Source organism: Pleurodeles waltl, chromosome 10, assembly GCF_031143425.1.
Source record: "Pleurodeles waltl isolate 20211129_DDA chromosome 10, aPleWal1.hap1.20221129, whole genome shotgun sequence".
NCBI classification, from domain to species: domain Eukaryota; kingdom Metazoa; phylum Chordata; class Amphibia; order Caudata; family Salamandridae; genus Pleurodeles; species Pleurodeles waltl.
Window position 1 is genome coordinate 997,182,522 of NC_090449.1, and position 72,089 is coordinate 997,254,610.

Sequence of the window (72,089 nt, forward strand, 5' to 3'; positions counted from 1 at the left end):
CAGGACAAGGGCAGAGGAACGCCACATGGGCGAAATAGGAGAGTGATCGAAAGGACCTTCGGCCTCCTGAGGGCCAGGTTCCGGTGCCGTCATATGAGAGGTGGTTCTCTCTACTACTCACCAAAGAAAGTGTGCCAGATCATTGTGGCCTGCTGTATGCTGCACAACCTGGCTTTGCGACAACAGGTGCCTTTTCTGCAGGAGGATGGTCCAGATGGAGGTCCTGTGGCAGCTGTGGAGCCTGTGGACAGTGAAGAAGAGGAGGCAGAAGAAGAGGATATCGACAACAGAAACAACGTTATCCAGCAAAACCTCCAGTGAGGCACAGGTAAGAAGATGTCACTGCCTCACACCTCTCATACAATTGTTAGACCCATCATATATCTGTCACCCAGTGTATGGACATTGACTTGTCACTTTGCCTTTCCATTTCACAGATGTGGGTCCCACTGTGTGACCTCTGCTATATTACCTCATGGATTAGAGTTGTTTACATCGCTATGTTGACAATACAATCAACATTGGTATATTCCATAGTTATTGCAAATAAACATTTGTAAAAGCACAGACTGACTCCAGCTTGTTTTGTGATTGAAGGGTTTTTATTTCAGTGCAAAATAGTGGAGGGGGTTATAAAATGAGCAGGGGTGATGGTGGAGGATTGTCCATATCAGAGTCAAGTCTATTTATTTCAGAGGTGCATTGTCCAAAGGGGCATAGGAAGTGGAGCTAGGGCAGTTGATGGATGGACAGGGTGACGAAGTGGGACAGAAGGATGACATTCAGGGGGGTCTCATTTCCTGGTGGGGGTCTTGGCATTGTTCTCTGTCTTTGTCCTGGATCTCAGGGTCCATTTGTGGGGTAGTTCTTCATCTGCAGGGGGTGGGGTGCTGGTGTCTGGTCCTGTGGTGGTGCCTCCTGTCCACTAGCACCGGCGGAGGTGGTGGGCTGTTCATCATCCAGGCTAGTGTCAGGGGCCCCTTGTTGTGCCACAGTGTCCCTCCTGGTGTTCACAAGGTCTGCCAGCACCCCTACAATGGTGACCAGGGTGGTGTTGATGGACTTAAGCTCCTCCCTGATCCCCAGATACTGTTCCTCCTGCAGTCCCTGGGTCTCCTGAAACGTGGCCAGTACCGTTGCCATCATCTCCTGGGAATGATGGTACGCTCCCATGATGTTGGAGAGGGCCTCGTGGAGTGTGGGTTCCCTGGGCCTGTCGTCCCCCTGTCGCACAGCAGTCCTCCCAGTTCCCCCGTTATCATGTTCCTCTCTCCCCTGAATCGTGTGCCCACTGCCCCCAGGTCCCTGATTTTCTTGGGTTGTTGGGTTTGCCTGGGTTCCCTGTAGTGATGGACACACTGCTGCTTGACGTGTCCTGGGGACAGAGGGATGGGCCCGCTGGGTGGATGCTGTGCTGGTGTTTCCTGAGGGGGGATGCTCTGTGGTGGCATGTGCCAGTGTCAGGGGAACCGACTGTCCCGAGGTCCCAGATGGGCCAGGCTGGTCATCTTGATCCAGTTGGACAGAGCTGCTGTCATCACTGTGGGACTCTTATGTGAGGGGAGTGGACATGTCTGGAACCTCCTGTCCGGTGACGTTGGGTAGGGGTCCTGCAGGGGTGTAAAGGCATGATTATTGCATCTGTGTGTGCCATCGTGTGCAATGGGTGGGTGACCCTGTACTCCAGTGCTTGCATTCTTTTGTAGGACCTTGTGTGATAATTGGTTTGGGGATCTGTGTGGGTATCTGTAGTGGACTTGCTTTGGTGATGGGTGTCCATGCTTTGGTGTTGCATGCAGGGCTTGGTGTTGGGATGTGTGGGTTGTGATAGTGGGACATTTGTGAGGTGTTGGAGTGATGGGGTGAGGGTGAAGGTGGGTTATGTGATACCATGCAGGTAGGGTGGGGGATGTAATAGTTAAGATTTGACTTACCAGAGTCCATTCCTCCTGCTACTCCTGCGAGGCCTTCAGGATGCAGTATGGCCAAGACCTGCTCCTCCCATGTTGTAAGTTGTGGGGGAGGAGGTGGGGGTCCCCCGCCAGTCCTCTGTACTGCAATCTGGTGTCTTGAGACCACGGAACGCACCTTACCCCGTAGGTCGTTCCAACTCTTCCTGATGTCATTCCCTGTTCTTGGCTGCTGTCCCACTGCGCTGACCCTGTCTACGATTCTGCGCCATAGCTCCATCTTCCTGGCTATGGAGGTGAGCTGCACCTGTGGTCCGAATAGCTGTGGCTCTACCCGGACGATTTCCTCCACCATGACCCTGAGCTCCTCCTCAGAGAACCTGTGGTGTCTTTGTGGTGCCATGGTGTGGTGTGGGTGATGTGTGAGGTGGTGTCGGATGTGTGAAGGGATGTGTGTGTGTGTGTTGTCTGAGGTGCGGGGATGTTGTGTGAGTGATAGTGTTGTGTGCCTGTGGATGCTAGTGTTGTTGATGGTGGTGTCTCTCTCTGGGCTTTTTTCCCAATTTTTGTCGTAGGGGTTTGTGGGTGATGAGGGTGTGTGTTTTATATTGTATTGAGTGTGTGGGAGTGGTGTGTGTATGTGTATCAGGTGTGTGTATTTCGATTTGTTCAATGTGGTTGTGTTTTGTAAATGTGTGTGTATTTTGAGCGTGGCAGTGTGTACCGCCAATCGAATACCGCAGTTGAAAGACCGCCGCGTGGATTCGTGGGTTGTGATAGTGTGGGCGTATTCCTGTTGGCGTGACGGTGTTGGTGTCGGTTTGGTTATCACCAGTTTATCACTGACCTTTGGTGTGGCGGACTTGTGTGGGTGTCTGGATTTTGGCGGATTCCGGGCTGTGGGTCGTAATAGCTGTCGCGGAATTCCGCCGCCGCAGCGGTGTGTTGGCTGTCTTCTGCATGGCGGTAATCGGGATTTACCGCCAATGTTGTAATGAAGGCCATAGTCATTGATCTGTCTGTACTACTCAAACAAATGGTGCAACATATAGGGCATATTTAAGAGCCCCCAGCACCATTCCAACACCATATTATTATCATTTACTGATGCTAATGTGGTGTTAAAAGTCCAAAATCGCCATGCCATATTTACAAAGTGGTGCAATGCATGCATTGCGCCACTTTGTAACCCTTTGTTCTACATTATGCCTGCGTCATCATTTCCTTGCTCCATTTTTTTCTGCACTTTTAATGCCTGCTCAGAGCAGGCATTAAAGGAAGGCTTCCATTGCTTACAATGGGCTTCTAAGTGCTTTGCAGGATTAGCGTCAAAAATTCTGCAAAGCACCAAACTAGTGTCAAAAATTCTAACGCTAGTCCCCTATCTACCAGCATAATTAGGCATATTTTAAATACAGCACACATGTGGTGGCTTTAGGGGGTCACTATGGGGCACAAGAAAAGTGGTGCTGCACTGTGTGCAGCGCTATTTTTCTTAAATAGGCCCCATAACAGGTAAAGTTCCAATGTGATGGCACCTCCTGTATCAGAGGTGTACCTGCTACTCTATTTGCACGCTGAGTAATCCGCAACTGCTTCTGTGCTTTAAAAGAATGGCTGAAATGATTACAGATTTGTCTGCAGGTGGTCAGTATGTTGCTGACTATGTTTTCTTTTTTGAGAAATTCTTGTACAACCAGGTTGATGCAGTGCACCAAACACATGACTCTGAAATAGTCACCATCTGCCATGGCCTTGACTATGTTACTGTCATTGTCCATGGCTGGCAAAAACATCCAATTTGAAGAGATCTGGGTCACAGTCATTCAGACACCTTGCTGCTAAATTCATCCAAGAAGTTTGCATCCGTATGTGATTTCTCCATGGTGAACATGGCTACTGTTGCATGCCACCTAATGCTCCTAAAACTTTCTTCTGGGCCAAGACCTGTAGAAAGCTATTGCTTTACCCCATCAAGAGAGATCCCAATGTGCAGTGATAAACATGTAATTAGTCACCTGACTATTCGTCCACATGTCTGTTTGTCAGGTGGATTGTGTGGACAACACATTGCTGCAAAGCTGGTCCAACCAATTGCCATACATCATGAAGCACTGCTGGAACAGCAACTCTGGCAAAACAGGTCCAACTTGGAACCTTCCATTTCAGGCAGATGGCTGCCACAAATTTTAAGAATCCCACTCCTTCCACATAAGAAAAAGAGAGGAGGTCCAGAGCTAACACATTTGCCAGTTTCCCATTGTTCAAATGTGCCATAGGGTGGTTGCAGTCATAGCGCCCTCCCTTCTAAACCATGCCTATAACACTAACCTGAAATTCATCTTTTCTGGAGACACTGATGCAGGCAACTTTTGAGAAGTAGGGGGTGGTACACTCAATATGCATTGTGGGGCAGTCATTGTAGGCGTGGTGTCTCCATCTGACTCTGAGCCTTCTTGCCTTTGTGAGACCACTGAGATGGGTGACTCTGATGCACTGCTGGCGACAGGACTGCTTTGCTTGGGGATGTCACCCTCTTCTTCCTCACCTTCCACCGTTATGTGACTAGTTGTAGCTGACGTTTCCCGGCTCTCCTCACCTCCACAACCACAACTACGTTCAGCATTTTTTAAGGTGCTTCTCCCATTCGATTGTGTGATGGGTTTTCATACTGGCCGATTGGCCTCCAGTTCCATAATGTGGACCAGGCTTACCTCGATGAACACTTGTGTGGCAAATGGAGCATACTGCAATCTTCTCCTCCTGTTTCCTAATCGTAGCAAAGTACCAAAACAGTGCAGAAGTACTTTCTTACTGGGCCATTGCCAATCCCTGAAGAAGAACTAGAGGTAGGTGGGTGTGTTGATTGCCTCTCTGCAGTGCATACTTCCACTGATGTTGGTACAGGTCTCAGCTTTGGCCTTACAAATATGGGAGATGGCAGTACTACCTGTGCCACGCCCCTCGGAGCAGGTTGGATAGTACTGTTGGACTCCTCTGTGCCAGCTCCCTCAATGACTGGTTCATCCTCGTCATCCTCCTCATCATCCCCCTCCATTATTCTAAGGCTTTCTTGAACTTTTGTTTTTCCTTTGCCACTCCTGTCATCTCCCGGACTCTGGCGGGTCCATTACGTGTCCCTATCATCATCATCAGAAGTGGTGCTTAGAGAAGATGGTGGAGTGGGAGGCATGGAGAACAAAGAGCACATGTAAGCCTACAGTAAAGGCATATGGGCTGAATGCAAAAAATTGCCACCAGCCACATGGTCAAACAACAACAGCGAGTATGGAGGCATGGAGAACAAAGAACAAATGCAAGCCTGTGGCAAAACACACTGGCTGGATGTACAAAATGGCTGCCAGTCATTAAGGTCAAACAACAGCAGAGACCAAGGTGGTATGGATAAGAAAGAACACATGCAAGCCTATGGCAAAGACACACTGGCTGGGAGCATGAAATTGCCGCCAACCATGTGATCAAACGACAATAGCGAGCAAGGAGGCATGGAAAACAAAGAACACATGGAAGCTTATAGCAAAGGCACATAAGCTGGATGCACAAAATGGCCGCCAGCCACATAGTCAAACAAAAACAGTGAGCAAGAAGGCATGGAGAACAAAGAACACAAGCAAGCCTATGCCAAAAACACACTGGCTGGATGCACAGAATGGATGCCAGCCACATGGTCAAACGACAGCAACAGCAGAGAGCAAGGAGAAATGGAGAACTAAAAACGCTCCTTCGCGCCTTCCATGATGAGTGTACAAGCAAAGACCAACATTTCTGCATTCTCAACTCCACATATTCTGTTTCTATAGACTGGTGCACTAACCATTAGTGGATTTAAGCAATGTTGAAAGCAAATTGTTTGTAGGGAGAAAGGATGCCATAGTCCAAGTCGCTGGGTCTGAAGTCTTATAAATTGCAATTACACAATGGAATTAAAAAGCGTCTTCAATTACACCTGTACCAAGCAGTGATTAATTTGTAAAAATTAAGTGCCAGGGTCTTCCTCAGGAGGGCACTGTAAGGATCTTCAGATGCAGTAAGACCTTTAAAGCATATTTATTTGGAGGGAGAGAGCAAAGCCTGCGGCCGACCTCTTCCTCACTGCTTCAACCGTTCATTCTCCCACATTCCACTCTCGAGCGCAGTGTCTAGTTGTTATAGAGATAGTAACCCAGACAACACAGGCACCACCCCAACACCACTACTAACCATCACACTCCTACAAGTGTGGCACTTCAGGCTAGTCCAGCCCCCCAAAGCTATAAGAATGGCTTGGGTGGCAGGTATTAGTCATTTTTAATGTATATTGAATGAATAAACTGTCATGCTTATCTCTAAATAAAATATCTGTCATAAGTGCCGGTGTTGGCAATTAAGTGCTTGCTCCGGACAGGCGCAAACTATCCAAGGATGGGTACGTTTTATTGTCTAAAATGAAGGGCCGTCCATAAATCGTAAATATACTAAAAGGCAAAGTGTCTCCGTTCACTGTTGAGTTCAAACAAAAGAGGCATTAATAAACCTGATATTTACATCTAATAACATTTTCATTAGAGCCCGCTCAAAGCGCTCTATGTTGCCTTACTAGGGTTATTTTATTTAGTAAGAAAACCCCAGTCCACATCCAAATTTCGACCAAAGTAAATATTTTACAGACTGTGGCAAAGTGCGTCTAAAACAATTTCGTTCAAAAGCGTTCAAACACGGCTACAATTCCGGCATTATCTTTATGAAGCAGATCGGTGAATGAAACTGCGCTTTGTTTTTTATGGTTGCAGAGCATGGTGGGTGCAGGTGCAGCCGTCTTGTTGGTTATCAGCTGCCAGCGCGTGCACCGCCGCAGATTAGCTTCTGAGGCAGTTTTCCTGTTTCAAGGGAAAAACGGACGGCTCCGTTGGTTGCGTGCCTTTTGTAATGACCATAAAGCGGTGCCGGGAAGAAAATCAGCGCTTCTGCTCGCGATATGAAAGCCTGTCTCTTGATAAAATAAAACAGCTTTTGTAATTATTTCATAACACCCTCTGAAAGCCGCCGTGTACTTTTCTGTGTTTTTTTTTTTCCAGCGGCAACTAATCGAACGAGAGGAAACTGAAGACAGCGCGCAGCAAAATCATTGCATTTTAAACCGCATTAAAATACACCCACTTGCTATTCCCAATGGCGGAGCTGATTTGATCTTCCTATTATTTGAAGAAATTGGACCCTGAGATACTATCAGCAGTAAAACTCCAATCTGATTACTTTCATAATCCTGACAGTGATTGATTCTGAGCAATTATCCGGGATGAAGAATTAGATTAGAAAAACAATATTTCAGATTATCAAGTACTCCATTGCATTTTGCATTTCATATTTTTTACTAAAATAAATGTCAATATATTTAAAAATATAAGCACGATATTGCTAGAACTTTTTAGAATATTATCGATCAATAGTATTTTTTATGAATAGACTGGAAGTTTCAAATAATCTTTTCTCCACCTGCCATGCTTACAGATTTCTGTGAATGTGTAATAATAATATTTAAAATGTTTGCTAGGCTAAAAGTCTGATGTAAATAAACGCCAAATGAACTGTAAATTGCAGCCCATAGGAAATACTCAGCTGCGCCCAATGTTTTCTGGGCATCTGTTCAGGTCACATAAGGTTTTGAGAAACTGTTGTCAGTGGGATCTGGAAAATGCATTCCACCGACCGACAGGTTGCATTTGGCATGACATAAAATGTGAGCAGCAACTTTGTCAAAAATGTAACTGATCAACTCGTATGATGTGATCCTTGAAGTGTTCTATGATGTCACATGGCAGGTATGTGTTATGTCTTCATTCTATTTATTTATTAGCAGTATTTTATTGTGCAATCAAGGCTCAAATTCATATCGTTGTACAAATGTTATAACTGCACAGTGACATGAAAAATATGCCAATACGCAAGGTTCATCTTTTAAAAAAAACAGATGATCACGCAATTATAGTTTTCAATATAGATTTAAGTGTACATCTATTTAACAATACCTACATAGGAAGGTGCATCAGAAATCCGACAGCATAATTACAAATGTAAGCAGGTTTACAGACGTATTAAATTACTTAATTGACTGTAATGAATGAAGCAGTGATGTGAGTGAAAATCACTAGAGAGTGAGTGAAATCAAAGAGTGAACAAAATTGAGTGGGCATGAAAAGAAGACAGAGCACAGAGCAGGAGAAAGAAGAGGAAAGATGTGAGAAAGAAAGGTAGTACAGCCTGAATGTTATATAAGGGGGAGTTAAAAGAGAGAGAAGAGGACTATAAAGAAGAAAGTGCAGTATCTATATGGTTTATTATTCATATAGCGTGAGTCTGGCTAGGAAGTAACAGCGCTGTACATTACTTGGGTGAATGGGAGACAATCTACAAGATTGTGTACATCAAGTAGGATCACACAAATACAGTTTTTATATTACATTTTTAAGGAGAGGGGGGATTAGGTGATTTGCCCTGAATCTCACGTTGTGGAGTAAATTGCCTAGGCTGGGTTTCAAGTGTGCGTCCAGGGCTACTCACATCTGCATCACTAGTCGCTGTGGTTGCATGCCCCCTGCCCCCGGCCCTGAGATACAAGCAACAGTTAAACTCCAATCTGATTATTTTCATAATCCTGACAATGAGCATTTTCGGGGATGAAGAATGGATTAGGAAAACAATATTTCAGATTAGCCACCACTCAATTGCATTTTACATTTCATCGTTTTACCCAAGAAACAAGGGTATATTTAAAAAATAAGGGGCATATTTACAAGACCATAGCACAACTTTAGCGCTGCCTTAGCATTATTTTTTTACGCTAAGGGGGCGTTAAGGAGGCCTTTCTCCCACGCCTGTTTACAAAGTGATTCAGTGCTTGCACTGCACCACTTTGTAAACCCTTGCGCCACATTATTCCTGCGTCAGGCATAATATGTGCAAGGGGGCGTTCCGACGCAGGAAAGCCCAAAAAATGATGCAGTGAAATTTATAGCATTTCACTGCACCACTTTTTCCATCATTTTTAATGGCGCACCCCTTTTAATCAATGGGCCTCCATGTGCTCTGCTGCTCTAGTGTCAAAATCTTTGACCCTAGTGCAGCAAAGTGCCGCAATAGCATAAAAAATGTTGACACAATTGTCCTAACGACCGCCATGGTGCGCCGTTTGTAAATACGACACAGCCATGCTGTCGTTAGGTGGGGCAAGGGTGACGCAGTGGGACCAATGTGCCACTTTCTTGTAAATATGCCCCTAAGTACATTTTTGACAGACATTTTATATTTTAGAATATTAAAAAAGCAGGGGTGAGAAATTAGATGAATACAAAATGCTGAAAAGCTAAACATAATACATAAAATTTACTTTGATGAATGCTTTTAGGTGCTGTCTTTTCAAAAATAAATATTTTAAGATGTATATGTGTGCATTCATGTGGCATTTGTGTAGCACAAACTTAGCCAAAAATGCAGCAGAGTGCTGTACAGGGTCACGGGTAAGCATGTAGTCAACATATGATAGGACAAGTAGCTGGTTAAAATCACATGAGAAGTAGCAATATCGGTAGTAGGGTAAGTTCCCACTTCTAGTGGCTGGAGAAGTAAGTTCCAAATTCTATTGACCCAGCTGGAGTATAACTGGGATTAATTGTGTGTTGCTTTTGAAGGTCGGGTCTCCAGTAGGAGGCATTCAGCTCTGTATAGTGAGGGTTAGCCGCACAATAATATCATCTTTTTCACTTCTTGATATATGATGTCACTTGTGACCCCTTGTAGAAGATTGAGCCAATTCAAAGATACATTGCTTTGTATTTTTTTTTTATTTCAACACATTATGAATTTGCGATGCAACTTCAGTTTAAAGTCAATCCTTTTTTAAAACTTTTTATTGCATTTTATAACCATAGTACATCTTACATTTGAATTGCATCAGTTGACCATTCTTGTACAGCATCTACATCCAACCCCCCCTCCTTCTCAGGCATAAAAGATTTAATTAACATTCCATAATTCCTAGTATATTACATAAATAGCTTGGCTAGACAAGGCAGATCCAACAGTAAAGTATTCCACGTTGTATTGTTTCACAAATTCCATGAAACATTAGTCACTCTTTGGACCCCTCACCATATGTGAAGGAGATTCCTCTTGACTCAATAGCTTATGCAGTATCAGTCTATATCAGTAGCTGATTCTTTGTTCCGTTTTTGTATGAAGTACCACCAATAAAGATGTTTTAGATTTACTTCTTTGTCTTGAACAGATGTGTTCAGTATAAATAGCCTATTAGATGTCTTCCACTATCTAGCTGTACACAACTTCCAAATTTTCCCTGATGTATATATTTTGGCCCAGCTCCATCCATAGTTGCTTGCAGATCAGTTATATCATTGCTCTCAACCCAACAAAATGTAGGATACTTTTCTCTAAACTCTGGATTGACTGCCTTATTAAACCTCGGTGCAGACATGTGCAGTCTTTCATTCACAGTAAATTTAAAATATTTTCATAACTCTTAAATTATTTAAAATTTGCTACTCTCAAAATGTTCATTACTGTCCAGCACTCCCACTTCTCCACTTCGTAAAGATAATACCAACAAATGGAAGTGTAAAACCTGGAAACATGTGCTTGAGGAAAAATGGGAATGTGTGTTTGACCATTTAATTAATGTTAATCATTAAAAAAACAATAATAAATCCGTCTGAAAATGAGTGCACCTCAGTACCAAAGCTGGTAGGCCAGTCCTTTGATTTTCTATTTTTGTTTATAGGTCATTTTCACTTGTTTCCCTTTCTTAATATTTTCATGTTTAAAGTAGGCAACACACCTAACACCGTGCTAACTGGCTGCTTGCTTGCCACTCACTTCATTTGCAGTGTACTGCAGCAAGCACGGCCACTGCATCTAAAGCAGCTGACCATCATGGAATGATATTGTCCATGGGATATGATTTTTTGTACCATTGCAAGATGGCCAACCCATTGTTCCTAAGTGCGGCAGTCAGATAGAACTATAAAAGAAAACACTACGTACATTACCATTGCAAGACTGCCACTTGCTGCTTTGTTTATTTTGTTATTGCAAAAATATGTCAACATTTATAGGCAATAGTATGTTTCGTTTTCTCTATTTTTGGTGATTATAGTATTGACTATTTGGAAAATATACAAAAGGTAGCAATGTTTGTGAGTCTTTCAAAATTTGTTGCAGCAAAACTATTACCTAGAAATTAACACACCAGAAATTATGTAAATATGATGGATTTTCTGCCGTACTGCATTCAAGGAGAGGGCATCGATGCTGCCTTGAAATGTGAAAATGTGGCCATTGAAAGGATAAGAAAAGTCACCAAGTTTCAACATCATGGGTCTTAACATAACTTCTCAAATTCTTCTTCATACACTTGAACATATAGATTGATAACGAAAGGTTGTTGAGTAACTGTGTAAATAGGGTGTAGAAGTTCACCCAAAAACCTTTAGTGTTCATAGTACCAAGGCTAATTATATCCTCTACTAGGGAAAATGCTTTCTAGTGGACCCCTCCCCCCAAAAAAGTCCAATTCACCTTTTGTATAAGCTTCCTAAAGATTGTCCATCCTACTGACAATTAGTGGTGGGCGTAACTCACTGAGTTTCACTTTGGAATTCTGCGGAGTTACATGAAACCTCCATGAGATTCCGCAGAGTTCCATGAACAGGTAGAAATTGGCATAATGGGAGTTTGTTATCCAATGAAAAATCTGCGCAAACAACCCCACGCTGCACACCGAAGGGCACAGCTGCTCGAGTTGATTTTTCTGCCACTCAAATAGATTTGCTACTCGAGTGGCAGCTTTCTCACTGCGAATGGCTGCAACTGCCCACAAACATTCACGGTGAGCAAATCTCGACAGGTACCCTCCTAGTGTCCATAAATCTCCCTAGAGGATGCCAGTGTTCACTCACACTTGCCAAATTATTGTTAGTGAGCAATACACAAGACAAAAACTCCACCACGCGGTGGTTGGTGGAATTTGGCCTGAACTCTGAGTTACAAGCATAATGCAGAGTGTCCAAAATTCCACCTACTCCGCTGGTGTAGCAGAATTTATCTCCTACTCCTACCCTACTGTACTGACAATACAATGGTGTAAAGGCAGCGGATGAGCTCTACTGATCTGTGGCATCTATGGCTTGCTTCTTTTCCATGACTACATGAGCAAATTTTACTGAAAACGCTAATGCATCAGGAATCTATAAAAACTGTTGGTGTTAGCCTACAAGGCAAAGACTTCTTGGGGCTTCAAATGATCTTGTCATTCAGGCACTTTATCATAAGGCCAGGTCACTCTACCAGCCTGTTAATTAGAATCACAAATTCCATGGTGCCATTGGAAGCAGAGTGGACACAAAATATGAGTATGCCAGAGGTTACTGCATGTGGTACTTTCAGGAGATCTTTATTTATGCATAACATGGCTTTTTTATGTGCTCTGTACTCCTGTTAGGGTAGAAGGCAGACTGAGGGCTGTGATGGAAATTATGTTCCCGAAAGTACTCCTGCATAAGCCTCGTAAATTTGTTTCATATTTATTTGCAAGGAAATTATATATCATATTTCATACTGCAGTTCTCATTTCTAAATAATTGTTTGACTCTTGCAGTTGTGATAGCATTCAGCAACTTGTTGAAGTGTAAATGTTCATAACTTAATCCGAAAGATCTCCAGGGGTGGATTGTATCTGGGTCTTAGACCAAGAATTAGTACCTGTACTAGAATTCTAGGGCCTGGTGCATGGAAACTGTGACACAAATAAGCACTACAGCATGTTGTATCAAAAGAGCAATCTATTGATTTAGAGGTTGCTGAAATCATTGGAAAATCCACTGTACCAATGTGAAACATGTATATAAAAATTTCACCAGTAATGTGTATAAAACGTTTTGTGAAACCAATTAATTTAGAGTAGATCAAACGTGGCAAATTATTTTATTCCTTAATTTAAATGTGTTTTTGGATGCAATTTGTATGCAGCATTAGAGTGCCATTAAGTACGGAGGCAGAGAAAGAGTGGCAAATAAAGAGCAAAGTGAAAGTTAGTAAGAGGAGGGCAAGGGAGATAGTCATATTCCAGTTGCTGTTGTGCCAAATTATGTGCAATTTCTTTCTTCAAATAGTCCATGACAGAGAGAATAATTATACTCTTTCAAAGGAAATCCATTAAGAGATCAAGAAGCATACACTATTTGACAGCTAGCGTAGATACATTTCTTGATTCAAAGACTTGTCTCATTGGAAGTCATTAAGCTACCTTAGTGCGTGATTTAGTTAGTTCCAGGTCTCGGAAAGTCAATTTTACAGGTATTTCCTGTCAGTACCTTTCCTTAAGGAATTGGGGTGATCACCCCTATTCTTTGAAGAAAGGTACTGACAGGAACAAAGACAAAGACCTCAGTTTATTGATGGGCATTCTCTTCTATGCCCGAGAGACGTTTCCAGAGCCAAGATAAATATGATAAGAAGCAGAACATTTTCTAGATAAATTTTTGTCCATAATCGGGCTGTGTCAAGTTAAGGTGTTTGTGTGATATGAACCTTTTTCTTCAGGCCAGTGAACAGTGTTAATACTCTGTGTTGTTATCAATAGAAGCTAGTTTTTGGCTTCTTAGGAAAGCAAAGTTAATACTATTAAAACTCCCCAAAATCATAGTATTAGAGCTTGTACTAGTTGTAACTTGTAATAAAGGCTAAGCATTGCCAATCCTGGCTTGTGACTTGACTCGGCATGGTGGCGGGGGCAGCAGGGGGAGGCCAAACAAATATATATATATATATATATATATATATATATATATATATATACATATATATATATATATAAACTGTACTTACCTTGTCTCAGAGCAGCGTTATGATTTGCTGGAGCTCCCAGCTGGGCACTCCAGCGCAGACTGGGAGCCTGTGCTGGCTCTCTGCAACTCGCCACCACAGTGCCGGGTTGGAGAGAGCCATTGGTGCATGTATGTTTAGCCGTCGCAAGACAGATGGCCAAACATGCATGCGCCCTGAGGGGAGTGCTCTGTGCACTCCCCTCCATGCTCGTCACACCCATATCCCCACCCTTTTAGAGACAAAATGACAATAAACAGCATTTATTGTCGCCATAACGGAGGAGCCGCCCCTGAACATTGTTCCTAGTTTGCTGATATTATGAAGGTGGAGGCTACACTATGTCATGGCATTCACCTGAGTAATGCACAAGAGTGTTCATACTATTCAGATACCTCCGTTGGAGGGTTGCGTAGTGAGAGAGGTAACTAGAAAGGTATTTTATTTGGATTAAATTTACTAGAGCATGCTTACTTTCTTCGATCAACTGCAGGATACATTGTTTCTCATCAACCACCCCTGCGCAATTATGAGGTTTTTTGTCCACTTCGCACTTAAGTGGATCATTTCTATGTGTCATTTGCATAAGTCTGAAGTTGCATATTACACTGGTCATTAATGTTTGCTAAAGGATTTAGGTATCTATTGAAGACCTAAAGGGTTAAGGAAGCTCCTTGGGTAAACTGACTGATGAGCCCTAAAGTTGGTGAAACAGTGTCTTGGGTTGCTTGCGATTCAGATCAGGAAGGACCTGACCTGGTAGTTTGGGCTTGACTGTTCCTATTGGAGAAGGGTTAAGGCTGATTTGCATATGGATGGGTCCAAACTAAGGTGGCATTGTGGGTAAACGAGCAACAGGCTGGAATACTACCCTGAGTGATTGCCACTAATTAGACAAATTACAAGTATCCTCCCATCACATTTTGTGTGTTTGCTACTTGTTGGGGAGCCCTGCATGTCCTAACTGCAGCAAAATAGGATGACATGAGTGACCACATCTTAAGCCACTGAAACGTACAATTAATGATTACTAATGATGTTGCTTGATTCTTGTCAAAGCCTCCCATAATATCTTTGCATATGTCAAGAAACATAATTTATTTGCTGCTGGCCGATCTCACACCTGATTGCCAGTGTTGGGATGGGATGTCGCTTGCATGGTAGTATAGCTGAGCACCCCAGCCCTGAGTGATGTCACCTGTAAGTCATATGGTATCCTGCCATATTTTTACCCACCACACATGATAATCCTTTGTGCATGTTGAGACCTAGGCCTTGTAACTGACCATGAGACCCTGGACCTTGGGCCTGGCTCTGAGGTCTGGAGGAGTTTACCAAGTGCACTCTATAGTAAACATGGGAGTACCACCAATGTCTCGGGCACATACATTAAATGCTGAAAGCAGCATACCATTGTTTTCTGTTTGCTAGTAGTAAATATATGTATATTCCTCTTTAGGTGTATGTGATGTTACAGGCCACACTTCAGTAAAGTTCCATTTGAATGGAAGCCCAAGACCCTGCATTGACATTTCTGTGTGTGTGTGTGTGTGTTTGTGTGTGTGTTCAAATGTGTGTGTGAATGTGTGTTTGTGATGTGAATGCTTTATGAATTATAGCTGGTAGCAGTAGTCCTCAGTTACTATATGTAAGATTGCAGAGACCATATCACAAGATAAAGGTTGTGGTACAGCCTTCTCAGACAGTGATAGTGTATTGCTTGAAATCCAACATACAAGGGTGAAGGCTCACAGTCTGAAATGTGAGTCGTTTCTAAAATGCAGCAGTAATGATTGTTAGGAAGAGCTGCTGATCATCCCAACCTTCTGGATGAAGGTAGGTCTGGGTATGTGAGAAGAGGCTCTCTGTTGTTGTGCCGAGGGAATCATGCAGATGAGGCTGCCCATGCATCTCTCTCCAGAGTGCTATTCCAAAAGGCTGATTGCCAGAAGGATGAAGAGACCTCACACTATATTGTGCTTCTATTGCTGATGTTTTAGCTTGGAGACAGCTTTGTCATTACCTGCAGTGAGGGCCATCACCTACAACAAAGACTGTGTGTGTTCTGAAAAGGAACTGTATCTAGAATACTGGCAGTGGAATCAAGATTTGGACTCAATGTACACCACTGGGGTCCAGTTCAGTTTTTCATGCTTGAGGGATCTCATCTAGTGTCCGTGGCAGCCAGGTTCCCAGAGGCAACCCCTGAAGACAGTGAGAGAGCGTAGTTTAAATATTACATATGCTAAACGTGAAATGCTTATATCAATGATCAATAATGCTGCATATAAAACGTCAATAATTAGAGTAATGCTTAAATATATATCGTGTGTGGTCGCAATTATATACGTGAACCTAACAATGATAAATAAAACTGTTCATGCTATGGTTTATGTTAACATTTATGTAATTGCATTTTGTATAGAAGAAAAATCTCCTAGGCCTTAAGTTAGTAAGTTGAAGATTTAGCTGTGTAGCTCTCATATTAAAGCATATTTTCTGTTTTTCAGTGTGCTGACTCGCAAAGGGCCATGACCCTGCAATTGTTCTTTTCCTTTGTTTCATGTATCTTTTGTGATTCCGTTCTCATCCGCATGCTAGCTGCCTTAGTATAAGTTTTATACAGATTTTGAAACAAAAGTATATAAAAGAATGTACAAGGACATTTGACCATGGACAAGAGAAACTCATGACCCGAGGAACGTGCCAAGACGGTGAGGTAAATCCGGATGTGCCACCTACGAAGCCGTCAATTATGAAGACCAATCAAAGTATTATAAATTATCGTGGGGTGACAATTGGGATTACCTAATGTATAATCTGATAGGTCAAAGATAGTGGGGTATAGTGAATATCCAATAGAATTTTGGGGGAAGGAATTACGAAAAAGGGATAAAAACTCATGTCACAAAGGGACGAGGGGAACTAGGTAGGGAATGCTGTCGATTTTATGCAGAAACTCTGTCACTCTGGTTGGTGACTTTGAGCTTTAATAAACCATCCTCACCCATAGACTGCCCCTTTACGCTTCTTCTCCACATGAGGGAAGTATCCCCTTCTCCTCTAGACGAAGTTAGACTGATGCCGATTTGACTGATGTCCTGGAGACGAAGACTGATCCTGGGTGCTGACTTAATCCTTGGAGGGTAATTATGACAATGCTATTGTAATTTGTCTGTTTGCTTTTCCTTTCTAGGTACCAATTGCTGTATTTTTGAATAGAGGCCCTAGTTAGATGTTTTCTAAATTGGTGTTCTAAATTATTTTTGCATGAATTCCAACATGCTGATGCTAATTAGTGGTTAGACTAGGTGATCACCCTGACCGACACAAATAGACAAGACTGACATTACGCTATGCTGAACTGAGACTTACATAATATTCTCTGTATTCTGATCTATATTTACACTGTGTTATGTTCTTAGGTTAGTGATTCTTGCATTAGTAAAATCTTATCACGATTGCCATATTGTGACTATGCTCTTATGCTTCTTGGTTTTGAGATTGACACTTCTGCCAGTAGATTGTAATCAATAGGGAATAAAATTCATAAAATTCTATTAAAGGTGTGATTATTCATGGCTGGAAAGTCATGGTTGCGTCGACAGTTTAATCAATGTCTTTATCCAAAGTAAAGTGTATTGTGGTGATAAATATCGATGACATCATTGACATATTGCTTGACATATTGATTAGTTATCTCGTCCTACGGTGTCTCACCACTGGGTCAAAAGATTCATTGGCCTAAAACGAGTCCTAATGTGTATAAATTGACATAAAGGGACGCGTTAACAGTTCTGGTAGCGGAGCGACGGTTTGGCCCTTGGGGGCCCTAGGACGGAGAGTCATTGTTTAATTAGTTTTTTCTGTGATAATGCAAATTGGAGGTATGATGGGTTTCTAAGTTCACCATGACTTTCCCGGGATCTCGGAGCCTTCCTAAGTGAGTTGGGAATGTTCTTGGCGCCATAATGTATGTGGTTTAGAGTTTTTGCGCTTGCTTAGCTTATGCCTTGCAGGTGATTGTGAAATTTGTGTGCATTTAGACCAAGTAAATGTTGTTTTAGGAGGAGTGGGTGTACTCCGCAGTATGAGAGTAGGGAAGTCGGCGTACTTCATGTGAGTGTGGCGCTTAATGCTCAAAATTATCCACGTGGTTGGTTGTTATGTACGGACCTGTTGAGGTCTAAGACTCCGGAGTATGTAGACAAGTGTGGTCTATGTTGTAATCTGTGCTGTTTAATAGGTCAATCAGGCGTGGTTGACAAGTCAAGTTCGAATCATAATGTATGTGTGAAACCTTCGATGGAGATTTGGCAAATTCTAAAGTGCACTAGGAGGAGCCATTGACAAGTCGAGAGTAGAATTTGCGGGTCGAATTCTGCTTGCGTATGCGGGAACTGAAAAGGAGAGAGTAGCGGCCGAGGCTTTAAGTGAAATCTCTGTAAAGTTCTGAAGCGAATGTGTTACCCTTCCTGTAGTAAACTGGCAGATTTGTGTTGTCATTTAAGGTGCTCGCAATTATTTGCATTAGTCTGTGTGGGTTTGTATGGGTTCACTGAGGAGCGGACAAGCCGCAAGACTTTGTCAGCTGCAGCGTGTGTGAGTGTGACATCAGTGGTGCCGCGCTGAGATAGGTCAGTCGTTGAGAGGGGGCGCGCACGGATTGGCTGGCGTCCGTGGGAGGCAATAGGTTGGGGAAGGTGGGTGAAGAGTGTCCTGGGAACTAAGTCACTTCTGATTAAATACAAAACTAATAGAGAATCGCAAAAAATGAATTTTGTGAAAGCATTTAAGAGCGCTCTGAAAGGAGACGTATATATTGTGGCAACCGATGGGGAGCCTACACCACCTGAGGGTACTCCAGCTTATATAGTCATGGAAGAGAAAGGTGTCGCGCCTTGTTTATGGATGAAACAGTGGCGCAAATTAACAGAGAAGGAGGGATGTTTAGCGTTTCCGGAACATGGAACATTCAATACGAGGATTCTTGAAAACTTGAGGTGGATGTTAAGTGTACAGAAACCACCTCCGAGACCAGCGCAGTATGAAGCTTTAGCGGTGTGGGGTCTAATGGCTCTTAAACAAAGGCAAGAAAAGTTTCAGAGAAGACTGAGAAGGGCAGAAAAATCTTATGCAGAGGCTAGATGGGATGACGAGAGCAAAATGTGGAGAAGGGGGATTGTTGATGGGATAAAATTATTCCCAGCAATATCGGAGGGAGAAGAGACACAGGGAAAGAAAGCCTCCTGTAAAACAGATAAAGAATCAAGCAAATCTAAAGAGAATAAAATACCTTGGGAAGAGGAAGATGATTCAGACGATGAGGAATTCATGGACAGGTTACTACATGATCGCCCACCACCTTATGCGGTGAGCGATAGTGTTCCAAGCACTAGCCTGGATCCTGGGAACCAGACGCAGGAAAAGGGAGTTACTGATACGGTAAAGACTAGTGATATGGCTTCGATACAGAATGGTGTCAGTGTACCCACTGCACCAGACATACCGATACAGTTGCAACCTCCACCGCAGATACAAAGAATCTACCCAGACGTTCCAGTACTTGAGACTACTACAAATCTGATAGTGCCGCCAGACCCGATATACACGAAGCCAAAGTTAATACAGATTGAATCAACTCCAAAATGACTGTCCCAACCACAACCCCAACTAATACCAGGGTACAACCCTGGTGCTGGTCCGCCATTAGTACGAATTCCGGGTACCTTGGAACCGACCTATGGAGTCACTGCTCCACGGAGTCTGGGACCGGGTCAGACACCTGCTGCCATATCGTTACCAATTACTGTTGGTCCACCAGTGCCATTGTATGCACAGGGTAAAACAGGCGTATGTGATCAGGGAGTGATGACTCAAGATGCGATAAGAGGAGGGTCTATGAGAACTCCACAGATAATGCCCCCAGGAGAGCAAGCGGTTGAACAACAGAGGTCTTTAATAGACCTTAGTCCAGTGGGAGCACCCCTCGAAGCAATGCGCCAAGCAGGGTTAGGAGTTTTAACTCCACAGGCAATGAGTACGAACACCTCATATTCCCCAATGATGCATGCAGGGAACATTTTGTTACAGGGTTTTACAGTCCAACAGCTAAATGAATGGTTAGAAAAGACTTATACTTCACAAAAGACTGCAGTGGTTACAGTCGAACCAGAAAAAGAAAAACAAGACGAATACCTGAACTTTGTAAGACTAGGGGCAGAAGCTGCTGAGTTAGTGGAAGGTACAATGGGAGTAAACAGGTTGGAGTCATACAAGGAAGCAGAATTAAGATTCCTATGTCCCAAAATTACCAAGGAAGTAGACAAGGTGCATCAGAGATTAGCAAACTTGGCAGATAAATACAATATTGATATCGGAAACACTAGACATTTGAAAAGGAGTTATAGACTAGACTTTGACTCAAAAGATTTTGAACACATGAGATCTGCAGGAATTAAAGCATATTTAAGAGAATTGTTGCAAAGCGCACAAATTTGGGGTGCACTGGAGAAATGGGAAGGCAGATGGGCAAAGAAAAGAGACAAAGGAAAAGGTGATAGCACAGGGTCTAATCAAGCCAAGGCCTCACCCGATCTGGAATCAGTAAAAATATTACCTATGAGAGAAACAGCTGGTGGTGTCCTAGTTCATGTGCCATGGACCAGAGGAGACATTCTATCCTTCACTAACGATTATCCCAGATTGAGAGAGAAACCGATCGAGTGGTATCAGCAAACAGATAGGTTTGTGAAACTTGCGAAGTGTCTCTGGGAAGACTTGAATACCTTGTTTGAGATCATTGTTCCGCCTGATTTGTGGCTCGAGTGCAACAGAGGGGTAGATTGGCCGACGAAGGAGCCGGCAAGAGATAAGGTGACCGGGGCACCCTCTGAAGAGGTGATGAAGTATTATCATAAGGTGATTGAGTTTTTGAGACAAAAGGTGTCGCCGAAAGTGACTGATTGGCAGAAAATCGACCGGACCTCTCAAGAGGTTAAAGAGTCAACACATGCTTATTACGAAAGACTGCTAAAGGCATTCAAACACTATAGTGGTACTGAGACAATTGAACCGAAGGACATGAATCATCTTGTGTTTAGATTCGTCGAAGGGTTGAGACCAGAGGTTAGCCAGATGATTAAGAATCATTTGATTTGTTGGCAAGCAAAGCCGATTGATGAGGTGTTACAGTATGCGAAATACTGTAGTGATGAGATTGAACTGAAGCAAAAGAAGCTGAAAGAAAAGGTGATGGTGATGCAGATAAGGGCTGCACAGGCTGGAATACAGGGAAATGGAGTTCAACAGATGATACAGCAGCAACCACAAATGAATGGTGTGTTTCAGGCACAACAGAGAGGTCGAGGCAGAGGGTTTGTGAACCGCGGTTCAGACTTAAATACTGTCGTAATTCAAAATGATGTGCAAGGGCCAGAAAGATGTAACCATGTCACGCGTGCGGGGGCGTGGGGCACTGGAAAGGGGAGTGCCTGAATATGGTGCATGATGGTGCTGTTCAGCAAAGTACTAATGTCGGTACATTACAAAATTCACGAGGTCCGAAAATGAGACATCAAAACCCGAATTTTCAGAAAAATCTAGTACAAATGCAAGGGGTACAGCCCATGCAGCAGATGCAAATGCAGCGTTTTCAGTCAATACAAATGCAACCAGTACAGCAGCAGATTCCCATGGTGCCTAGACAGCAAATGCAATTACCAATGGCTCCGATGGGACAGCAACAGGTGATGCTTCCTAAACAGGTCACAGGCCAGGTAACAAATCAAAATAATACTGTACAACAGTTCCCATTACGAGGTGAAAATGGCATGAATGAGGATTGGTCAGATGATAGCTCAGATAGTGAGGAGTGCAGGCTTGCAGCGTCCTTAGAGGTGGATCAAAGAGGCCCATATGTAGAAGAAAGGTGATGGGTTACAAGGTTTCATTCCTGGTCGACACAGGAGCCACACGTTCCACAGCTAGAAGTGCAGAAGTTCCAAGATTGCCTCTTTCAGGGCGTACTATAAGAGTGGTTGGAGTAGCAAATCAGTATTTGACTAACCCGATTACAGATCCAGTACAGGTTGAGATTGGCAACTTCCAGGGGCTATATAGGTTCGTAGTCTGTGACTCGAGTCCAGTATCCCTGCTGGGAAGAGACTTACTGTGTAAGACAAAATGTTCAATTACCTGTTCCAATGACGGAATTGAAGTACAGACAAATAGTGACGATGAAGGAGATGAAAGTCAGTTTTTAGAGGAAGAAACAGGAACAAATGAAGACTACCCTCTGATTACTCTATTCCCGATGCATACCTTGATTGATTTGCCTGTCGAATTACAGGGAACAGTAACAGAGAAATATGGGATCTGACTGGGAAAGAGGTAGGACTAATAAAAGGGGTGGAACCAGTTAAAGTCCAGATAAAGCCAAATGCAGTATTCCCTCAAGTGCCACAGTACCACATGACCCAAGACGTTCTCATCGAAGTGTCGCAAATAATTGCAGACTTTCTCAGACAGGGAGTTCTGAAAGAAGTTTTGAGCAGTCCATGTAACTCTCCCACAATGGGTTTAAAGAAGCCCTGTGGAAAGGTTCGAATTGTGCAGGACTTGAGAAAAATAAACAAAATTGTGATAAAATGTTGCCCTGTGGTGCCCAACCCAGCAGTAATAATGTTCCAGGTTCCCTGTGATGCTGAATTGTTTACTGTGGTAGACCTATCACAATCCTTCTTTTCGATACCTCTTCATGAGGACAGCCAATTTTTGTTCAGTTTCAAATTCCTGGATAAGGTGTACAGTTGGTGCAGAATTCCTCAAGGGTTTTCTGAGTCACCGTCCATCTTCAATCAGATATTGAAGAAGGATTTGGAGCCACTGGTGCTGCCTTTTAATTCAACCCTTGTGCAGTACATTGACGACTTGCTAATTGCGTCCACAACTAGAGACAGTTGTAAATACGATACCATTGCATTACTGAATCATCTAGGAAAGAATGGACATAAGGTGTCACCCAGAAAGTTACAATACTGTCAGAAGGAGGTGAAATATCTAGGTCATTTGATTGAAAGAGGTTCCACGAGAATATCAAAGGAAAGAATAACAGCTATCTTGCAAATGAACCCCCCAACGACAAAAAGGGATGTCAGGATGTTTTTGGGAATGGTGGGCTACTGTCGCCAGTGGATACCCAACTTTTCGATCATTTCAAAACCATTGATAAAACTGACAGGCAAAGAAGTCAAGGACGAGCCATATACCATAGTTTTGTCTAAAGAAGAGCTCGAATCATTCTTGGAGTTAAGAGAATGCATATGCAGGGCACCAGCATTAGGAATGCCAGATTATGAGAAACCTTTTCTGTTGTTTTGTCATGAACGTGATGCTTGTTCTTTGTCTGTCTTAACACAGGTCCATGGAGATGCGAATCGCCCTGTACCATATTTTTCAGCTACCTTGGACCCTGTCGCAGCAGCCTTACCGGGTTGTTTGCGTGCAGTCACAGCAGTTGGTCAGAGCCTCACACAATGTGAAGGCATTGTCATGGGGTATCTCCTAACAGTGATGGTTCCACATTCAGTTAAAATTCTGTTGACTCGAACTAAAACTCAACACATGACAAATGCTCATCTCACTAGGTATGAGACGATCATATTGGGGTCACCAAATGTTTCCTTGAAGCGGTGCAGTGTATTGAACCCGGCAACTTTACTTCCTGTTGAAAACACTGAGATCAAAAATGAGGAAGAATTTGAACATGATTGTTTGGAGGTAACAGAATTGTGTACCAAACCCCACCCAGATATTCAGGACACCCAATTGAAAGAAAATGACTGTATCATGTTTGTTGATGGGTCCTGTCTAAGAGATTCTGCTGGAACGCTGAGAGCTGGCTATGCGGTATGTACCATAACTGGTATTGTTGAAGCCTCCTGGCTCGAAAGAGTGTTTTCTGCACAAGTGGCAGAATTGATTGCCCTTACTAAGGCATGCCACGCAGCTGTAAATTTGAAAGTCACTATCTATACTGACAGCAGATACGGATTTGGAATTGTACATGATTTTGGCCAACTTTGGTCACAGAGAGGTTTTATGACCTCATCTGGTTCTCCTGTGAAAAATGGTGTGCAAATAAAGGATTTGTTACATGAAATTCAGTTGCCTCTTGAAATTGCCGTGGTGAAATGCAGTGCCCATATTAGATCACAAGACTTTGGTGGTCATTCTAACCCTGGCGGTAAAAACCGCCAGGGCGAATGACCGCGGTAGCACCGCCAACAGGCTGGCGGTGCACCGCTGGGCATTCTGACCGCGGCGGTTCAGCCGCGGCCAGAAACGGAAAGTCGGTGGTGTACCGCCGACTTTCCGCTGCCCTTGAGAATCTTCGCGCTCCGCCGCCATGGGGATTCTGACACCCCCTACCGCCATCCTGTTCCTGGCGGGTCTCCCGTAGGGGGTGCCGCGGGGCCCCTGGGGGCCCCTGCAGTGCCAATGGCATGGGCACAGCAGGGGCCCCCGTAAGAGGGCCCCACTATGTATTTCAGTGTCTGCTATGCAGACACTGAAATACGCGACGGGTGCCACTGCACCCGTCGCACCTTCCCACTCCGCCGGCTCCATTCGGAGCCGGCGTCCTCGTGGGAAGGCTGTTTCCCACTGGGCTGGCGGGCGGCCTTTTGGCGGTCACCCGCCAGCCCAGTGGGAAACCCAGAATGACCGCCGCGGTCTTTCGACCGCGGTACGGTCTTCTGGCGGTTCCCGCTTGGCGGGTGGCTCCCGCCGCCCGCCAACATCAGAATCAGGCCCTTTGTGTCCATGGGAAACGGCTATGCAGATCAAGTCGCAAGATTTTGCGCATTGAACTGTATATCGTTCAAGGAGCAATGGGAATTATTACCACAAACTGAAAATGACACATGCATTGCGAGTAGTTGACACATTAGATGAGATAAACACATTACAGAGCTGTGCGAGCAAAGAGGAGAAACGCTCTTGGCAAAGAATGCAATGTGTACAGAGGGCTGATGATTTGTGGGTCTCAGAAGAAGGGAAACTAGTCTTGCCAAACAGTCTTCTATCTCAGTTCGCCAGACTCTATCATGGACAGGCTCACCTTGGGAGAGATGCAATGATCAGGTCATTCAAAATCGATTGGTTTAACCCAAAATTCAGACATGCCGCAGAAATTACCTGTCACAGGTGCATCATCTGTCAACAGATGAATGCCGGGAGAGGAACCGTGGTAACTTTGAGCCACATTGGGAGAGCTGAGGGTCCATTCAACAAGATGCAAATGGGCTTCATTGAAATGCCTGTTTGTGGAGGATTGAAGTACGTGTTGGTGATTGTGTGTGTTTTCAGTCACTGGATTGAGGCATATCCCACACGTAGAAATGACAGTCTTACAGTTGCAAAATTACTACTTAGGTAACGGATACCAAGGTTCGGGTTTCCGGTCTCTATAGAGTCAGATAGGGGTAGACACTTCGATGATGAGGTGATTAAACTCCTGTGTGCCGCACTTAACATCGAACAAAAGCTGCATTGTAGCTACCGCCCACGAAGCATCAGGACTAGTAGAACAAATGAACGGTACTTTGAAATCGAGAATGGCAAAAATGTGCGCAGCAACTAACATGAAATGGCCAGATGCCTTGCCTCTAGTACTGCCTTGCTCCGAAAGATCTTCCGTTGGATCCCCGCCGACACCAGAAAGACCGTGACCCACGCCCTCGTCACGAGCCGCCTGGAGCACTGATAGGGGTCTCCCCCACCCCCAACCCCCACCCCGACTCCCTCACCTACCCCCCCACCACCCCTGCCACCCCCAAAAGGTTGCAGGACCCCCATCCCCCACCCCGATCCCCAACATATACACACACATACACGCACGCATTCATGCACATACACGCACACCCCCGCATTCATGCACGCATTCATGCACATACACACACCCCCGCATTCATGCACGCATTCATGCACATACACACACCCCCTCAACATACACACACGCACACCCCCATGCACGCACACAACTCACAACACCCCCCCCCACCCCCCTTCCCTAGCGGACGATCACCTTACCTGTTCCTGGTGATCCTCCGGGAGGGAACGGGACCAATGGGGGCAGCTCCGCTGACACCGCCACGCCAACAGAACACCGTCACAGCGAATCACAGGTCGTGATTCGCTGGGCGGTGTTCTGTTGGCGTGGCGGTGGAGGTGGAGCTACCTCCACTTCCCCGCCTGCCGCCAGTATGGCTGTTGGCGGCTCTTCGTCCGGAAACGGGCGTAGCGCTGCCAACAGTCAGAATGACCCGTGCGGAAGACCGCCAGCACTGGAGGTCTTCCGTACGGCGGTCCCTCGGCGGTCTATTGAAAAAACCGCCGAGGTCGGAATGACCCCCAGAGTGCCTATCTCAGTAGAGGCGGCAGGAGAATTACATCAAGGAGAAGTTCTCCCAAAAGTAGACAAATACGGGTTAGAACTTGAAGCCGGCACAGACCGAGAAGAGGACGAAGAAGAAGGAGAAACTGTAGAGAGAAATCAGAGCGTACCAGAGTCTCCCGAGCCAGCTGCAGGTCCATCAAGTGAAAACACCATATCACAAGAGGAGGGTGCTGTCCAGCGTCCTGAAAAAACACATCAAGAGAAGACGCATAAAGGTGATAATTGGCCAGATAGACCACTCCTCAAGATAAGAGACGTATCAAATGACACAATAATAGAAGAGAACGATACATCTCGAGTGGAAGATCTAAGTGAAGGAGAACAACAGGGTGAACGAAGGCTGAAAAGAAAAAGAGTCGCAAACAGAAGGTATACAGGTCCTGAATCGGCGTATGCAACAACATCTGAATGGCAACAAGAATTTCTAGCATTCTGTTTTGATCGAGAAGTACCAGGCCAATACTACGGTACCTGAACGAATCTGAGGAAAGCTTGGTTAAAATTCAGAAAATTTGAAAACTAAAAAGAGACTTTGAAAATTACTGAAAAGTGACACTAAAACCAGATTGACCTTTAAGATCTGATTACGACAAGCTGCTAACCTGATTTGACAAAAAGAGGTCCTGGAGTGAGTGAAGACGCTGTAAATATACGCAGAGAGCAAGAGAATATTCTAAATCATCCTCAAGTTGATTGTTGATCTACTATCTGATTCTATACAAACATGGCTTACAACAGAAGTAGTAGCAAGGGAAGTAAAGTGTGTGGTTGGCTAGGACTTATAATAGGTGTCGTGTGTGCATTGATAATCGTGGGATTGATTGTAGGAATGCCATGGATAGAGAAAGAAACTATTAATGCTACTTCAAAACTTGAAACTACCACACTAACACCGTGGGAAAGATTTGAGCAGGACGCAAGACACATGCATGAGGGAACTAATGCAAAAGGGGAACTTTCTACTAATGTCTTCTATCGCTTACTAAATGAGTATGTGGAAACCATGGATGCGAAAGATTGTTATGTATGCACTAAGATTCCTTCATCTGTCCAGGAGGGAGTTACATACCATAGCCTCCCTCTTACTTATGGGATTAATTGCAGCTTGCTACTAACAAGGTTCTATAATCAAGAGCATGTGCAATATTTTTATTCAAACTTGGATGTTGTGTTTTCTTTTCTGCCTGTGATTGCATTTTTAAACAAGTTAGCTAAGGAACATGATATAAAAATAGTTAGAGGATTCTTTGAGCCGACGCTTACATTCGGGACAGCTTATGCACATCGCAATAATTTGACTTGCTTATTATCACCTGTTGAGAAAAGCTTTTTAGATCACACTGATGATAGACGCAAAGCATTGAAAGAAAGATTAGAAAAAGGGTTAGAGAAACGCACATACGCATATGATTATGCTCACATCGCAATCAAGACACATGGGAAATTAGCTATAGATGCATTACATGTAGGTAGACTTTGTATATATAGGCCAAAATCTGAGCAGGACAACCTGTTTGTGGGAACGAGTGAGTGCAGGCATGTGTTTTTGTTTCAGAGTAAATGGACCTTGGTGCTGAATGGACAGGATCCAGCGATCCCTGGGATCTATTACATCTGTGGGCTTAATGCTTATTACCGTCTCCCTAAGGGATGGTATGGGACATGTTATTTGGGAATAGTATTCCCAAAGATTTACCAGATTGATGACTTAAAACAGATACCTAAGATGTCTGAATTACAACATTCTAGACAAAAACGAGAATCAGTGGCGGCTGTCATTGGTGATATATTTGGAGCCATAATCCCTTCAGTAGGGGTTATCTTGAATTCTATGAAGATTCAAAAGTTGTCTACTATAGTGGATAACATGCTGACGAATTTCACAGGTGCTATACTCCTGATGGATACCGAACTTGCTGCAGAAAGAGCTATGACTCTTCAAAATCGACTTGCTTTAGACATTTTTTTAGCTAAGAGTGGAGGGGTCTGCAAGATGCTCAACGAGCGTCATTGTTGCTCATTCATTCCGGATAACAGTAAAAAGATTAGAAGTATGCTTACTAACCTTACTAGAGATAGTACAGATTTGAAAGATTTGAAAGAACTTGGTGTTTGGGAGAAATTTGGAAAGGGGATTGCCAGAGTTGGGAGTTGGTTTACCAGCATTTGGAATGGGGTACTTGCAAAAATATTGATGGGTCTATTAATTGTTTTGGTCTGTCTATTAGGATTATGGGGGGCATGCAAAATTAATGACAAAATAAAGAGAAATTGGACTAAAAGAACCAGGAGAAACGAAGAAAGTGAAAGAGAGAAAATGTTCAATGAAATCTGGGAAAGCTCACATAAAGGGCAAGATGTTGAAATGCGTATTATGCGCAAGGTGAAAAATTAAAAGTGAAAGGACAAAGGGAAAGGTTTGTGTGATGCCGAGCATCATCAGAGGAGGGACTGAGAGGGCGTAGTTTAAATATTACATATGCTAAACGTGAAATGCTTTTATCAATGATCAATAATACTGCATATAAAACGTCAAAAATTAGAGTAATGCTTAAATATATATTGTGTGTGGTCGCAAATGTATACGTGAACCTAGCAATGATAAATAAAACTGTTCATGCTATGGTTTATGGTAACATTTATGTAATTACATTTTGTATAGAAGAAAAATCTCCTAGGCCTTAAGTTAGCAAGTTGAAGATTTAGCTGTGTAGCTCTCATATTAAAGCATATTTTCTGTTTTTCAGTGTGCTGACTCGCAAAGGGTCATGACCCTGCAATTGTTCTTTTCCTTCGTTTCATGTATCTTTTGTGATTCCGTTCTCATCCGCATGCTAGCTGCCTTAGTATATGTTTTATACAGATTTTGAAACAAAAGTATATAAAAGAATGTACAAGGACATTTGACCATGGACAAGAGAAACTCATGACCTGAGGAACGTGCTAAGACGGTGAAGTAAATCCGGATGTGCCACCTACGAAGACGTCAATTATGAAGACCAATCAAAGTATTATAAATTATCGTGGGGTGACAATTGGGATTACCTAATGTATAATCTGATAGGTCAAAGGTAGTGGGGTATAGTGAATATCCAATAGAATTTTGGGGGAAGGAATTACGAAAAAGGGATAAAAACTCATGTCACAAAGGGACGAGGGGACTAGGTAGGGAATGCTGTCGATTTTATGCAGAAACTCTGTCACTCTGGTTGGTGACTTTGAGCTTTAATAAACCATCCTCACCCATAGACTGCCCCTTTACGCTTCTTCTCCATATGAGGGAAGTGTCCCCTTCTCCTCTAGACGAAGTTAGACTGATGGCGATTTGACTGATGTCCTGGAGACGAAGACTGATCCTGGGTGCTGACTTAATCCTTGGAGGGTAATTATGACAATGCTATTGTAATTTGTCAGTTTGCTTTTCATTTCTAGGTACCAACTGCTGTAGTTTTGAATAGAGGCCCTAATTAGATGTTTTCTAACTTGGTGTTCTAAATTATTTTTGCATGAATTCCAACATGCTGATGCTAATTAGTGGTTAGACTAGGTGATCACCCTGACCGACACAAATAGACAAGACTGACATTACGCTATGCTGAACTGAGACTTACATAATATTCTCTGTATTCTGATCTATATTTACACTGTGTTATGTTTTTAGGTTAGTGATTCTTGCATTAGTAAAATCTTATCACGATTGCCATATTGTGACTATGCTCTTATGCTTCTTGGTTTTGAGATTGACACTTCTGCCAGTAGATTGTAATCAATAGGGAATAAAATTCATAAAATTCTATTAAAGGTGTGATTATTCATGGCTGGAAGGTCATGGTTGCGTCGACAGTTTAATCAATGTCTTTATCCAAAGTAAAGTGTATTGTGGTAATAAATATTGGTGACATCATTGACATATTGCTTGACATATTGATCAGTTATCTCGTCCTATGGTGTCTCACCACTGGGTAAAGATTCATTGGCCTAAAACGAGTCCTAATGTGTATAAATTGACATAAAGGGACGCGTTAACAACAGCACAATCTTTTGTCACGTGTACTGTAGGAAGTTGGCTCTGTATGTACTATCTCAAAGTGAGAGATAGTGTGCACAGAGTCCAAGGGTTCCCCTTAGAGGTTGATAGTGGCAAAATTAGATAATACTAATGCACTATTTTGTGGTAGTGTGGTCGAGCAGTAAGCTTATCAGAAGGTAGTGTTAAGCATGTGTTGTACACACACAGGCAATAAATGAGAACACACACTCAAAGACTTAACTCCAGGCCAATAGGTTTTTATATAGAAAAACATCATTTTCTTAATTTATTTTAGAACCACAAGATTCAGAATCTAGGTAAGTACATAAGTTGTAAGGTATTTCAAACAGGTAAGTATGGAACTTTGAATTAAAACAGTAATGTACACAGTTTTGGCAAAAATGGCAATAAGCTATTTTAAAAGTGGACACACTGCAAAAATCAACAGTCCCTGGTGGAGGTAAGTATTGGTTAGTTTCTCAGGTAAGTAAAGCACTTACAAGTTCAGTCTCCTGGGCATAGGTACCCACCGTTGGGGGTTCAAGTCAACCCCAAACACCCAGCACCAGCAACACAGGGTCGGTTAGGTGCAGAGGTCAAGGTAGGGCCCAAATAACATAGGCGCCTAAGGAAAACAGGGGTGCTTCGGTTCAAGTCTGCTAGCTGGTAAGTGCCTGTGTTTTCTGGGAGCAGACCAGGGGTGTTTTGTAGAGCACTGGGGGGGGTGGGGCAAACAGGCACACAAAATACATCTTCAGCGGCACAGGTGTGGCCGGGTACAGTGTGTGAACAAGGGGTCAAGTTTTGTGTTGAAATCAATGGAGGGACCTGGGGGTCACTCTGGTGATGCAGGCAGGGCACATGGGGGCTTCTTGGGCCAGAACACAGGTGCTGGGGCCTGGTTAGCAGGGTCCCAGCACACTTTTAATCATAATTAGCATCAACAAAAGGCAAAAAGGTAGGGGGTAACTATGCCATCAGAGACATTTTCCTACATGTATCCTGGTTCAAAGGCTAGATTACTCTACACAGGAAGGCTGTCTTATGGGATATCAATGGTTCAACCTAGTAGCACAGTACCAAAAAACTATTAAAGGCTGCAAGGGTCTTTTTATAGCAACATCACAAAATAAAATGAGGGACGTAATTCAAACACTGGCCTGGCAGTTCGGGCTGGATTGTTCCCATGAGGAGCAGACTCAAGATTGATTTGCATATGGTTGGGTCCACACTGGGATGGCACGGTGAGCAAAACAACACAGGATTTAACCCAGATCTGTGCCTGATGGTGAGTGATTAAAAGTTTCAGCACTCCGTTTATCATTCTTTTTGTGTTGCTAGGATCTTTCCATAGGCTAGACCCTGCAGCCAACTACCATTGTGCAGGTGGTGGCCCATAGGTCGTAGGATATGGTCACCTGTGTGGAGTTAGTCACCCTTGGAGCACTTAGTTTGCAGCCAATCCCCTACTGTGCATTGCTGAAGCCTGTGTACAACAAGGGAGTTGGCTACTACAGGGGATGGGCATAGACTACCTTCGACTGTTGGCCACCCATCAGAGTGGGTGTTGGGTATAGGACCTGCAACTACCCCCCTGCTGTACGCAGCCAAATGTGTTTAGATTTGCAAATCACATGTTTCCATACCTTGCGGCCCTTCCTAGCACTCTCTTGATGTCATACAGTTCTCATGGCACCCCTTACTGTGGTGGAATTTTGTTTTGTGGCAATAGGGATACCTTGAACAAGTCCTTGATATCTAGGATTATCAATATTCACTTAATATTATTATTTGTACTCATCTTAAAACATATACGGAATATCCTTTAGCACATCAAACTATGTTTTGTTATCAACATGTATTTACTGCAATTATGAGAAACCTCAATGGATACATCATACATTATCAAGAAGTCATTAGATACATCACAAACATTGAGATACAATGTAACCATCCCCAAACCATATCAAACACATAATTCACACTATAATATCACTACAAATTTGACAGAGAAATCTCCGAAACATGTGGTGCATTATCCTCCTTCAAACATCCTTTCAGTTGTACTCAAAGAATTGTGCCTGGGTAGTCTGAATCGCTGCCTGGCAACTAGGAGTGGAATTTAGAATGAGAGGAACAGATTGTAAGGTGGATTCAGTTGCTACTGTGATCTGCCAGGGTTGGATGCACATATCTTATGGAGAATAAAGAAGTATAAAAATGTGAAACGAGAAACAGTTAGTTTAGTGGCAACGAGTATGGGATACAGAGGTTTTGGACCAACCTTGGCAAGATTCGAGTGATGGCCACATGGTCACAAATGGTCAGCATTTGCTGATGTGTGGATGGATTTGTTACAGCAGCAGTGTGCCTGGTAACATGTGGAGGGAACACAGGCTGGACATCGCAGGCACCAGTGGCCTATTGGTATAAGGACATGCTAAATTTCCTGCGTTTTCAGTGGAGGCAAGCAGCGCGATCGAGGATTGATTTCAGCCTTGTGTGGCGAGCCGCTGGTATATGGGATGAGTGGGGAAGGCATCAGCGCAAAAGAGAGTCCTGGGGACGGAAGAAAATAATAGGAACAAGTTGTTATTTTTTGCTTACCGTACGCATACATTGAAAATAGTGATACGCGTCTCCCGCACTTACCTTGCGTTGTTGTTGAACGTTAGAGATCCATGTTGTGTCTTGAATAGGGTGCGCAAGCATTTCAGCTGAAGTCTTCTGCGTGTGCCTAAGAACGTCAGAACAAAACAACATGAGAGATTGCCCATTGAAATTGGACGGGTATTTATTTATGAAGAAAAACGCTGTGTGCGGCGTAGTTACGGTGCGCCGATCTTAACAAGTTTCACCGTCTGGACGCAGGAGCGCACGGTGAACATAACGAGGATTATTTTACGTTATTTTAGTTGTGGTTCCTGTTCATCCGGTTGTTCAATTTGTTATGGCTCTTAAAACCATTGGATGTGACGGTGAGCTGGTTTTCATCCAGGACGACCGTGTTGGATGGACGTGTTGGACAATGGTGACTACTTTCATTGTGTTAATTTTTTTTTTTTTCCTAAACGAAGAAAGAGAGAAAAAAAATTGTAGAACAATATGCAGGCAATAGCACAGCCACCTACTTTTTAAACAGCGCAGGGTGAACCATGTATGCATTGGGAGGATTGGCAAGAGGTATTTGAAACATATTTGGAGGCCCTGGGTGGAGCTATTTTCACAGCTAGAAGAAAATTCGTTTTGTTAAAACACAATCTAGGGGTGGAGGGAAGGAAAGTTTTGAAAACATTGCCCTCTGTGAAAGTCATGATGAATGAGGATGGTGGTTCGGATGAAGAGGGTGATGAGGACAATGTAGAAACCAGAGCAATGGGGGCATTGGGGGATCATTATGGTCGTAAACTAAGTATAGTGGTGGAACGTCATAAGTTCTTTTCAAGAGCGCAAGCACCCATGAATCAATTGATCAGTTTGTAAGTGTGCTGTGAGCGTTGGGGAACACGTTTAAGTTTAAAGATTTACACGAGGAAATAATTAGGGTTCAACTGATAAATCTTACAAAAATTTGGCAAATTCAAGAAACGTTAGTGAGTCTAAAAGATCTGAAGCTATAACAGTGGAAAAGCAGGTAGAGGATACGCCAAGGTATGATAAGGAGTTAGGAAAAAATGGCGCAGAAGATGCTTTGGCGAAAACAGTTAACATTGTTAAACACAACAAAAACAGCAGCAAGGAGGATGGAAGGAAAAAAATGCTACAGATGCGGAAGTGTAAAACATTTGGCATATTCATAGAATTACCCTGCTAGGGATGCCAAGTGTTTCATGTGTGACAGGATGGGAAATTTTTCAAACGTATGTGACCAAAAGAAAGTGTTAAATAGAAAGAAAAATGTAAATTGTTTACAGGATAATATTCAGAAGGAGGAACATAGGGCCAGATGTAGGTAGGTTTCCTTTTGCGAGTGGCAAATTGCGAGTCCCAGTGACTCGCAATTTGCAACTTGTAAAAGGAAATGCAGAAAGGTGTCTCAGACACCTTCTGCGACTCGCTATGGGGTCGCAAAGACCCACCTCATAAATATTTATGAGGTGGGTCGCAGTTTGCGACCCCATAGCGAGTCTAGGCACTCACGGGAATGGTGGCCTGCTGGAGACAGCAGACCACCATGTCCTTGACTGCTTTTAAATAAAGCAGTTTTTTTTTCTCTTTGCAGCCCGTTTTCCTTAAAGGAAAATTAGCTGCAAATACAGCCCGTTTTCCTTAAAGGAAAATGAGCTGCAAATAGAAAAAAGACCGAAACCTTTTTGTTTCGTTTTTTTTCAGAGTAGGCAGTGGTCCACTACCTGCTCTGAAAAAATATTTTTGTGAGCATTCACAAAGCGGAAGGGGTCCCATGGGGACCCCTTCCCTTTTGCGAATGAGTTACCATCCACTTCAAGTGGTAACTGCGAGTTGATTTGCGACCGCTTTCGCGGTCACAAATCAACTCTACATCGTGATGCGGTCGCAAATAGGAAGGGAATACCCCTTCCTATTTGCGAGTCGGAATCACATTTTGTGAGTCGGTACCGAATCGCGAAATGTGCTTCTGCATCGCGGAAGGCCTTTTGCACCCCGCAAACGGCATTTTTCGACGTTTGCGAGTAGCAAAAGGCTTACTACATCGGGCCCTTAGTCCCTCCGATGATGGTGACGGGGATGTTGAGGACTTTATAAAAGTATTGATGCTTAATGATATCTCCACTTGTGAACAAATACAGGAAAAGAGTATTTCTATGTTAGAACAAGATCAGTAAAAACCTCCGAAATGTGTGGTCAGCGTAAATGGTGTGTCGGTGAATGTGTGGGCAGATTCATGTTCTCCTTATACACTCATTGTTAAGATGACATGGCTTAAACTAGGACAGTGTGATTTATCCAGTTCTAAAATAGAATTGGTGGGATTTGGAGGTAAAAAAATTCCAATTGTGGGTTGTTTCTGTGAGAAAGTGGTATTCAAACAAAGGGAAACTGTATGTTGGGTGTATGTGGTGGAGAATGGTCAGTGTTTATTGGGGTGGAATGAGCAAAAGGCGTTAAAAATATTGTTGAATCCCAATGATGAAGAACAAGTTCTGACCGTGTTACAGGAGGAGGCAGAAAAGTGGAAGATTGAATTTCCTAGTCTATTCAGTGCTAAATTGGGTTGTTTGAAAAAATTTCATCACAAACGTGTGTTGAAGGAAGGTGCGGTGCAAAGAGTGCATAAGGTGAGGAGTGTACAGGTGGTGTTGAAAGATGCTTTGAAGGATGAGCTGGTGAGATTATTGCAGTTGGGTGTGATAGAGAAAATTAAATCGTCAGACTGGTTGAGTCCAGTGATTGTGGTGAGTAAATCGAATGGCAAGATCAGGATGTGTGTGAACTCGAAAGACCTTAATGACATCATATGGGTAGATAGGCATCTCATTGCCAATACAAATGAGTTGCTGGATGGAATTCAAAGTGGGAAGATATATTCAACCTTAAATTTATGAAGTGTGTGCCATAACATTTTGTTGCATCCAGAATCGAAACATCTGACATCCTTCATCACGCATAAGGGGTCTTTTAGATTTATACGCATGCCGTTCGGTCTGGCATTTGCCTCAGCAGTCTTCCAGAGAATTATGTATAATTTTTTGGGTGGGATTGAGCGTGTGAGGTGCTTGCAGGATGATGTGTTAGTGTGGGCAGAAAACGTGGACGAGCATGATCGTGTATTGAGAAAGGTGTGCCAAGTTTTGGAAAAGGCCAGACTGACGATTGAGGTTAACAAGTGCAAATTTGCATGTCAAAGTGTTGACTATCTAGGTCACACTATATCTGGGGATGTATACAACCTAAAGCCATTTGATGGAGGCCATTGAAAAAAACACCTAGTCCAGTAAATAAGGATCAGTTAAGGTCATTCCTAGGTTTGGCGGAGTATTATGCCAAATCTGTTAAGAATTTTGCAGACGTAGCACAACCTTTGCACATATGATGAAGAAGAATCAGCAGTTTGTTTGGTCAAACGAATATCAACAAGCGTTTCTCAAACTCAAAAGATGCATTATTGATGTGGTTGAATTGAAACCTTTTGTGGCGCAAAATCATACTATAATTTCGACTGATGCAAGTATGTATGGGTTGGGAGCGGTGTTGATGCAAATTCACAAGGGAAAGGAGCATGTGATAGCTTTTGCTACTTCAGAAATTATATGTGGGGAAGGAGATTTGAGTTACGAACAGACCATAAACCGTTAGTTCATATGTTTACTACAAAGGGTGCCAGCCGTGCATCTTCAAGGTTTGTGAAGTGGTTACATAGACTGCAGAAGTATACCTTTACTGTGAAGTATGTACCAGGTGTGGCAAATGTGAATGCCGATTGTCTGCCTAGATTTCCAGTTGAGGGAAGGTTCGATGAAGAAGATGAAGAATGGGTGGTGGCAGACTTACAGGACAAGAACACAAAAGTTATAAGTGAGGAAGTATGGAATGCAGCTCTGAAGAAGGATGGGGGAATGCAAATTTTAAAGAGGAATTTGCACACGCAATGGTCGGACTTAGGAGAGGAGGCCAGGATGGTGGCAAATTATAAGAATGTGTGGTCAGAACTATCTGAGAAGAACAGTATAATGAGGAGAGGAGACAAAGTGATTGTGCCATACAAACTAAGGCAGGATGTGTTAGAAATTTTGCATGATGGACATGGAAGTATGTCTGGTATGAAAAGAAAAAGTGAGAGAGGATTTTTGGTGGCCAGGCATGGATAAGGATATTGAGAGGTAAGTGAGAAATTGTTTGTGTTGTGCATGTAGTGACGAGACTCATGTTAGTGAGAGAACACCTGTCGTTCCTATCCCATTTCTGAGCATACCGTGGCAGAAGGTTGGTATGGATGTGTGTGGTCCGTTTGAATTGGTTGGATTTGGGAAGAGTTTTGTGATTGTTATGTTAGACTTTCATTCTAAATAGCCGGAAGTTAGTGTGGTAAAGGATATTAAGGCAGGTATGATCATAGCTTTCTGTGAGGACGCATGGAGAAGGGAAGGTTATCCTGAAGAGGTGGTGACAGATAATGGTCCGCAGTTAACATCGTGCAAAGTTGAAGAGTACTTAGTAGGGTGTGGTGTTAAGCACATTAAGACTGCTGTAGCACATCCCAGAGAAAATGGTTTGGTGGAAAGGTTTAATAGGGTTTTGGGTGACAATATACAATTGTCACTCCAAAATGGTTTGGTTTGGAAGAGGGAGATAAATAACTTATTGTGGAATTTTCGGTCTACTCCACATTCTCTAAAGTTAGAGACACCTTTTATGCTGTTAAAAGGCAGGAAACCATTTGCCAAAGCTGTACCGGGACGGATGGGTAGGGCAGGTAAGAAAAGGGTAGATGTCAAGAGTTTGTTACGTCCTGTGGAGAGGATGCAAGGGAAATATGATGAAAGGATGAGAGGTAAGGTGAAGGAGTGCAAAGTGGTGGTCGTGGACTGGGTGAGGACCAGATTAGGGCAAGGTACCAGAAAGGGTATGTCCAAATGGTCGGAACCTAAACGTATGGTCAGGGTAAGGAGATTCAGGCCCTCATTGCAACCCTGGCAGTTAGTGATAAAGCGGCGGTAATACCGCCAACCGGCCTGCGGTAAGCAAAATGGAATTTGAACCACGGCAGAAACCACCAAAACATACAGCCACTTTAACACTCCGACTGCCATGGCAGTAGCAACAAGCACTGCAGCGGCAACCGCCAACAGCCAGGCGGAAGACAATGTACTGCACACTGTATTATGACACACCATTCTGCCACCTTTTCCGGGGTGGTACAAACGCCATCAAAAGCACGGTGGAAAGAGTACACAGAAGGGAAATGACTCACCTCTCGACACTCAAGGAAGAACCAAGACACCATAGAGCCCGAACTGCACATATTTCCAATGCTGGTCTACCTCCTCCTACACCAGGAATACGAACTGCAGCGAAGACGACCAAGGTGAGTTCAGCACCTAGCACACAAGGGAGGGGGGGAGGAAAAAGAGAGTGACACACACACGCAACATGCAACACCCACACCCCCAAAACCATACACACAAACAGATACAACAACATCACATATACACCCCGTAAGCCTCAGGAATAACACAAGGACAAAAGGAATTGATTAAAGTGAGTGTAATATTAAAAATTTAGATAAATACGTCCTTAAAGCACTAAACAGTATGTACAATATATACAAATGGAGGGACAATGCCCACTTCAAAATGTCCGTGGCCCACAGGCCATAACACATATGCCAAGGTCACACTTGACTCATGCCTCAATACGGTGAGAACACTGCAGGGGCATCAGGTTGAAAACACACAGGCACGTCAGGGGGGTACGAAATGGGGGGCACCTCAGCCAGAAGATGGTACAATGCCACTGCTCCTGGAGGGGGCTACATGCCCTCTGCGATGTCATGGGGAGTGCAAAGCCACAGTCTCTCAAGTGGGTGGTTTGCCCACTGCTTGGTCCTGGGGAGTGCAATGCCACAGTCTCTCTAGTGGGTGGTTTGCTCACTGCTTGGTTCTGGGGAGTGCAAAGCCACAGTCTCTCAAGTGGGTGGTTTGCCCACTGCTTGGTCCTGGGGAGTGCAAAGCCACAGTCTCTCTAGTGGGTGGTTTTCCCACTGCTTGGTTCTGGGGAGTGCAAAGCCACAGTTTCTCAAGTGGGTGGTTTGCCCACTGCTTGGTCCTGGGAGTGCAAGACCACAGTCTCTCTAGTGGGCGGTTTGCCCACTGCTTGGTCCTGGGGAGTGCAAAGCCACAGTCTCTCAAGTGGGCGGTTTGCCCACGTTTGGTCCTGGGGAGTGCAAAGCCACAGTCTCTAAAGTGGGCGGTTTGCCCACTGCTTGGTCCTGGGAGTGCAAGGCCACAGTCTCTCAAGTGAGCGGTTTGCCCACTGCTTTGTCCTGGGGAGTGCAAAGCAACAGTCTCTCAAGTGGGTGGTTTGCCCACTGCTTGGTCATGGGGAGTGCAAGGCCACAGTCTCTCAAGGGGGTGGTTTGCCCACTGCTTGGTCCTGGGGAGTGCAAAGCCACAGTCTCTCAAAAGGGTGGTTTGCCCACTGCTTGGTCATGGGGAGTGCAAGGCCACAGTATCTCAAGTGGATGGCTTCTCCACTGGTTCTGGAGGAGGATTTGTGCCCAGTGTGCTTCACCCTGGCAAGGAGGGGTGAGTGGATGCCTTCATCTGCTTCATCCTGGCAAGGAGGGGTGAGTGGATGCCTTCTTCCACTTGTTCTGGAGGGGGCCTTGTGCCCAGTGTGCTTCATCCTGGCACGGAGGGGGTCAGTGGATGCCTTCTTCCGCTGGTTCTGTAGGGGGCCTTCTGCCCAGTGTGCTTCATCCTGGCAAAGAGGGGGTCAGTGGATGCCTTCTTCCACTGGTTCTGGAGGGGGCCTTGTGCCCTGTTATGCTGATCTTGGATGGTGCAAGGTCACAGTCTCTCACCTGGGTGTCACACCAACAGGTGTTGCAGGGGCCAGGAAGCACGACATCCCATGTAGTCACGACTACACACTTCTCGCCGGCGGTGATGGCTGCGCAGTGGATGGCAGTTGCGGGGCTGGCGGTGGTGTTGTCAGTGGTGCGGGGAGGCTCCAGCCCTTCTCCTGCAGCCTCAGATGGCTGCCCACTGGGATTGCTGCTGCTGGCAGTGGTGCTGCTGGCGGTGCAGGTGGCGGTGCTGCCGGCGGTGCAGGTGGCAGTGCTGTCAGTGGTGGGGGAAGGCACCAACCCTTGCCCTGCAGCCTCGGACGGCTGCCCACTGGGGCTGCTGCTGCTGGAAGTGGTGCTGCTGCTGGTGCAGGTGGCAGTGCTGGCGGCGGTGCAGGTGGCGGTGCAGGTGGCGGTGCTGTCAGAGGTGGGCGGAGTCTCCAGCCCTTCCCCTGCAGCCTCAGACGGCTGAAGTGCCATGGCTGGTGTTGTTTGCCCAGATGCTGCTCCAGCCCCAGGCACTAAATCCATCCTGCCTGCGGCATCTGTTCCTTTTACATTGGCCTTGGCAGCTGTTGTCCCCTTCCTGCCCTTGGCAGATGGTGGTGCCTTCTTGCTTCTGCCAGCTGGTGTTCCCTTCCTGCCCTTACTGGTTGGTGTTCCCTTGTTGGAAAATGGGCAATTGGTAAGGGCAGGTAAGTACCTACACTTAGCAATTGGCCACTAACCTCCACTTAGGTCCAGTTAGGTCTCAGTAAATTAAACCTAGCTTAACCATTGGTAGCTTGGCAACGAGTGACAAGGCTTAACTTAGGAGACAAAGCGTGAAGCATTCAAATATCAAAAAACAGTAATTCAATAAAACACAGGAAACAGTTTAAAAATCCGAAATCAATTTATAAAAATAGGAAATATTTTTAGCTTTAAAATGAAACCAAAACGAAACTACGAATCTGTCAGTCCAATCTGACCTCCTGGAACTCTTCCTCAGATACGCGTCGCAGGAGACCTCAGTGGAGATTTTTACCTTCGGACTTAGTCATTTTTTCGAGGTGAAAATCCTTTGACCGGGGCAAACCTGAATCTTGATCTGACGTCCCCGGAGCCCTCTTTGGATACATTGTCATGGAGGTCCCGGTCAACTTCCTACGTTCCGACGTAGCCACTTTTTTTGAGATTTTCTTCACCGGGACGAGCCTGCAAGTCAGGCCAGGTCGCGGTTGAGGCAAGCCGGCTAGAGTTGCGGCGGCAGGTCGGTCCCTCTATGGAGCTTTATTCCAAAAGTTCTCCAAACTTCTGGATCTTCTTCCAGATGTTCTTTTAATTTTAAGGTTCTTTTGCGGTCCACAGTTCACCCCAAGTTCCAGAAGTTCTGAGATGCTCCTTGAGGGTGTGGACCACAACTCCCAGAATGCACCTGGAGCAAACTCCTTTTTGGCCACTGGACAGTGGTCAGCTGGTTGGTTTCTTCAGGAGCTGGTGCAGGGGAGTCTGGTTAGCAAGTTTTCACCTATAGCAAACAGGGAGTCCCTCCTTGAACTAGTTGAAGCCAGGCAAAGTCCTTCTTGTGGTGAAACCCAAGTGTGCAGCTGGTGCAGTCCTCCAGAGTGCAGTGTCCAGGTGCAGGCCAGGGGTCCAGCAGGGCAGTCCTTCTTCTTCTATAGTTCTTTCTTGTTGGAATCTGATAGGGATCTGAGGCATGGGTGCAGGTCTGCCAGTTTTATCCTTGCTCCTAGGTGAAAAACAGGGGGGTCCTGGTTCTGCAATCGGGGCAGGGTCCTTCCCCCTGTGATGACAACTTCATGGGAAGTGTGGCAAAAATCAATCCCAGTGAGCAATATTCCTCAAAAATACATCATGGCTGAAAGGGATTTGTGGAGGTTAGATCTGGCTGAGCCCACCCACTGGTGTGGCTAAAAATCCTAAACACACCCTTCTCCTGCCCTCTGCTAATCTAATCAAGGGGGTAACTAATTGTCTGGGTTTGCAGGATGTGAGGGTGTTTCTGGGTTGCTGCAAACATCCTTCCCTGCCTTTGAAGACCAGTTTGGCAGCCCTTCCTGCTTCCCCATCTGCTGAGGGGAGATCTCCTCCCCCAGGCACATCTCTATGTGTTGAGCCAGGCCACTTCACACCTCATCAAGGCAGCCTGGCCAGGCTGCCAGACGCTGGCCAATCAGAGAAAATCAGCAAAAAACACTGCAGGGCTGAAGTTGGCAACTTTTCAGGTAAAGTTTGAAACTCTTTACCTGAACAAGTTATATTAAATCCAACAACTGGAAGTTGTGGGGCTTATTATAACAATGCATTTTATACCAAACTTGTGGTATCTGTTACTTAAGGGGATTTTCAAATTAAAATAAAGTCTCCCCATTCTAGCCTATGGAGGCCATTCACTACAATGAGGGAAAAACACATTTGGCTGTTTTACCTCACCAGGGCTTATAAAACTATTTTTGATAAGGCCCCTGCTTATAGTTACATGGCACCCAGCCCTAGGGGCACATAGGGCACACCTTAGGGGTGACTTGTATGTACAAATAAGGTAGTTTAAGACTTTGGAACTACTTTTAATTCCAAAGCCAAATTTGCATGTAACTTTAATTTAAAAGCAGCCAGCCTGACAATGGGCACCTCAGCAGTGCACCCATGGGGGCACTACCTATGACGGGGTCCCTAAACCTCCATGCCCTACCATATACTAGGGACTTATAGGTAGGTTAATGTTGCCAATTATAATTAGCCTAATTTGCATATCCACTTTACACAGAGCACTGGCCCTGGACTGGTAAGCAGTACCAAGGCACAGCCAAGAGTCGGTAACCACCAGTAACTGTCCAAAAAGTTTGGGGGTGACCAGGGCAAAAAGGAGGACTTTCTTACATCCCTCTTTCCCCTTGCTGGCTGGTGGTGCCTCCTTCCCCTTGCTGGCTGGTGGTGCCTTCTTTCCCCTGCTGGCTGGTGGTGCCTCCTTCCCCTTGCTGGCTGGTGTCCCCTTGCTGCCCTTGCTGGCTGGTGGTGCCTCCTTCCCCTTGCTGGATGGTGTCCCCTTCCTGCCCTTGCTAGCTGGCGGCACCTTCTTGCCCTTGGCAGGTGGTGCAGTCACACTGGCTGTGCTGACGGTTGCCTCCTTGGAGCCTCTCACACCTGCAGTAGCTGCAGAAACTACAGTGGCCGTGGACTGGGTGGCTTAGGTGCTGGGCTGGGTTCTGCCCACCCTGGCCCGAAGTGAAGGACAGGGGGGTAGGGAAGAGGTCAAGGGAGGAGAGGAAAAGCCTTTTAGGGACACTGGGGCTGGAAGAGGGTAAAGGTTTGGGAGTGGAGGAAGAAGGAGTGGTTGTAGGAGGTGTCTTTCTGCTGTGTTTGTGTGCAGGTGCATGGGCTGGATGCTGTTGTGAGATGGATGGCTGTTGGGTGTCTGAGTGCTTGTGTTTGTGTACTTTGGAAGGAGGGGGCACAACATAGAGGGAGAGGACACAGACAGGGGACGTGTGCATGGATATGGGGTTGGTGACTGCCAGTGAAGGGTATGTTGTGATAGGTGTGCTGGTGATGGAGGTAGTGGATGAGGATGTAGTGCATGCAGGTGTGAGTGGAGATGCAACTGGGAGGGAGGTGGACGACGAAGAGTAGGGGCACACAATGGAGGCAGTGGATGTTGGTGTGTCTGCATCTGGATGGTGCTTGTGTGAGTGCCTGTGGGATGAAGTGTGGTGCTTGTGTTTGCCTGAGCCACTTCTGTGTGTTGATTTGGGTGCATGCAGGTCTGAAGGTGTGCTTGGGAGAGGTTGGGGTTGAGGAGAATGGGACTGGGTAGAGGAAGTTGGAGGGGGAAGGCTAGAGACAGGGACAATGGCTGCCATCAGTGAGTTGGTCAGAGCCTGGAATTATCTCTGCTGGGCCGCCACGCCAGAGTGAATGCCCTCGTGGAATGCATTTGGTTGTTGCAAATGCCCTGCTAGACCCTGGATGGCATTCAGTATGGTTGACTGCTCAACAGAGAGGGATCTCAGGAGGTCATTAGCCTCTTCACTGAGGGCAGGAGGGCTGAGTGGGGCAGGGCCTGAGGTGCCTGGGGTGAAGGAGATGCCCACCCTCCTGGGTGAGCGGGCACGGGAAACTCGCTGAGGGGCTGTTGGGGGGATGGTGCTGGTACAGGGGTGGCGGCTGTACCTGTAGTTGGGGTAGGCACAGGGGTGTCCTCCACCGCCAGGGAGTTTCCATCGGAGGAGGTGTCGTTGTCATAACTGTCCCCTCCTGTCTCTGTCGTGGTGCTCCCCTCCGCCCCACTGGTGCCCTCACCGTCAGTGGATTCGGCCTCCAGGCCCATGTGGGATGCAGCTCCCTCTGTCCCCGGTGCCTCTGCTCCTCCACCAGATAATGCTAATGCACACAAGGATAGGGTGACCAAACAAAAAGGGGGAGAGAGAGACAGAGGATACACTTGGTCAATGCCAGCAACAACCCTACCATTGGCGTACACAACTCACAGGGAACATCCCTATGCACTAGGCCATACACTACCAGTTACAATGCTAGTCGCCAGGCCATGGGGTACAATGCCTAACGCCATTAGCTGCACACCTAAAACCCACAGGACCCTGACCAGTAATAGATGCCCACTAGCATTTTTGGGGTTGGAGTTCATCTGAGCTTGCCCATCATGGAACCTACCCTGCCATGTTCGCCCTGGCCTAGGGGCACCCACAGACCCACATTCCCCACCCAGGTAACGTCTTAACTTCATGATTCTGAATCTGTACTCATCCCCTTGTGGCTGCTGTGATGCCTTCAAGCGCCCATAGGCCAGCGCCCATAGGCCACCGCCAGGATGAGGAACATCAGGGGGGGTCAGGGTAAGCCAGGCACCCCATCCTCGTTGGGAGGCCAACCCCAGCTGAGCCTCCGCCGTCTTCCTTGCCCAGCTGTGCAGGTCCTCCCCCCATTTGCGACAGTGGGTGTTTCGCCTGTCAAAGACCCCCAGGGTCCGCACCTCCTTGGCGATGGCATGCCAAATACCCTTTTTCTGACGGGCGTTGATCTGCAGAAAAAGATATAAGAAAAGATATTATTCATATCGTCCAGACTCTTATACTCATGGCCCACCATATCCCTCCAATCCCCTTACGTACAGATAGTACCCACCAAACATGCAGCACTCTGCTCAAGACCCCTCAGCACCCCCCCACACAAGGCTTACACACACAGCACTCCCCCATGCCCCATGAATCATGCTCACAGTGTACTCACCTGTTTGTTTGGAGGAACATAAAGTAAAGGGTACTGGGGTAGGACCCCATCCACTAGTCTCTCCAACTCCTCGGAAGTGAAGGCATGGGCCCTTTCCCCAGACACTCGAGCCATGGTCTCTTCCAGACACACTTCACATCAGCACTTGCAGTGTAGGTTCTCTCCTACAGACTTGATAGGGCCACAACCCAAGAGCTGTGTGCCCAATTGGAGCCAGACCTGATTTCAGCTTTCTGCCACCCCACAGGTATCCCCCCTCTAGTGCAGGTCCTGTCAGTGCTCCATTTCTTGGCAAGTGGTTCCTTCCAAGCGAAAGTGGCCATGGCATCAGGGATGTCACAGCCTATGTTCTCAAACGTGCTGACCAGAGTGTTGTCTGCCCTGCTGAAATACATGCGCAGCTACATCGCATTCCACCAGGTGGAGGATTTGGCCACAGTGAAGGCTGACTTCTATCCTATGGGACATATCCCCAACATCATTGGTGCTATTGATGGTACACATATTGCCTTTGCCCCTCCCCTGGATAAATAAACAGGTGTTCAGAAATCGAAAGAGCTTTCACTCTCTGAATGTGCAGATAGTGTGGCTGACAGACCAGTACATATCACATGTCAATGCAAAGTATCCTGGCTCTGTGCATGATGCCTTTATCTTGAGGAATAGCAGCATCCCATATGTGATGTCTCAACTCCAGAGACAGGGTGTGGCTAATAGGTGAGCCCATGGACCCCACCCAGTGTCTGTTGGTATATGGGTGTGAGGTTGGCCCTAAGGGTGAGTGTCTGGCTAAAAGGTATCCCTTGATATTTACAGGTGACTCTGGTTACCCCAACCTCTCATGGCTACTGACTCCAGTGAGGAATGCCAGGACAAGGGCAGAGGAACGTTACAATGAGGCACATGGGCGAACAAGGAGGATCATTGAGCGCACGTTTGGCCAGATTCCGGTGCCTCCATCTGACAGGTGGATCCCTGTGCTACTCACCCAAGAAGGTCTGCCAGATCATTGTTGCATGTTGCACAACCTGGCCTTGAGACACCAGGTGCATTTTCTGCAGGAGAATGAGGCTGGAGATTGTCGTGTGGCAGCAGTGGAGCCTGTGGACAGTGATGAAGAGGAGGCAGAGGAAGATGATATGGACAACAGAACTACTATAATTCAACAGTACTTCCTGTGACACATAGGTAAAACACTGTAACTTCACCTTCCATTGCAGTTTTGTGTTGGACATTGTACATGGCAGCCTGATTTTCCAAAATCTATGGCCACTTACTGTACCCTTTGGCATCTCTATTTTCAGGTATCTGTGCCCCACTCTGGCCCCTGGTGTGTTCACTGCTGCCCACTACAGGTCATATCTATGTATATATAACTGTACATTTGAATTGCAATGTTTACAGCTTGTTAAACTAATACATTTTTCAATCAATTGACAGACTCCATACTTGTATTAGTTCCAGGGGTGTTTATTTCTGTGATAATAAGTGTAGGGGGTATTGCAATGGGCTGGGTTGATGATGGAGGAATCTCCAGGATAGAGTCCAGTCTATTGGTATCACTGATGCACTGTCCAAGGGGGCATAGGGATTGGGGCAATGGCAGTTCAAGGTGGAAAGGGTGACATAGCGGGACACAAGGGTGACATTCAGAGAAGTCTTATTTCCTGGCGTGGGTCTAAAACAATGTTCTCTGGCTTCTGCCTGGATCGCAGGGACCTTTTGCATGGTGGTTCTCCTTCTGCAGGGGAGGGGTGCTGGTGGGCTGTTGTTCCTGTGGCAGCGGCAGAGGTGGAGGGCTGTTCATCAGTGTGGCTAGTGTCAGGGGCCCGTTGATGTGCCACTGCCTCCCTCATGGTGTTGGCCATGTCTGCCAGCACCCCTGCAATGGTGACCAGGGTGGTGTGGATGTCCCTCAGGTCCTCCCTGATCCCCAGGTACTGTCCCTCCTGTAGCCGCTGGGTCTCCTGCAACTTGGCAAGTATCTGGCCCATGGTCTCCTGGGAATGGTGGTATGCTCCCAGGATGTTGGTGAGTGCCTCATGGAGAGTTGGTTCCCTTGGCCTGTCCTCTCCATGTCGCACAGCAGTCCTCCCAGCTTCCCTGTTGTCCTGTGCCTCTGTCCCCTGAACCGTGTGCCCACTGCCACTGACCCCAGGTCCCTGATCGTCCTGTGTATGTGGGGTTGCCTGGGGTCCCTGTAGTGGTGGACACACTGCTGATTGATGTGTCCTGGGGATAGAGGGATGGGCCCACTGGTTGGGTGCTGTGGTGGTATTTCCTGAGGGGGAGGCTCTGTGGTGGTTTGGGACTGTGGCTGGGTTACCGACTGTCCAGAGGTCCCTAATGGGCTAGGTTGGTCATCCTGATCCTGGTGCAGAGCTGCTGTCATCACTGTGGACCTCTTCCAGGGGAGGGGACTGGATGTTGCTGGCACTTCCCATCCAGTGTCGTTGTTTGGGGGTCCTGTGGGGATGTAAATGCAGTGTTATTGTTTCTGCGTGTGACATCTTGTGCATGGGTATGTTCCCCTCTATGGTTGTTATTACAAGGCAGCTTTGGCTTGTGTGAGGTGTGATTTGGTTGGCTAAGTGATTGTCACTAGTGTGCATGCTGTGGTGAGGGGGTCCATGCAGGTCTGTGATGGGGGTCCATGCATGGGTGTTGCATGCAGGGATTGGTATTGGGATGGGTGGGTTGTGATGGTGGGGTATATGTGAGGTGCTGGAGTGATATGGGTGAGAGTAGGGGTAGGAGTTTGTGATGACATGCAGGTGGGGGGAGTAGTAAAGATTTGACTTACCAGAGTCCAGTCCTCCTGCTACTCCTACCAGGCCCTCAGGATGCATCATCGCCACGACTCGTTCCGCCCATGTTGTTAGTTGTGGGGGAGGAGGTGGGGTCCACCGCCAGTCCTCTGTACAGCTATCTGGTGTCTTGCAACCACGGAACGCACCTTCCCCCATAGGTTGTTCCACCTCTTCCGGATGTCATCCCTTGTTCTGGGGTGCTGTCCCACAGCATTGACCCTGTCCACGACTCTACGCCATAGCCCCATCTTCCTAGCAATGGACGTCTGCTGCACCTGTGATACAAATAGCTGTGGTTCTACCCGGATGATTTCCTCCACCATGACCCTTAGCTCCTCCTCACAGAACCTGGAGTGTCTTTGTGGTGCCATGGGTGTGTGTGAGGGTGTGTGGGGTGATGTGTTTTTGGTTGTGTGCCGTGAGGTGCGTGGATGGTGTATGGGCGATGGTGTTCTGTGGCTTTGATTCTGCGGGTGCTCCTGGCGTGTCTCTCCCACAGTTGTCAATTTTCGTGAGTAATGTGCGTGTGTGTTTTATAGTGGTGTGGGTGTGGTGTGTGCATGTCTGTCAGGTGTGTGTAGTTTGAATTGCCAATGTGGTGTTGTTTTGTTAGTGTGTGTGGTGTGTGTATATTGAGCTCGGTGGTATGTACCACCAATGGTTTACAGCAGTTGAATGTCCGCCATGGTGATTCGTGTGTCATAATGCTGTGGCCATATTTCTGATGGCGTAACAGTTTGGGTTTTGGTACCGCCATTTTATCACTGACCTTTGGGCTAGCGGACTTGTGTGTGTGTGTCTACATAGTGGCAGATTTCTATGTGTGGGTCATAATACACATAGCGGTATGCCGCCGCGGTCGGGGTATGTTGGTGGCAGTCAGCATGGCGGTGAGCGGCACTTACCGCCAATTTCATAATGAGGGCCTCAGTGTGGATTTGGAGGATGGCAGGAGGTGAAATATGTTCAGTGTGGTCAAATGTAGTGGCAGGGAAATGTGAGGGTGGAAAGAAACCTGGTATGGAAGGTCGGAAGGAAGTGATGAGGAGGAGCTAGAGCAGATATGTATAGATAAGAGGGTGGTTAAGAAACCAGAGTACCTAAAGGATTATTACACAGAATAATGTGCCCGGCAGTAAATAATATGTATATGTAGATATTTAAGTAATTTGTTATGATAATGGGGGTCATTCCGACCCCGGCAGTCAAGGACCGGCGGGGCCGGCGGGAGCACCGCCAACAGGCTGGCGGTGCTCCGCAGGGCATTCTGACCGCGGCGGTTTGGCCGCGGTCAGAACAGGAAAACCGGCGGTCTCCCGCCGGTTTTCCGCTGCCCTCAGGAATCCTCCATGACGGCGCAGCTTGCTGCGCCGCCATGGGGATTCCGACACCCCATACCGCCATCCTGTTCCTGGCGGTTCGCCCGCCAGGAACAGGATGGCGGTATGGGGTGTCGTGGGGCCCCTGGGGGCCCCTGCAGTGCCCCCGTAAGAGGGCCCCACAAAGAATTTCAGTGTCTGCTTAGTAGACACTGAAATTCGTGACGGGTGCAACTGCACCCGTCGCACCTTCCCACTCCGCCGGCTCCATTCGGAGCCGGCCTCCTCGTGGGAAGGGGTTTCCCGCCGGGCTGGCGGGCGGCCTTCTGGCGGTCGCCCACCAGCCCAGCGGGAAGCACAGAATCACTGCGGCGGTCTTCAGACCGCGGAGCGGTGTTCTGTCGGGGATCTCTGGCGGGCGGCCTCCGCCGCCCGCCAGAGTTAGAATGACCCCCAATGTCTTGTTTAGCAAAAACGTATGTGTATATGGAAATATTTAAATAGAGTGTTGAGTTACGTTTTTTTTCACTGTCTTTTGTTTGCATACATATTTTGTTTTAGTTAGGGTTATTGTAAGGAAGGAGTCATGTTGTATTCAAAGAATTGTGCCTGTGTAGTCTGAATCGCTGCCTGGCAACTAGGAATGGAATTTAGAATGAGGGGAAAAGATTGAAAGGTGGATTGAGTTGCTGCTGTGATCTGCCAGGGTTGGATGTACATATCTTATGGAGTATAAAGAAGTATAAAAAGGTGAAGTGAGGAGCAGTGCTTTCTTTATTTTCCACATTCACAATAAGTGCTGCAAGACTCTTCTTTGTACATCACTTATTTTTCCATTCTTTATCAACTATGGATCCACAGTTTTGGCCAATTGTTTTCAAGCCTTCATCAGGATCACATATATCTATTCTGCTATACTGACTAGGGATGCCAGACCACTTCACTATGCATTCATTAATTTTTTTAAAGCCTTTGGTGAAGTTATTAAAAGGTTACTGTGGAGAAAATTGTCATAGTTGTATTTCTTTTGATTTCATATTTACACCTTTGCCAATTTACATTTAAACACATGAGTTTTTCCCCAAAGAATGTGAGTAACTGATGACCCGGAGAAGATTGTTTGCCTTACCTGTGTCAACCAAGGATGCATTCTCACACCTCATTATTTACAATGTATATAAGTGATCTTAAAAATTCACTGTAAGGCCTTTGTATCTTTCAACCTGATCTCAACTGACTCTGTGTTAGTACATTGAACTACAATGATGATGTGTTTTTGTGTGACTGCATTCGAGCATATGTTGCATCAGCAGTCCTAATATGCAAGTAACAATGCGCTGAGTAGTAATAATCAGTATATGATATTGGTTTAGTGACTTTTAGGGGGTCACTGGTTTATTGAAGGGAAAGCTCTTTTAAAAGTGAAATGTCTTAGATATTTGGGAACTCACTTACACAGGGGCTGAAACAGAGGTCTTTAGATGAGGCAAATAGATCCTTAACTAAAGCTTTAAAAAAATGCTGTATGTGGTTTTAATTTGGTTTCCTCTCCTTAAACACAGTGTTATACCAGACATTCTTGGTTTCATATACAACCACATGTTTTGCCTTCACCGCCTTTCATTTTTGGACTTGATTTTGTTGGCATTAGGGTTCATTGCACTTTACCCGTGCAAACCAGTGCTGAAGCATGTGTGCTCTGTCTTTAAAGTATGTCAAAACTAGCCTATACCTAAGTGGAACATTTAATTTATTTGTGAGTACCTAGTAAGTGGTACTACTAGTACCCAGTGCCTGTAAATTAAATGCTACTAATGGGAGCAGCCCTCAGTGTGCCATTCTCTTCAGTAGCACTGTAAAACCTGTCCCAGGCCTGTCACTGCACTTCAGCTTGTATTGCAGTTTAAACTACATTTCGGCCTGGCAGAATTGGCCTTTTGCCAATCCTAAACCTTCTTTTTTTATATTTATGTCACTCCTTGGGCAGGTCCAGAGCACACATAGGGGAGGGTGCATGGTATTTAAAATGTAGAAAGTGTAGGTTTATGTTTTAAGAGTCCTGCTAATGAAAAACTCTGAAAGTTGTTTTTCACAGTTGCAAGGCTGATCTTTTCCATAGATTAACACAGTTACCTTATTGCATTTAAAAATTGCTAACTGCACCTTGGGAACAGATAGAGATATGCTGTTTATAATAAAATTACTTCAGATTTTATGTTACGATTTTAAAATTACCACATTTGGAAATTTGGCATTTTCTTGTCTAAGCCAATTGTGTCTTTTGTTTATTACTGTAAATTGCTTCCAGACATGGGAACAAAGAAGGCCTAAGTATGAGGGTACTGGGTCTTCTTGACAGGCAGGCTATAGGGAGGATCTGTTCCCTGCCCTGAATGCACTTGAAAGGATGCTGCCTGTGTACACACAGGGGAAACTGACACCAGGCATGCCCTTTCCCTTGTCAACCTAGAAGATTTGGAGCCAGGACCAACAGAATGGGAAGAACTGATGGAACCAGTTTTGGGAATAGGTTAGGAAATTCTCACACACAAAGCTGGCACCAAGTGTCAAAATAGGACCTTTAGACCCTCTCAACAGCACACTCCTGGATCTGCGGAAGATTAAAAAAAAGGACTGCCCTGCTGCAGAAGGACTTCCCTGATGCTAGAAGAGCTGCCTTGTTGTCTGAAGAAGGGAGAATGGACCTTCTTGCCTTAAAATCAGGCTACTCAGAGTGACTCCATTGGGAAGTGTAATTGATAATGCTGTTGCTGCTGCGGTGGGACTTCATCCCCCAGCAGCCCCATTGTTACGAGGAGGGGCAGACTGCCAAAGATGCTAAAAAGCGCTCTGGGACCCCGGTGGCACAGGAAGTGTTTTTGCCGAATTTCTGCTGTTGCCACTGGGGTGAGACTTCATTCCCCAACAGCCCCATTGTTACAAGGAGGGGCACAGGCTGACAAAGGGTCTTAAAAAGACTCTTAGACTCCTGCAGCAGGCGAGGACTGGGACAAGAGCAGGCTTGTCTGCACCCAACAGAGCCTGTTAGAGGCTAGGCTAGGCCATCCCACTTTGCCCCATTGTTAATGGTATTGTTAATCTTCCATCCAGATTATGGTTAGATTACTCTTTGAGTGTGAATTGTGCCTATTAGTGACATCCTTTTCTATTATTTCCTGCCCATATCCATGATTGGACGTTTAAGTGAAAATTAGGTCCCAAGATGGAGGGGGGGCATCTGCTGTAAAAAAGGATAGCACACTGGAAAGGATTTTTGAAAAGGTTATGGGTGCTATTAACAAAGAATCTGTCGCTTTTGAAAGGAGGTTGTTAAATGTATTAGCTCCCCCTGACTGCAAGGTAAACATACTTTGCAAGCTGCCTCCACTAGCCAGTTGGCTGAAAATTATGATTTGGGTTAGGAAACCTTGTGCCATCAAGGGGCACATTTATGAGCCCCTAGCGCCACCTTGCGCTTTATTAGCGTAATTTTATTTAACACTAATGTGGCCCAACGATGCCAAATTTCTCACGCCTTATTTTGTAACACTTTGCATTACATTATGCCTGCGCCAGGCATAATGTATGCAAAGATGCAAAGGGGGCATTCCCCTGTTGGATGGGGGGCTGAAAAAATGGCCCATGGAAATCTAATAGATTTCCTTGTGTCATTTTTCACAGCACTTATAACGCCTGCTCAGAGCAGGCGTTAAAAGGGGGCATCCATTATTTATAATGGGCCCCTATATACTCAATATATACATATGCCAATATTTTGATGCTACTCCTGCAGAGTACATTAATAGTGGCATGAAACATTACGCTATTGTCCCCTACCCTGCACCATGGTGTGCCGTATTTTAGATATGGCGCACACATGGTGGTGGTAGGGGGTGCTAAGTGGTGCAGGGAAATTTGGGCTGCACTCTGTGCAGCCCCACTTTCCATAACTCTGCCCCTAAGTGTCAACAGAAGCTTTTGAGAATGGGGCCATTGCAGCGCAAGGTGAATCTCCTGCTATGGAGCAGGCTAATAAATCTAGAAAGTTGCTGATTGCCAAACGGAAGCAAGGGGCCAATTGTGAGCATGACACTATCCCACATCAACACAGCTCTACAGGGTATCTGCCACGTGATATTATTGGCACAATCAAGGAGGTTAGTGGGGCTTTGTTTGCCCAATGTAGGTTGAATGTGGTGGCTTTTTTGGATTTTAAGTTGCAGGGTGTGTATGATCACCTGGGGTGTATCAAGAAGAAACTATGTGATCTGGACTTTAGAGAGTCTCCCAAACATACAGGAACTGACACCTTGACTGCTGGAAATAATCAGACTCTAGCTATATGCAAAAGTCTTGTCCAGTGGAGTGGAGGTGAGGTGGCAGGACTCTTGTATAACTGAAGGAGCTTGCAAGAATGGCTCAGCTCCATCCTCTGCCTTGTGGGACCATGAGGTGTCTGGTCTTCAAGTAGGGACCCGGAGAACACATGAAAAGCCCCAAATATCCCACAGGAAGGTTGGCTTGACCCAGGACTTGTGCCTAGTTGTGACCTCCCACTGGCACTTGTCATTTTTCTAGCTATTGTTCCAACTTTACACCCAGAGGCAACTGAGTATACCGTGGACCTAATTCACAGATCTTTTCATTAGATCCATGGGAACTTGAGGTGTTAAGGCAAAATACTTAATGAAGCTACTATGGCTAGGAGGGCGGGTTGAGTGGGGAGCATGCACAAAGGATTTGCAGGTGACTAAGTCATTGTTACCTTCAGAAATTCGAGAACGGCAGGTGACCTGAAGGTCTACATGAGCCTGTCAATATGAAAATGTTGCCTCTTGGTTATTTTTATAGATACATTGTAAAATGTCCTCAAACTTGGGAGAGCTCCTATGGTCTGAAGTTACTTCATCCATCTCCCTATATTATCCACGTTTATAATAACTTTGTGCTTTTGGGTATGTGGCTGGTGATTGACATAGTATTTGCCAGGCATCTGAGCTGTGCCCATTCTTGAAAGCCAGCTATAAAGTCAGTCATTTGGTTTGTAGCCTGAACCCAGAAAGCTAGTTTGCTAATATTGATTGTCCCACAATGGCCAACTCTATAGCTAGCAGTTTACACATGGTAGCGGGGACATCAATCAACATAGTCGACGCCACACAAGATGTTAAAATACTTTTTTGGAACATTGATGTCCTTGCCAGTAAGATGGCCAATGAAAATTGGGTTACCTTTATACATAACTTTGATATTTTATTTTTCAAGAAACCTGGGCTACAGATTACATTAATCTGGCTTGCTTTGTCTCCTATTCGCTTCCAGAGATTCCATCTCCCTCTGGCAGGGCACAGGTGGGGCATATGACTTGGTTCAGTGTAACCTTAGTGTCTAAAATTGCACTGATAGCACTTTAGTCCAAGATGTTTTATCCACCTGGTCCAATGGTTTGAATGTTGTTTTCATTAATTATTACAATGGATGCCTTGGGCCCTATTTTAGTGTTAGTATTAAATTGATTTCTGATTTTATCTCAGGTCTTGACGTTAAACTCCTTTCTTTACACAAAACGTTCCAGAATACTTTAGGTGCTGATTTTAATTGAAAACTATAGCTCAAAAAGGCGGATAATGTTCACAGTCTCTTTGCTACCTATCAGCCAAGGGCATTTTTGCCTGTGTAAGGGAGGAAGCACTTTCCATCTCAATAAATGTTTTGACCTCATTAATGTCAGTGAACTATTGGAACCTTTCTATCCTCAAAAGCCACCTTTGTTAGAGGTGAGTATGGATCAGACATTGACTAAACATTGTTTCTTGAGATCTAACAGACTGGGTCTCTAGGGGAGGAATCGAGGAAAATATATATAGCGATTATTTTTTTTAAAAAATATATTTATTGGCATTTGGTCAACAAGTATGCAATAAATCAACTTTCCATTAAACTCCCCCACCCCAAACCCCTTCCCCCCTGTCAACTCCATTCCCAGTATATAGTTAGTATTCGGCCATTGCTTCTTCCAGACATTAAATACCAGATGAAGGTGAAGCCAGTGTATTACTGTGTATTAAGGACTGAGGTCCGCCTTAGTGCCTAAGTCCTCCGAAGATGTTTTTTGGTCCTGAGTTACCATTTGTGGGTTTTTGAGACAGTCTAGGAGATGGTCCCATTGCTGCGCTGTGTCTGCGGTCCCAGCCCCCCTCGCTGCCTCTCGGTGTGGAACACTTCGCTCTGCCTCAGCTCATTTAATTAGCGTGTCTCGCCATCTTGCTGTCTGCTGGGCCCTAGGATCTTTCCAGTGCATCCTTATCTCCCTTTTGGCTAGTATCAACGCCACGTCAATGTATTTAGTTGTTATTCTCTGCTTGTGTGGTCGCGAGAAGCCTCCCAATAGGGCCACTAATGGTGAGGAGCAAAGCCTCCTGTCTGTTACTGCGTTTAGGTTAAGTATTATTCCCACTCATCATTGCCCCAGTGTCATGCAGCTCCACGGCATATGCATCAGATCTGCTTCGGGTTTCGAACATCGGGGGCATGTACTGTTCCCCGTATTGTACATTAATGCTATCTTGGCAGGGCTTAGATACGCCCTGTGAAAGATATACAGGTTAATCAGTTTAAAACGGGCATATCTAGAGACCGTGTAGATACGTGCTGTGATTGTCCCCCACTGTGTGTCATCAATGGGTTTCTCAACATCTTCCTGCCAAAGGGCCTGCAGCCTGTCAAGAGGGAGCAAAGTGTCCCTATGTAATATTTTGTAGAGCGTAGACACGACCTTCCCCTCCCCCCCTATAGTGCAGATGGCATGGCATCCCGCATGAGTGGGAGGTTCACTTAGACCCTGTTTCCAGTGTCTCTGTATGAGGGCTGAGATTGATCTGTGTAAGAGGAATAGTCCCGGGGGGTTCCAAATTGTTCCATCAGTGTTTCGAATGACTGCAGTTCCCCATTGCAAAAACGGTCCCCGATCGTGCTGATGCCGTATGTCGCGAATCTGGTCACGCCCACTGTGGCCTCTCCCTCTGGGAGCGCATTAAGGCAGGCCAGCGGCATAGCCGGTGTGTAGGGTGACGTGGTTTTAGTGCGCTGTAAGCTGTGCTTCCAACAGGCGCCCATTACTTGTAGGTCTGGTGTCCATGTTTTCCGTGTCCCTTATGGCTCAGAAGTATCTCGTGTAGGGACTTATCAGTGTATTCAGCGTGCTGTCTCTTGGCTATGTCTAATGGCGCTAAATATACTGCCTTTGCTAGCCACTGTAATTGGCATGCTAGATAATATATCTCAACATCTGGTGCTGCCATTTCCCCCTCATCAGTTGGCCGTTGTCTGTGAGGTGTGTTTCTTGGATGGTTGCTAAATGCACTCCCCTTCTTTTAAGCTGACTATGCACTTTATATCGTTTACTCATGTTGTTTAGTCCCCTAACGTTCCAGGTGAGGAATTTACAAGCTAAAGGCCCCCTTCCCGCCAGCCTGAAGAGGCTGGCGGGAACGGGTGTCCTGGGGCCCCCTAACAGGGCCCCACAAAGATTTTCACTGTCTGCTTAGCAGACAGTGAAAATCGCGACGGGTGCCACTGCACCTGTCGCACCCCTGCAAATTCGGAGCTGGCTTCCTCTTTGCAGGGGCTTTCCCACTGGGCCGGCGGGTGATCTTTTGGCGATCGCCCGCCGGCCCAGCGGGAAAGTTGAAATGACCCCCGCGGTCATTTGACCGCGGTGCGGTCTTTGGGCGGTTTGGGTCGGAATGACCCCCTATATGTGGAGGTGATAGCGAGGACCAAGGGCTGCGCCCACGGCCCTCCTCCCATTGTTTGATTCTTCATCTTTGGAAGTTCTTCCTGGCCTTGTTGAGGTAATCTCATTTGTCTTGCTGGTGTTAGGCACTTATACGTTTGAGCTTTCTGAGTCGTGGAGCCTCAGCGCTCCCGTCTCTTGTACGCCGGTATTCTCAGTGAGTCAACAGTGTTAGTGGGTTCCAGTCAGCTGTCCGGCGTGGCCCGCCCTCCAAGGAGGACTCGTCGTTTGGGCAGGGGTCAAGGCCCCTCAAAGGATTTCATCCGATGTCCCTGTGGTGATCTTCGGCAGAGATTCAGTGGCGTCATGGGACGAGCAGTAGGCGCTGCCCGACATCGATTCCCGGTCCGAGTGAGTCTCAGAGTGGCATGGCGATCCTGATCCCCCTCCTCCTAAGGATGCTGCTGCATGTACTGCCTCTCGCATGTCTTGCAATGCCTGGCTGCGCGGTGGTGCCGCGGTCATCCATCGTTTCCCAGTTCTCGTGCAAGTTCCTGCTTGGGCCTGCGTTGCCCCCTCCGGTCTACTAGTCTCTTTCGTTCCAGACGCGTCCAGCCGTTCCTGTGCTTGCTGTGGTGTGGTAAAGAAGAGCATATCATTGTTTGTGATGACTTTCAGTCTGGCCGGGAATCACATGGCGTATCGTATGCCTCTTTCTCTTAGTCATTGTTTGATCTCAACAAAGGTGGCCCTCTGCCTCTGAGTGTCTCTTGGGAAATCCGGCAATATCATTATACAGTGGTCTCCAAGTGTGATGTCTCCTTTTGTTCGCGCCTGAGTCAGGATAAAGTCGATCTTTAAAGTGAAGCAGTTTGGCTATGATCGGGCGTGGTCTGGCACCCAGTGGAGGGGGCTTTGCCGGAATCCTGTGAGCTTGCTCTATTGCAAAATATTGCGACAGGCCCTCATGGGCCACTTGTTCACGTATCCATTGCTCTAGGTAGGTTTCTATATTAGGTGCGCCATGCTCTAATTTTTCAGGGAAACCAACCAGGCGTAAGTTACTTCACCGTGCTCTGTTCTCAGCATCCTCTGCTCGGGTTTCGAGTAGTTTAACCCGCAACGACAATGCAGCCACCGTTTTGGTTATTATCTGGCATTCCGGGGCAAGTTGTTCCAGGGATTTTTCATTAGTGATCACTCTGTCCGTCAGTCGCCTGTGGTCATCCCTGAGAAGTGTTAGATCCACCAAGAGTGTGTCAATCTTTAGTTCTAGTGCATCCCGAGAGGCCTGTATGGCCTGCAATATAGGGTCCAGGGTGGTCTCTTGCTGTGAGGTCCTGTCTGGCTCGCCCACGTCTTCGTCCCTCTGGGGGCCTCTTGCCACCTCTTCGCCAAAGCTGTCCAATTTTTGGGTTTGCCCATGTCTTCAGCTGTCCTTGTGCCTGCATAGGATTTATGTTTCGTGTGGCAGTGACTCGGACGACCCCTACGCCTCCCCTCTCCGCCACCCCAGTTCGCAGGGTCTATGCTGTGGGAATCTTCTGTCTTCTTTGCACCAAACACGATCAGCAGGGCATCCCCTGTTGCTCATATTGCCATGTAGAATCTTGTCACTGCTTATTTCTTTGGGGGGGCTCCCAGGATCCGTCCGGCTCATGGATGTCGCTCCCGCTCCCCCCCCCAGGATCCAATTTCACGGTCTGCCGCTGTCTCCTTTTGACTATGCTGACATCTACGCCCAAGGCTCAAGGCGCCCGTGCGTTGTCCAGGTCCTTCCTTCACCCTTTCTCTGTCTGACCGCTCTTCATGCCGTGCTCCCCTTTATCTCTTCAGGGGTGGGGGTGTGGGTACCCCACTGCCCCTCGCTTGCTGCGTCCTGGTGAGAGTCAGGTGTCTCGGGCTATCTTGCGCCGCAGGCCCCTTCTGTTAGATCCACGTCTGCGCCACTCGCGCAGCTCCTCAGGGGACTCCGGGCCTCTCCCTCCGCACCTCAGATGCAAGGCGTTACAGCAGCAACACACAGCCGGCTCTTCCACTCCGGGGCCTCACCTCGCCGCGCGGTTCCCTTCCGAACGGCGCTGCCTCAACCTTTCCTCTGGCCCCGCTAGGCAATCGCAGTATTTGGCCTCCTCGGGTCACTCACCGGTTGTCTCTCTCTCCTCTCCGCTCCGGTGCCCGGCGTCTTACTCCATGTTCGCACCTATTGTCCCCAGGGCACCGCCATCTTGCTTCTGTTTGGCCTTTTCGGGTCAGGCAGCCATGTGTCTCGACTCCTCACAGGATCTTTCCAGGCTTTCGCATTTGGACTGCCTGCAGTTCCGACATGTTTACCCCCAGACTGGGTCGATTCTGTCAGCTGGGGGGACAGGATATGTGCCGGATGATCGGAGGCCACCGGGAGCCCCTCGTTACGCGCGCTGCTCCATCGGCCTCAAGCCACACCCCAGGTATATAAAGCGATTATAACCCTCACTGTTTTGTTTTACACATTCTTAAGGGGTGAATAGGTGCTAAGGTTGTGGCCTTGTCCTCTTTAGTTGTAAAGACACAAGGTCTTCATTTGGTTTGCCGAAATACTGACTTGACAGCTCTCACATCATATCTGTGTGACTGGGCAGAGCTCACAGAGTTTCACTCTGCAGCATTACTAAAAAAGTGAGACAAATTCCACTGAGTTCTGCATGTGGGCAGAGTACTGAATCAGAAAATAATGCGCTCAATTAGTTCCACTTGGATAGAGTAAGTAATGTTTTAATTAAATTCATATATGTTTAAACATTAAACATGACTTTATGACGAGGCTGCAGAGGCATTGCTAAGACTCTTAGGGGGTCATTACAACCCTGGCGGATGGCGGAGAACCGGCGGTAAGACCGCCAACAGGCTGGCGGTCTTACCTAGGTGAATTATGACCATGGCGGTTACCGCCATGGTCATCCGACGGTTCTCCGTCCCGCCCCTCGGGCTGGAGACCTGGGTCTCCAGTCCTGCGGCCGTCAGTATACCGCCGGCGGTATTTTGACCCGGCTTAGCACCTTGGATTTCCAGCAGTTTGAACCGCCATGAAATCCATGGCGGTAAGCACTATCAGTGCTAGGGAATTCCTTCCCTGGCACTGATAGGGGTCTCCCCCACCACTCACCCCCACCCCGACTCCCTCCCCTACACCCCCACCACCCCTGCCACCCCCCAAAGGTGGCAGGGCCCCCTCCCCACCCCGACCCCCAACATAACATTACGGACACACACCCGACACGCATGCAGGCACCACCAACACACACACGCACACACTCCCACATACATGCCCACAGCCACACACACTGTCAGGCACGCACACCCACATTCAAACATACATGCACACATCCATGCAGACATATCTACAGACATACATGCACTCATTCCCATACACACAACACCCCCGCAAGCACACACGCACTCACACGCCCCCTCTACATACACCCACGCACACCCCCATGCACCCACACAACATCCAACACCCCCCACCCCCCTCCCCTAACAGACGATCGACTTACCTGATCTGTCGATCCTCCGGGAGGGGACGGGAGCCATGGGGGCAGCTCCGCCGACACCGCCATGCCAACAGAACACCGCCACAGCGAATCACAGGACGTGATTCGCTGGCCGGTGTTCTGTTGGCGTGGCGGTGGAGGTGGAGCAACCTCCACTTCCCCGCCGCCCGCAAGTATGGCTGTTGGCGGCTCTCCGTCGGAATGACGACAGAGAGCAGCCAACAGTCATAATACGCCGAGCGGCAAACCGCCACTACTGGCGGTCTTCTGCACGGCGGTCCCTCAGCGGTCTTTCAAAAAGACCGCTGAGGTCGTAATGACCCCCTTAATCCCCAAAGGGCTCAAATAAAATGGAGGCAAGCGCATTTGAGTATAGGTGAAGTCGAAACAAAGCAATTGGAGGGGAGGGCGGCAGTAGTTTTAGGGCTAGAAGGATCCTCTCTAATAATTCCAAGAAGCAGCAGAACATTTAGCAACAATATTCGATTTGCTTCCACATAGTCACTTCAATCATTGCAAAATGAGGGCGCTGCACACCGCACAAGAGGTGATCCGAGTGCAGGGCACCTCACGCTGATAAACCTGCTTGCAATACTAAAAAAGTGGAAGGTGAATCCAAGGGCCGGCTTTGTAAATAATAAAAAAATTCAGATGAGGGCGGAGTGCATGACTTATGCAAATGTGACATTTACCAATTTGTGTTGATATGCAAAACAGATGAGAAGTGGTAGAACATAAACATCATAAAATCAAATGTTTAATGAGGTGAATTGAAAATATTGGATAGTGTAGAGCATTTATTTTGTCATAGTGCCGCCATATGCTAGACTTAAAGCTCATGTTACAGAGGCAGGTTTAAGTGACAGTTAAATGACAGCATAGGATGGGAGACAGCCAGAGTTGAGGTACGGCATGGTTATAAGTGCATCAGCAGAGTGTTGGTATGAACATATGCACAGTAGGGAAGAAAGCACACTCACCAGTCAGTCCCGCTCTTCTTATTCAGTACATACCCATAAGTCATCTGCGGGGCCACACCATTCTTGCTGACTTTACAGCCATGTTCATTCGGGTGTGTTCGTAGTTACTGCCAGGTGTACCTCACCACCTCCCTCTTGGGCATGCTGCCTTCTCCTTCCTTACAAACTCACTCACAGTCATAGCTCCCACGAGCACTGCCCTCTGCTGTCCAGAGGGCAAACTGTGCCGGCCTAGCAGTACTACTTGAGGTTGACAAAGCTTGGTTTACAGAATGCACAATAATTTGCACTATAGTTGAGGCCAAGGGACACTTCCCAATTTACCCTCATCTGCTCCGAGTAAGGTTTTCTGCACACAGCTCACACCTAACCAGTCTGAAACGTGGATTTTTACAGAGCTCATCTGTAAACTCCGCTATGTGCGTGGTGGAGAAGTTTTTTTCAAAATCTGCAGTCCAAGTGGAGCGCAGAGTGGCAAAACTCCACCAAACCTGCTGCGAAGTGGATTTTAACACCAACCCTTAGTGCCAACCATCTTAATATGGTCTTTAGCTGTCTTACCCTTTCTGATGATTACTGTGTATGGCAAATCAATTTGCCAATTTGGGCTTAACTGTAAGCAATTTGCTCAAGGAGCCCATTGGACCCAGAAATCATGAGGATAAATGGTTTGATCAATCTTTGAGGAAGGCCTTGGCAAATCTAACTTGGGAGCTAAAGGAGAAGCTCAGCAAAAGCTGCAAAATTCACCAGTAAAGAGCTGAATACAATACAGGCAAAAAATACAGGCACAAGGAGATTCAAAATGAATCCTGGAGGAAGCTGGCTTTGGCTTGTAGACTGAAGGATATCAGGCCTTTCTGATCAGTAGTTCATAATATTAAATCTAAGGGAGCCAAAAACAAACCTGTCATTACTTCCATTAGTCGTGGTGTGTTTTAAAGATCTATATGGTTTTGGCACTTTTGCCCAGTCAAACGAGGAGCAGATGACTTTCCCTTGAGCCTTGGAATTTATGCTCAAATGCATTTGTGAGTCTGTTATTAAGTCTCAAGCTAATAAGGCCCCGGAGCCGGATGGGGTTGTCGCGTAGGCTCTCATTATCCTAATGAGACTACTGGATTTGGGCCAAAAAAGGATCCCTACGTAAGAGTGTGTATTTTTCTATGAACACGACATGACGAAGCATTACCACGTTTGCCGGCAACCTATCTTACTGCAGCCTTGAGAAAAGCACAGAGTGAAAGAAATGTATTGTTTAAGAATGCAGTGCTGGCCTAGGCAAAGAACAGCTAGAAAGAGAAAATAAAACGAGACCGCAAATGTGGCTAATGTTAAAATAATACACAGAGCTGAATAAAATATATCTAGGTTAAAGTGCACAGCGGCAGGCCTAGTTTGCTAAAATAACATGTGTGAGGCTATATTTAAAATGGCTACACAACAAGGTCCCTATTGACCTTTATAAGTCTCTACCAGAACTTTGGGCCACCTTGCTGTGCAATTGTTTTAACGCCCTCATCACAATGGTATTCCCAGATTCTTGGCATCCTGCCATTATAGTACCCATTTTTAAAAAAACAATTCCTAACTACCAAGCTGTTACCAGCAATAATCTTTGCTGGACTCAGCTGTGAAGCTTACTGGGAGAGTTGACTTGAGTGCCTTTTAATATGGGTTAGGGAGTCAGACATGATGTCTGAGATGCAGTATGGTTTCAGTGAAGGAATTGGTACGGTGGAGCAATGTTTGAATTTGCACGTATTGATTACTAAATATAACATTGTTAAGCTAAACTCCAACTGCCTGGCCTTCAAGCACCTGACCTCTGCCTTCCAAAGCATGGTCCAAATTGTGGGAGACTCTAACCAATTTGCGGGTGGACAGTAGCCTAGTGGAATATCGTTGGGCCCTACATTATGATCTATCAGCCTCAGTAAGGTTCAGCCCATCCGGTGAGCGCACCAACGTCTTTAAGTTGAGGAAGGGAGTGAACCAGGGCTGTGTCTTGGCTCTGATTTTATTTCTTTTCTTTATCAATGAATTAGGCACAGTCCTCTCAAAAAAAATCTCAGATGCCCCTTTAATTGCCAAGAAAAAAAGTCCCAGTATTACTCTATTCCGACGATGCCTTATTAATTGCTAGAACCTTTAACAACCTAAACATCCTATTTCAGGACTTTGTTCCCTTTATGGGGTACTAACTTCACCATATCTTGTGGACCCAGGAGTCATAAGATACACAATGTATATTTGGAAGGCTACCCCATTGTCTCTCATCAGGATTTTTCATACCTGGATGTTGTGTTTGATGCCAGGGGGAATTGGGGATCCTGCACAACTAAAATGTATAATAGATGTATGAGCGCAGCTGGCTATATTTATAATTTAGCCTCCCGTATTGGAAGTAAAACAGTGGCCTGCTAGTTGGAGGTCTAGAGGAGCAAATGCTTTCCAATTCTGACTTATGGGGAATTTTTAGAAGTGGGATTCCTAGCTTGCTGAGGTTTGCACCCAGGCTACACAAAAACCACCACTCTAGTCAGGGTAAGCTAGATACAAATTAAGTGATGACCTGTGCTCACCCTCTGTGGTAGCTGGGCACAGAGTAGTCAGGTTTATCTAAAGAGGCAATGTGTAAAGAATTTGTGCAACACACAAACACACATACACAAACACACACGTACACAAACACACACACACACAGTAACACAATGAATACACCGCAAAGAGACTCAACACAGATTTGTACAATTTGATTATTATGACATAAACAACACAAGACCAAAATCAAATGTATAGAAGTTGAGATATTGAATTTTAAAAGAATAAATGCAGTAAAGCACTTGGAAGCAATAAAATGATACTTTACCTTGCTGAAATAGGGTGGTCTGGACTGGGGCAAAGTCAGAGTTTGGGGTGACCTCAATAGGAGCACTTCTCCTGATTGCAACTGCCAGTTGCATCGTGAAATGCGGTGATCGAGTCCTTTCACGGATGGAGATGATCTATATAGTGATGGTGATGCGTCAGTTCCAAAGCATATTCTTTATGATCAGGAAATACCACCTAAAAATTATAATGAAATTCCCAATGCTAACCTTGAGAGGAGCAGGCCTCACAGTAGTGAATCACGAAATAGGCTGTTTGTCACTACTAGGACATGCAAAACATAAAAGTACAAGTGCTACCTTTTACTTACACAGCACTCGGCCCATGGGGCTACCTAGGGCCTACCTTGGGGGTTACGTATGCGTAATAAAAGGGGATTTTAAGGTTTGGCAACTAGTTTTAAATGCCAAATCCAAGTGGCAGTAAACTGTACACACAGGACTGCAGTACAAGCTTGAGACAGGTTTGAAAGGCCACTTCATTGGGTGGCACAATCAGTGCTACATGCCCACTAGTAGCATTTGAAGTACAGGCCCTGGGTATATTTTGTGCCACTTTACAAGTATCCTATGAGTAGATTAAATATGCAAATCAGGTATACACCAATGCCTTCATAGTTAGGGGAGAAGCACATGCACGTTAGCACTGGCTAACAGAGATAAAGGGCTTAGATTTCCAAGGCCAATAAAAAGATACAACAAAAAGAGGAGGTAAAAAGACAAAATGTTTGGGGTGACCCTTTAAATTGTGCCATTTTCCAACAGATGGGCATTTGGGGTTACTAAAGTACTAACTCTCTTCAGGGTGAACAGAACAGGGTGCTTAGGTGATTCCTGGGAATTCTCTCTGCCTGTTCAACCTTTATTGTGCACCAAGAACTCAGGGTTGAATACGTGGTGGATTTTATCAAAATGCCCCCCTCCCTTTGCTCTGTGGTGCCCAGGGAGGTCATTTTAGATTGACTCTCATCTGACAGAGAAATGAAAAGATATTAGGTTAGAATATATGAACCTGGGTAGGCCGGGCCTTTTTTCTAGTCTTGCAGCCATGACCAACTCTGATTTCGTTTGGGTCAAAAAAACTTTTAAAGCAATGAGGCACCACGAAAGAGGAAACTGAACACTCAAAAATTACCATTAGGGAGTATGTGAGGGATTAAGCTACTTCAGCCCTGAAGCCATATCTTGAGTAGGTTGACAACACTTGGGACAGATTGCTTTTAACTAGATTTAGGCTGGGTTTTGTGAGATGGTGCCTTGGTTTTCCCCAGGTCAATTTGATCCAACACAAGTTTAAATATGCCCATGTGATGAATCTTCTCCCCAGTGTTTGATTCAGTTTGTCTTTTTTGTCAGTTTTATTATTATTCAGTCCACAGTAAAAGGTTTTTAATTCCAGCGTGTGTGGAATTAGAAGATGTGATGCTGCCCTGGTTTATTTTCAAAAGTTCAACTCCCCTTCCCTGTATGCAAATATTTGCTAATTTTTAAATGTGCTATTGCCAAAGAAAATCTATGTTATTTTTGCAGCTTATACTGCTGGACCTCTAAGGCTTTTTACAATCTATTTTTCTTAAAGTGCCAGTGTCTTGCTGAGATTTACTGTTTTCAAATATTTTTGCTTTTATGAGCTTTTTTTGTATAATAAAATGGCTTTAAAAAGTGCTGTTGCTTAGAGAAAATCCATGTCATCCTTGCACTTTATGTTTTTGGATTAATGAGGTCTCTTATTATTTATTTTCTTAATAGTGCTTATGCCCTGCTTTTTTAGGTGTTTTTAAATAATTCAGTTTTTAAGATGTATCTTGCATTTTGGAATGTTTTGAGAATATTCTTTAAGCTATTGTGATGTACTTTTTATGGTTGCTTTAGAAAATGAAATATTTTTTTTTAACTTGACTTGACTCCATGGGTCAGTTTGGGAACCTCCTGTTTGTGCTACATTGAAACAAGTTTCCCAAGGCCTCCTTGCAGCATCCTATTTGGCCAGCACCAACTTGTCCTGCCTGAGGCCTGCTGCCAACCTCTGCTGAAGTGAGTCCTCATCACCAAAAGGTGCCCCTGAGGTCCTGGACACTTGACTGGTGTCAGTGACCACTCCTGTTAAAGAAATGGTCATAATCCTAAAGTCTGGATTTTGTTCATTTTGGTGTATTTTAGGCATTAAGATTTACTCTACTTTTCTGAATTGGGTTGGGATTTTTCTTGTGTTGAGTTTTCACTTTATTACTGTTTGTGTGCAGCACAAGTAATTTACACATCACCTCTAAATTAAGCCTGACTACTTTGTGCGAAGCTACCAGAAGGGTATTCACAAGTTTGTTGAGAGACTTATATGGCTCACCCTGATTGATAAGGATTGTGTTTATTACTTGAGTGGGGCTTCCACCTCTCTTAACTAATAACCCAAATTCTTACACAGAGTAATAAATGTAAATCATTCACATGTAACCTCAGTTTTAAAGTAATGGCAACTTGGGGTCTTTGGTTGGCAGTCAGTTTACCCCCTGTCCAAGCAAGGACCCTCACTCTAGTGAGGGTAAAAGAGAATCATCCTCAGCTAACCCCTGCTTACCCCCTTTGTGGCTTTGCACGAGCATTAGGCTTAACTTCAGAGTGCTAGGTGATAAGTATTGTACCAACACACACAGTAACTCAATGAAAACACTACAAAATTACACAACAGAGGCTTAGAAAAATAGAGAATATGTATCTAAACACAAAAAGATCAAAACAACAAAAAATCACAATAAATAAGTCAAGTTATCACTAAAAATACAAAAAGAATCTTCATGTAATTTAATCACGCACTAACACTGTTAGCGTGAAAATGTACCTTGGGTGCATCAAAAATAACTCCACACAGGCGAATATGCGTCAAAAAGGGTTTGCGATGCGTCCACTTCACTCATGAGCGAGACCTTGGGTCGTTTCTCCTTTCGTCGGGTCGCCGTGCGTCATGTCTTCTCTCCTCAGGAGAGCGATGCCTCGATCAGGTCAGCACTCTCGGGTCCGGGCAGGCCTTGCGTAATTTTTACATGCCCAGCGGTGTTTGCGTCAGAAATCCAGCCACACGATGATCTAAAAACCACGCAGCGCGGGTTGCGATCTCACCAGCCTCCGTCAGCCATGCTGTGTGTCATTTCTTCAGCCCCAGGCATTGATCTTCGGGTTGCGTTGCAGGCGAGCATCGATTTTCTGCCGCGAAGCCAGCGGCGCTTCGATTTTTCAGCCACAGACTGGAGTCCCGTCGCTCTTTTCCCCGCACCTGGTCGGTGCGTGGATTTCTTGATCATAGGCTGCCAGCTTCTCCTTTCAGGGTCCCAGGAACTGGATGTGCACCACTTGCCAGAGTAGGAGTCTCTCCAGAGACTCCAGGTGCTGGCAGAGAGAATTATTTGCTTTCCCTGAGACTTCAAACTACAGGAGGCAAGCTCTAAATCAAGCCCTTGGAGAGTTCTTCACAAGGAGGAAGGCAACACAAAGTCCAGACGTTTTCCTCTAGCACAGGCAGAAGCAGCAACTGCAGGAGGGCTCCACAAAGCACAGTCACAGGCACGGCAGCTCTTCTTCCTCAGCTCTTCATCTCTTCTCCAGGCAGAGTTTCCTCTTGGTTTCCAGAAGTGTTCTTAGGTCTGTGGTTTTTGGGTGCCCCTCTTATACACATTGGGGGTGATTCTAACCCTGGCGGTCGGTGATAAAGCGGCGGCCAACCCGCCAACAGGCCGGCGGTCCAAGAAATGGAATTCTGACCCTGGCGGGAACCGCCAACACAGCCCGCCAACTTAACACTCCGACCGCCAGGCGGCAGACAATGTTCCGCCCACACTATCATGACCGGCCAATCCGCCACCTTTTCCGGGGCGGGAGCACCGCCGATAAAAACACGGCGGAAACAGACTACGAACGGGAAAACGCGCACCTCTACGCACTCCACGAGGAAGGAGGACAGCATGGAACCCGAATTAAACATCCAACCTGCTCTCGTCTACCTGCTCATCTACCACGAGTACGAACGCCGGCGCAGACGACAACGGTGAGTACTGCACCTACGACACAGGGGAGGGGGGAGGACGAAAGGTCACGTGCACACACATACGCGATACACCCACCCCCCCAAACCATGTACACACCAATGCAGAGCAACAAGTTACAGTGAAACCACCCAAACCCCCGTAAAGAAAACAAGGACATAATTAAATAGTGACTCGAAATTTATGGGAAATAAAAACCACTGATAAGTCACGGTCAAATAGCAATAACAACTCAAAAATCCCAAATCAATATCCAGTGCATACAAAAAACGAGGCAATAAGTCCTGCACAACTAACGTGATTCAAAGTGTCCGTGGGCCAAAGTGTAGCAACACAAGGGCAAAGCCCACACAGGAGACCTGAGTCCTTTGGAGAGAACACTGCAGGGGCATCTGATGAAAAAACTACAGGCACCTCAGGGGGAAGGGAAGGGGGGGGCACCACAGCCACATGAGTCCACAACGCCAGATCCACGAAGGGGCCACCATGCCCACTCGGCCATCCTGGGGAGTGCAAAGCCACAGTCTCTCAAGTCTCTAAAGTGGGTGGGTTGCCCACTCGGCCATCCTGGGGAGTGCAAAGCCACAGTCTCTCAAGTCGATAACAGTGGGTGGGATGCCCACTCCGCCATCCTGGGGAGTGCAAAGCCACAGTCTCTCAAGTCTCTACAGTGGGTGGGTTGCCCACTTGGCCATCCTGGGGAGTGCAAAGCCACAGTCCATCAGGTGGATTACAGTCTCCACTGGTCAAGGAGGAGGCATGGTGGGCACAGTGAACCGTTAACAGTGCATGGCAGGAAGGGCCCAGCGGAGCGGTGCTTGAGACGGCGGGGCCCAGCGGAGCGGTGCTTGAGATGGCGGGGCCCAGCGGAGCGGTGCTTGAGATGAAGGGCCCAGCGGAGCGGTGCTTGACATGGCGGGGCCCAGCGGAGCGGTGCTTGAGATGGCGGGGCCCAGCGGAGCGGTGCTTGAGATGAAGGGCCCAGCGGAGCGGTGCTTGAGATGGCGGGGCCCAGCGGAGCGGTCCTTCAGATGGCGGGGCCCAGCGGAGCGGTGCTTGAGATGAAGGGCCCAGCGGAGCGGTGCTTGAGATGAAGGGCCCAGCGGAGCGGTGCTTGAGATGGCGGGGTCCAGCGGAGCGGTGCTTGACAGGAAGGGCCCAGCGGAGCGGTGCTTGAGATGGCGGGGCCCAGCGGAGCGGTGCTTGAGATGGCGGGGCCCAGCGGAGCGGTGCTTGAGATGAAGGGCCCAGCGGAGCGGTGCTTGAGATGGCGGGGCCAAGCGGAGCGGTGCTTGAGATGGCGGGGCCCAGCGGAGCGGTGCTTGAGATGAAGGGCCCAGCGGAGCGGTGCTTGAGATGGCGGGGCCCAGCGGAGCGGTGCTTGAGATGAAGGGCCCAGCGGAGCGGTGCTTGAGCTGGCGGGGCCCAGCGGAGCGGTGCTTGAGATGGCGGGGCCCAGCGGAGCGGTGCTTGAGATGAAGGGCCCAGCAGAGCGGTGCTTGAGATGGCGGGGCCCAGCGGAGCGGTGCTTGAGATGAAGGGCCCAGCGGAGCGGTGCTTGAGATGGCGGGGCCCAGCGGAGCGGTGCTTGACAGGAAGGGCCCAGCGGAGCGGTGCTTGAGATGGCGGGGCCCAGCGGAGCGGTGCTTGAGATGGCAGGGCCCAGCGGAGTGGTGCTTGAGATGAAAGGCCCAGCGGAGCGGTGCTTGAGAAATGGCGGGGCCCAGCGGAGCGGTGCTTGAGATGGCGGGGCCCAGCGGAGCGGTGCTTGAGATGAAGGGCCCAGCGGAGTGGTGCTTGAGATGGCGGGGCCCAGCGGAGCGGTGCTTGAGATGGCGGGGCCCAGCGGAGCGGTGCTTGAGATGAAGGGCCCAGCGGAGCGGTGCTTGAGATGGCGGGGCCCAGCGGAGCGGTGCTTGACAGGAAGGGCCCAGCGGAGCGGTGCTTGAGACGGCGGGGCCCAGCGGAGCGGTGCTTGAGATGGCGGGGCCCAGCGGAGCGGTGCTTGAGATGAAGGGCCCAGCGGAGCGGTGCTTGAGATGGCAGGGCCCAGCGGAGCGGTGCTTGAGATGGCAGGGCCCAGCGGAGCGGTGCTTGAGATGGCGGGGCCCAGCGGAGCGGTGCTTGAGATGGCGGGGCCCAGCGGAGCGGTGCTTGAGATGGCGGGGCCCTGTTCAGCGGTGCTCTTCTGCACAGCGGGGCCCTCTTCAGCGGTGCTCTTCTGCACGGCGGGGCCCTCTTCAGCGGTGCTCTTCTGCACGGCGGGGCCCTCTTCAGCGGTGCTCTTCTGCATGGCGGGGCCCTCTTCAGCGGTGCTCGTCCAGTAGGTCAAGGGAGCCAGACCTGGCCTGGACTCCCTGCTCACTCGCCCTCCGACCGTGCTGTTGCTGGACCCTTCGGTGACGGAGTCCTGGGCCCTTTGGTGTCCTTCCTAACACCCTGGATGGGGCTTGTGGGCCCCACCTGCTCCGCGCTCCTGCTGGCTGACTTTTCCGCCCTGCTGCCCTTTCGCTCCTTAGATGGGGCTCTCGGGCCCTTGCCTCCCCTAGCTGTTGTGGCTGGTGATGTGGGAGAACTTGGCTCCTTGGGGGCAGCCGTGTCAGTCCTCTCACGGCGGCCCTTTACCTTCCTGGTCTTCTTGCCTGGTGGGGGGCTGCCTGTCCCCTTGCTGCTGATTGAGGTGTCACTGCTGGCAAAGGGTGGGCTCCAGAACCCATGCACCACAGTGACACCCGAAGCTGGGCTGGTGGTGGCTGAGGTGCTCTTGGGACTCTTTGCAGATGGAGGGGGTGGGTCAGTGGAGGGAAAGAGGTCAAGATTAGCAAGGAAAACTTTCTTAGGACCAAGGTAAAAGGTAGGAGAAGTGGAGATGGAAGTGGAGGAAGAGGATGTGGTTGTAGGAGAGTCAGGTGTGCTGTCTTTGGGTGCAGGTGCATGTGCTGGAGGCTGTCGTGAGGTGGATGGCTGTTGGGTGGGTGGCTGCCTGCGTTTGTGTGTCTTGGAAGAGGGGGTGACAGACACAGTGGGAGAGGACACAGGGGACGTGTAAATGGTAGTGGGGGTGGTGACTGCACGTGTGCGGACTGGACTGGAGGGTGTGCTGGTGATGGAAGCACTGGCTGATGGTGGTGTGCATGCAGGTGTGAGTGTAGACGTGACAGGGAGGGAGGAGGGAGACGAGGAGGTGGGGGACACAGAGGTGGTAGTGACTGTTGGAATGTCTGCATCTGGGTGTTGCTTGCGTGAATGCTTGTGGCTTCTGTGGTGCCTGTGTCTGGATGAGCTTCCCTTGGGTGTTGAGGTGTGTGCAGGCTGGTCTGATGGTGTGGATGGGATAGGCTGAGGAACAGGAGACAGAGACAGGCTGGAGGCAGTCAGAAGAGGGAGGCTGGAAACAGGGACAATGGCTGCCGTCAGTGCTGAGGCCAGAGCATTGAACGATCGTTGATGGGCAGCCTGACCCGAATGAATGCCCTCCAGGTAGGCATTGCTCAGATGCACCTCCCTTTCTACCCCCTGGATGGCATTCAAAAGGGTAGTCTGCCCAACAATGAGTGTCCTGAGGAGATCAATGACCTCCTCACTGAGGGCAGCAGGGGTAACAGGGGCAGGGGCTGAGGTGCCTGGGGCGAAGGAGACGCCCGCCTTCCTGGGCAAGCGGGCACGGAGCGTAGGCTGAGGGGCTGCTGGGAGGGCGGGGCTGGTGCGCTGGGTGGCGGCTGTACCTGGAGAGGCGGGGGGCACGGATGTTGCCGCCA